The sequence below is a fragment of the Molossus molossus genome, unplaced genomic scaffold (genome assembly GCF_014108415.1).
Source record: "Molossus molossus isolate mMolMol1 unplaced genomic scaffold, mMolMol1.p scaffold_m16_p_13, whole genome shotgun sequence".
Taxonomy (NCBI): domain Eukaryota; kingdom Metazoa; phylum Chordata; class Mammalia; order Chiroptera; family Molossidae; genus Molossus; species Molossus molossus.
The window spans coordinates 86,578,818-86,639,765 of record NW_023425348.1 but is presented as its reverse complement, the minus strand read 5'-3'; the positions used below and the strand labels follow the sequence as shown (position 1 = coordinate 86,639,765).

The 60,948-nt window shown below is 48.8% G+C and overlaps 4 protein-coding genes across 4 annotated transcripts; 3 read left to right on the top strand and 1 right to left on the bottom strand.

The window, feature by feature from the left end:
- Window positions 1-958: 958 nt before the first annotated feature.
- On the top strand, window positions 959-2,002 carry LOC118628894 (olfactory receptor 5A1-like). Its single transcript, XM_036259889.1, has one exon. The coding sequence runs from the start codon at window positions 1,040-1,042 to the stop codon at window positions 2,000-2,002; it is 963 nt and encodes a 320-aa protein (XP_036115782.1). The 5' UTR covers window positions 959-1,039.
- A 19,583-nt stretch (window positions 2,003-21,585) lies between these two features.
- On the top strand, window positions 21,586-24,317 carry LOC118628850 (macrophage-expressed gene 1 protein-like). The gene has a single exon (XM_036259832.1). The coding sequence runs from the start codon at window positions 21,748-21,750 to the stop codon at window positions 23,902-23,904; it is 2,157 nt and encodes a 718-aa protein (XP_036115725.1). The 5' UTR covers window positions 21,586-21,747; the 3' UTR covers window positions 23,905-24,317.
- A 2,846-nt stretch (window positions 24,318-27,163) lies between these two features.
- DTX4 (deltex E3 ubiquitin ligase 4) lies at window positions 27,164-57,471 on the bottom strand. Its single transcript, XM_036260087.1, has 9 exons — window positions 57,261-57,471; window positions 48,657-49,362; window positions 41,580-41,641; window positions 41,076-41,237; window positions 39,096-39,157; window positions 37,801-37,953; window positions 35,499-35,660; window positions 30,952-31,041; window positions 27,164-29,523 (listed from the first exon to the last, which is right to left on the bottom strand). Exons 1-9 carry the CDS (start codon window positions 57,469-57,471, stop codon window positions 29,290-29,292), a joined length of 1,842 nt encoding a protein of 613 aa, XP_036115980.1. The 3' UTR covers window positions 27,164-29,289.
- LOC118628716 (predicted GPI-anchored protein 58) lies at window positions 57,470-58,090 on the top strand. The gene has a single exon (XM_036259649.1). It carries the CDS (start codon window positions 57,470-57,472, stop codon window positions 58,088-58,090), a length of 621 nt encoding a protein of 206 aa, XP_036115542.1.
- Window positions 58,091-60,948: the final 2,858 nt, after the last annotated feature.

The following is a 60,948-nucleotide window of genomic DNA, read 5'->3' as shown; positions in this document are numbered from 1 at the left end:
TGTCTCTCAAAACTAGACTTCTGTTATCTGCTCTGAGCACTATTTACCCTGTGCTCTCGCCTTGCTGACGAGTTTCAGGAAAGCTCCTCAGACACTATGCTCTCCTGAGATGTTTACATCTTTGATTCTAAGCTCTGTGACCCAACCACCTCCCAAACTCTCCACACACCAAATTTTCATCCTGGTAACCTCTTACCAGTCTTTAGAATCCCCCTCCAAAACGTCTCCTCTCCACCTGCTGTGTCCAGGACCCAGGGTGTCCCACCCCACTGTGCTGTGATTTATCTCTTTCCTGGTTGTCCCATGCATTATGAGGACTGTCTTGAACTTATGAGTAATGCTTTATTACTTTCTACATCATATGCATTTAGCTCTATAAACACATGGTGCAAAGTGTTTCATCAGTTGACCATATTTGTGCAAAATGAGCATTAGCGTGTCACAGTGTTGAGCTTTTTTTCTTTTACCCCTTTCTTTAATCTTTAAAGGGGATGCAGCTTTTCACCCCTCTAAGTGCTTGACTCTACTGCTTTAAAAAGAAAACACCTTGACCCATACAGAAGAAACACACTATGATGATAAGAAACACAAAACTTCCTCTCTGGGCATTTAAATTCTTGACATATTTATATTCTGTAGAAGAAAGGATACCTAGAATAAATTCAAGTGGCTCAATAAGTGAATTGCAATGCTTGGAGCAACTGACAAAAAGGGGGTATTTAGTCTCAGTACTTTTAATCACTTCCTTTGGTATCATGGCAACACTGACAGTGAAGGTGATTACATAGATCATGCAAAAAATGCCAGTCTCTTCTGGAACACGTCAGTTTTCCATAAAGAAATGCATCAGTAAGGGTGATCGTGAACTCCATGGAAGACCCAATAAGTGTTGTAGTGGGGAATTCTGCATCAGTCTCTTCTTCCTCTGGGACTTTGTGATTCCATGAATGACATAATTTCTTCACCTGGATTTTCATTGCTGCAGGAAAACCCATCCCCCCACCACCTTGGGGCTCTGAAGGCAGCAGAAAGAAGATATATGGTCATGGGAAAGAATATCAGCATGATGAGCAACTTCCTCCTCTTGGGATTTTCAGAGCATCCAGAGCTGCAAGTTGTCCTCTTTGTGTTGTTCCTGGGGATCTATTTCATGACTCTGGCTTGGAATCTGGGTCTCATTGTCCTGATCAGGATGGAGTCACACCTCCACTCGCCCATGTATTTCTTCCTTAGTAACTTGTCCTTTGTTGATATCTCATACACCTCCTCTGTAGCCCCTAAGATGCTCTGTGATTTCTTCAAGAAGCAGAAGACCATCTCCTTTGTGGGTTGTGCTGCTCAATTTTTCTTCTTTGTTGGGATGGGAGGCACCGAGTGCTGTCTCCTGGCAGCCATGGCATATGACCGGTATGCTGCTATCTCCAACCCTCTGCTCTACACAGTCCTCATGTCTCCCACCATCTGTGTGGGAATGGCCACTGCAGCCTATGCTGGAGGATTCCTCACTGGATTGGTCCAAACCAGTTCCATATTCCAGCTTCATTTCTGTGTGCCGCGAGTCATTAACCACTTCTTCTGTGACCTGCCACCCCTGTTGGTCCTGTCTTGTTCTAGTACCTTCCTCAGCCAGGTAGTGAACTTTCTTGTTGTGTGTGCAGTTGGTGGGACATCAGCTCTTGTTGTCTTGGTTTCCTATGGCTACATCATTACTGCTGTTATGAAGATCCAGTCAACCCAAGGGCGAACAAAGGCTTTCAACACCTGTGCCTCTCATCTGACCACAGTGATTCTCTTCTATGGCTCCGGTCTCTTCTCATATCTCCATTCTAGTGCTGGATACTCACGGGACCAAGATAAGGTGGTGTCCGTGTTCTATGGAGCTGTGATTCCCATGCTGAACCCTATCATATATAGTTTGCGAAACAAGGAGATCAAAGATGCATTGAAAAAACTCAAGGGGAGGAAAAAGCAAATGTCTTTTATGTGTCTTATAATTCCTTGAGTTAAAAAATTCTAAGTTTTGCTATATGTAAATAGGTATAATAATAAGTGAATCATAGAAACTGAATAATAAGTTAAAGAAGCTATTTCAAATAAGACCCCTACCTACATCTACTGGATAATTAGGCTCAACAAGTTTGTTTTCTTCCCTTTACTTTTCTTGTCATGGACCAATAGGGTTTTACTCTTGGTCATCTGCAACAGAAATGAAATATGCTTTTCCATGATATTCTTTAGCTTTATGACATCAGGTGGTGGGTCCAGAATGCCATGTCTTAAAAAAATTTTTTTTCTTTATTAATTTTAGAGAAAGAGGACAGGACAGGGAGTGAGAGATAGAAACATCAATGAGAGAGAACATTGATTGGCCACTTCCTGCATGCCCCCCACTGGGGATTTGACCCACAACCTGGGCATGTGCCCTGACTGGGAATCGAACTGGTGACTTCTTGGTGCATGGGTCGATGCTCAACCACTGAGCAACATGAGCCAGGCCAGAATGCCATGTTTTAGAGCTGTTCAGGGCATGGCCCCAGGACCACAAGCATTCAATAGAGACCTCTTTACAATATAACACTGCTCATATCAATCCATTCACCACTTGGAACAAATTTTATGTTTCCCTTGCCATGGATTTTTACTTATTCAAAGGTTGATGCTGACCAGGAAGGGTGACTCTGGATTAAAAGCCTGAGAACTCTAATTGGGCTGGGTTCAGTCATGGTTACTCAGAGCCAGGAGAGCAATAGCGTACCTGTAAGCATGTCCAAGAAGAACCCAGGACCACACCTCTAGAATCATGAAGTCCCCTGGGGCCAGAATTAGGAGCCAAACCCAGCAGAACCAAAGTGGTAAAGTCACAGTGAGCAAAGAGCAGAGATAAGAGCAAGTGAGTAGAAGGTCAAATAAAGAGCTTCCCAGACAAAAAAAGGCTAAGGGAATACATTAGCACTAAACCAGTACTGCAAGAAATGTTAAAAGGACTGCTGTAATTAGCAAGAGAAATTGGAAGAAAAATAGAACCACACTAAACAAAAATGGCAATAAATAAGTACATATCAATAACCACCTTAAATGTAAATGGATTGAATGCTCCCATAAAAAGACACAGAGTAGCTGATTGGATAAGAAAGCATGACTTATCTATATGTTGTTTACAAGAGACCCACCTCAAAACAAAAGACTCACATAGGTTGAAAGTGAAGGGATGGAAAAAATTTTCCAAGCAAATGGAAAGCAAAAAAAAAGCTGGTGTAGCAATACTCATATCTGATAAAATCGATTTCAAAATGAAGGCCATAACTAGAGACAAAGAAGGCCACTACATAATATTGAAAGGATCTATCCAACAGGAAGATATAACCTTGATAAACATATATGCACCCAATATAGGAGCACCAAAATATATTAAAAATCTTCTGGAGGACTTCCAAGGAGAAATAGACAGCAATACAATCATAGCAGGGGACTTCAACACCCCATTGACACCACTAGATAGATCCTCTAGACAAAAAATTAGCAAGGAAACACAGACTCTAAATGAAGCACTAGACCAAATGGATTTAATAGATATCTATAGAGAATTACACCCCAAAACTACAGAATACACATTCTTTTCAAGTGCACATAGGACCTTCTTAAAGATAGACCACATGATAGGACACAAACTAACTCTTTACAATTTCAAGAAGATTGAAATCATATCAAGCATCTTCTCAGATCACAATGGCATGAAACTAGAAATCAATTGCAACAGGAACATGCAAAGACATTTCAACACATGGAGGCTAAATAGCATGTTATTAAACAATGAATGGGTTACCTAGGAGATCAAGGAAGAAATTAAAAACTTCCTGGAAACCAATGAAAATGAACACACAACAACACAAAATCTATGGGATGCAGCAAAAACAGTTCTGAGAGGGAAGTTCATAGTACTACAGGCCTACCTCAAGAAACAAGAAAATTCTCTAATTGACTGTCTAACCGCACACAACTTAAAGAATTAGAAAGCAAACAAAAAGAAAACCCCAGAGCAAGTAGAAAAAAGGAAATAGTAAAGATCAGAGCAGAAATAAATGACATAGAGACCAAAAAAAAACAATTCAAAGGATCAATGAAACAAAGAGCTGGTTTTTCGAAAAGATAAACAAGATTGATGGACCTTTAGCTAGACTCACCAAAAAACAAAGAGAGAGAGAACCCAAATACACAAAATCAGAAATGAAAGAGGAGAAGTAACAACCAACACCACAGAGCAAATGAGAAGACCTAGAGGATAGAGTGCCATGAGGTTAATTTCAGGTCTGGGCCTCCTAGTGACTGGGTGGGACCATCTGGTTTAAGACACAGGGCCAAGGATGAAATACTTCCCCTAGAAGCTTTGGTTCCATATCTGCTGTCTAGACCATTTCTCACTCTTGGCCTTGTATGGATATTTGACTCACTTACTGTCCTCACCCCATCCCCAATTTACTTCCACTTCATATGCTAGAGTTGGATTCTGTCTCCTGTATCCCTGGAATCTGAGCTCAGCCTGTCCCATGATTCTGACATCCTTGCTCTCATCTCCATGCATTACCTCAGAAAGGCCCATGACCTGAGAAAGGGTATGATCTGAGACAGGATACCAAGTCATGGCCTCAGGACAACCAAATTGCAAGAGTTTGCAGCAGAATTGAACGTGAATTTTAAATAGTCTTATTCTATTTTATAAGGTGGTCCTTGAGTCCAGGACACACATTTCTGAATGTGTATACAAATCCTGGTGAGTCATGATGACAGCCAGCCCTAAGTCACACCGCCTTTGGCTATAACTACTCTGCCTCGATCTTTTTTGCAGTTCATGCTGTCACTTGATCTGTGCCCTGACAGCTTGGATAAGAGTCACTGCAATGTGTTCCAATGCCATCCTCTATTTCCTCTATCGGCACTTTTGAAACTTGATTTTGTGTGTGCGTGTGTGTGTGTGTGTGTGTGTGTGTGTGTGTGTGTAGTTATCTGTCTTCTCCCTAAGTTGTTAACATCCTTGTCTAAACTGCTCTCTATTGCTTCTCCAAGACACAGAACAGGAGTGGGGCAAACTATGTGCTTAATAAATACTTGTTTAATCAATGAATACAAAAAATCCCAATTCACTCAACAGATAATTTAGAGATTTTTTTTATGCCAAGGAAGGGAATAAATACTTCCTGAATGCTTATTATATGTTAGGCATTGTGCCCAGTGATTTGAAAAAGTTATATTTAATTCTGTATCATATGCACAAATTCCTTGTTAAAAAATTAAAACATAGATAAGATAATTTTCCTTTTGACCCTAACCCTCAATTTCAATTTCATCCTGGACTCTCCAAGAGGAAAACTATTTATATTGGTGTATAAATTGACATCTCTTTGCATATAAATATTTACATATGTACCAACTGAAAACATCCAATACTGCTTTATGTGGCTCTGTGTGTATTTACATAAGTGGCATTGCACAGAATGTTCATTTTATACCTTGCTTTTGAAAAAAATACAAACATCATTTCTTGAAGCTCTTTTTATGCTGTACATATAAATATACCTCAGTCTTTTTTTTTTTTTTTTATCCTCACTGGAGGACATTTTTCCATTTTTTGTTCAGGTAGAGTGGGAGGGAGAGAGAGGAACAGAGAGAGAGAGAAACATTGATGTGAAAGGAACACATGGAGTGGCTGCCACCCACACAACCGACCAGGGCTGGGGACAAACTGCAACCGAGGTACGTGCCCTTAGCGGGAACCGAACCCGGGTCTCTCAGGACCGCAGGCCGACGCTCTAACCGCTGAGCCAAACCGGCCAGGGCTACCTCAGTCTTTTTTATTGCTTCATAGGATAGACATACCAAAACGTATGCACTGCTTTACTGATGGACATTTAGGTAGTTTCAAGTTTTTCCCAGTTTACTACAAAGAGCTTTGCAATGTGCATGTTTGTACATTCCTCTTCATGCTAATATTCAGTATTTATGGTAAAAACTGAGAAGTTGAATTGCTGCTTATAGGATATGGATATTTTTAAATTTTAATAGACATTGGTAATTTCTCTAAAGTGCCTATCAGTGGATATTCCTGCCAGCCATGTGCCAGGGCACCTACCTCCTCATACCCTTGATGAAAGACAATTCATCAAAACTTTTTTTTTTTCTCCCTACCTGATTGGCTCTTATACAGGGAGGGGTAAAAGGAGGTTTACAACAGTTGTGAGTACATCAAACAGAGTTTATTCATGTTTATTAATTATCGTATTACTTTTCATACAAACAACTATAAACCTACTTTTGTCCCACCCTGTGTGTATTTTTAAAAAATTCTTGAAATGCCCCTGCTGGATAGGGTTGTTTATTGTTCTTATTTACACACAGTGTCCTACATAAAGACTCTTTATACATTTTTTTTTCAGTTCTTACAACCACACAATGAGATAGGGGTTTTACCCATTTTGTCTAAGAGGTGAATCTCAGGAAGGAGGTTAAGTAACATACACAAGGCACACACTAAGTCAGGGAGATCCTGAGTGCATCCACATGACACCAAGACCATTCATTGAAAATACACATTGCACCACCGTTGTGGCTCAGTGAATTGAGCATCGTCCCCTGCACCAGGGGGTCACCAGTTTGATTCTTGGTCAGGGTACATGCCTGGGATTTGGGCACAAGGGGGTGTGCAGGAGAGGCAGCCGATTGATGGTTCTCTCTCATTTCTTTCTCCCTCTCTCTCTCTCTAAAAAAAAAAATCAATAAAAATATATTAAAAAGAAAATACATATTTTAACACAAATCTTGGCATCATCCAGAGACAAAGAAAAATTTATTAAAAATGATGTATGGTGTCAGGTGTGTATTTAAATATCAGGGGGACCACTTTGTAAAGTATGTGATTGCCTAACCACTATGCTGTACAGCTGAAACTAAAACAAAAATGATATTGAAAGTCAACTGTAAGTAAAAGATAAAATTAAAAAAGAAAAAATATATTAAAGCAAAGTCTATCAAAACGATTATCTCAAGTCAAGCATGTTTTAAGTGTATTAAGAAAAAGGAGAACAGAGTACTCTTACACGGTTAGGGTTAGTTTCAATAAGATCATCATGCAAGTTACATACCAGAAGTAAAGAGCTGCAAACCTGAGAGATAAAAAAGACCCACTAAGAAGGGCTCCTAGTTGCTAACTGGGTTCAAATTCAAACAGAAAACAAAACAAAACAAAAAAACAGAGTCTAACTGCCATTTCTTGCACATGGGCCTCTTAACAAACTGCATTTCAGGGAGAAGCCTGCACTGAACTGCCTGCCTGCACTGTGTTTCTGCCATCCGAGCGGGCCCTTAACAAGGTTTCCTGGAATCCTATTTAAACCAGGAGGATTGAGGCTTTGCCCAACCATTCGCAGCTGTGCAGCTCTGACCAATCAGAGAGGGTCTATTCTGATCAATCAGGGCAGTGTCTTTGGGCCAAACTGTGAGGATTCAGAGTCCTCATTTGCATGAGGACGGACCAATCAGGGACCAAGGGCAGGGACTTCTGCCCTTATAAGCCAGTCCCTGTCTGGCTTGGGGAGGATGTTTCCACCAAGGGCAAAAGACTGTGTTTCCCTGGCTAGAGCTGCAACACCGAAGAGGTTTTACTGGAGTAGGGCAGACCTGCATGGAGCAGAGTGGACCATGGCAGAGTGGAGCAGATTGGAGCAGAACAGAGCTGCCTAGTCTGAGACAGTTCTGGTCCCAGGACTGCCTGGCCCCAGAGCTGTTCAACAGCCATGCTGTATCACTGTTGAGTTGTTGGCACCAAATAAAGTTTACTTCTTCACTGCACCCCAAATTGAGGATTCCTGTTGGTGTTGAATTGGCACAGTGACCACTGGTTGATGGAGCTTTATTTAAAACACATTATTCAGCCATGGCCAGTTTGGCTCAGCGATTAGAACATCAGCCTGTGGTTCAGAGAGACCCGGGTTCGGTTCCCGCTAAGGGCACGTACCTCAGTTGCAGTTTGTTCCTGGCCCTGGCTGGGTTGTGTAGGTGGCGGCCACTCGATGTGTCCCTTTCATGTGCTGTTTCTCTCTCTCTCTTCCTCCTACTCTATCTGAACAAAAAATGAAAAAATGTCCTCGGGTGAGGATAAAAAGAACAAAAACAACAACCAACCCCCCCCCCCCCATTATTCAAAAAGTGATTTCTCAGTGAAACAATTTTATAAATGGTTTTATTCCCGAATGACTGTAAAAGAAGGAAGAAACCAAAATGTTAAAACAAAAACAGAACTGAATGAATACCTTTCAAAGGTAACAAAAGGAGGCTCCATCTCAGCTTGCAGCACATGCATCTGTACTCAGATGAAAGAGACCATCAGGTGTGCTGTAGGCTGTGGTGAAGGAAGGCGGTCATGAGTGCAGTGTATCAAGATATTGGTACATATATGTAAATGGTGTTGGGAAAATTGAACAGCTACATGCAAAAAAATGAAACTAGACTGCCAACTTACACCATACACAAGAATAAACTCAAAATGGATAAAAGACTTAAATGTGACTTGTGAATCCATAAAAATCCTAGAAGAAAATGTATGCAACAAAATTGCAGACATTATGTGCAGCAGAATTTTCACCAATACAATTCCTAAGACAAGAGAAACAAAGGAAAAAATTAATACATGGGACTACATCAAACTAAAAAGCTTCTGCACAGCAAAAGAAACAACCATCAAAATGGAAAGGGAACCCACTATGTGGGAGAGCATAATTGCCAATGATACATCAGATAAGGGGTTAATTTCCAAAAGATAAAGAGTACTCATACAACTCACCAAAAGGAAGAAAAAAAAACCCAATTAAAAAGTGGGCAGAGGACCTAAATAGACACCTCTCCAAACAGGACATACAAATGGCCAAGAGACATATGAAAAAATGCTCAATGTCACTAATTATCAGAAAGATGCAAATTAAAACAACTCTGAGGTATCACCTCACACCTGTCAGAATGGCCGCCATCAACAAATCATCAAACAACAAGTGCTGGCAGAGAAAAGGTGTGGAGAAAAGGGGACTCTAGTACACTGCTGATGGGAATGCAGACTGGTGCAGCCACTATGGAAAACACTATGGTGTTTCCTCAAAAAATTAAAAATTGATCTGCCATTTTACCCAGTGATCCCACTTCTAGGAATATACCCCAAGAAGCCTGAGACACCAATCAGAAAGAATATATGTACCCCTATGTTCATAGCAGCACTACTTACAATCACTAAGATCTAGAAACAGCCCAAGTGTCCATCAATAGATGAGTGGATAAAAAAGCTGTGGTACATATACACAATGGAATACTATGCAGCTGTAAGAAAGAGAGATCTCTTATCCTTTGAGATGACATGGAGTATCATCCTAAGCGAAATAAGTCAATCAGAAAAAGACAAATACCACATGATCTCACTTATTTGTGGAATATAATGACCAAGGTGGGCTATGAACGAAATAGACCCAGAGACATAAAAAGGAGTATGGTTCAGACTGACAAACCTCGGAGGAGAAGGGCGGGAGTGGGGAGAAGGGGGGAGGAATGAGATAAACCAAAGAACTTATATGCATGTATGCGTAACCAATGGACATAGACACCAGTCCTTGGGGAGGGCGGGATAGGGAGGAGGGTGTCTGCGGGAAAGAGGAGAAACATCTGTAACAAAAATAAATTAATTTAAAAAAAAGATATTGGGGTCTGGGGGACAGACAATAAGGGAGCCAGATTAGAAGACAGTTTAGCACACAACACTGCATCAGCTTTCACAACGAGTTGTTTGTGCTGGAGGATTCTGCTCTCAAGCGACTGCCTTCTTATCAGCAATTACTTTGTATTTGTTCCATCGACCTTGCGACTGTATCTCCAAGCGTGGAAACATGAAATCTTTCTACATGGGCTGCTGAGAACTTTGAGTAAAATGTGTGCCCCATCTGTAGCAAGAATTTAGGTCATCCCGCATGTGCTTTCATTCTCATTTCTGGCTCTGGTCTGCATCCCTAGTTTTCCCTTTTCACCATTCTTTGAATCTGTTACTTTATTTCTTTATTTTAATGTATCTTTGCAAGCTGCTCGCTCCACCATTTTGGAGCAAAGTAGAATATACAAATGACCCAGAGTTAGCTTTACCCACCGGGCTGCTGCCTTAGAAAGGGAATTTGTCATGGTTTTTCAGTCACCAATGTCTCTAACCTCTGCTTGGATCACACCTGTCTCCCGACCCTGGGGTCGTCCTAGACTTCTTTCCCATGGTTCTCCCAGTTCCCCCTCAACGTCTCTCCCTCCACCACCGTGATCCAACCAAGTGGTGCCTGCTGCAGTATTTGCACAGTAAATTTATGTGAGAACATTAGCCCTTTGATTATACCTCAGAAAGGTTTTAGAGCTTCAGTGACCTAGTGACTAGTCTGTTCCACTCTCCCCTTTTCATGAAGAACAGAAGCTCTGAGTGGTGAAATAACTTGCTAACGACCCACAGCTGGCTAACGAAGGCACCCCTTTCCAGCCCAGCAGTCTAGCCACAGACTACACCACAGCTGGCCGGTGCCTGTCAGCAAAGTATCCAAAAGGAGGTGACCTCCCTGGGGCAGAGGGTCTCGTGGTCTGAAAACCCTTGCTTCACAGTCTGGCAACTCTGACTTCCTGTTTTCAGGGCAATTGTTCTGCTTTAGCGCCGTCTCATAAATTCAATGTCTGGGAGAGTTTTCTCCTTCCCATCATGATTACAAGGCCTCAGCTGGAAGAAACGAGAAAACACACGTGGACGGCGGTTTTCGAGCTGTGTTCCCGGGGACCGGGGACCTGCACAGGCCTCCTCAGGGAGGTGAGCTGAGGCAGTTCCTTCGCTATGTATTTTATCTTAGTTTCCGGTGCAAGCTTGCATTTGATGATAACATTTCCACTGCTAAAATTAGGTTTGCGATCTATAAATTTAATAAAATCCTCTAATGTTGTGAATGAGGCAATGAAAATCCAGAGAAAAGATGCAATTTGAGAGAAAGTGACGAGGCCAGGACTCAAACCCAGGGCTCCTGATTCCTAGTGTGTTCACTGTGCACTTTTCTCTACACACACTGACACACATGCAATCACACACACACACTCTCACACGCACACACACCATAGAAGCAAGGTGGGAGGGGCACTGGTTCTCGTGAACGTTCTGCAGCTAGTACGGTCAGGCTCAGACCTTTCTCTACCGAGGACCAGGCTTTCTTCAGCTTTTCCTCTCTCCACCTCCGCAGTGACCAGCTGCTCTCGTCCCTCTCCCTGCTCTTGTTAGCTCATGAGAACTGCAGTTCTCCGTCTTTTTCTGGGGTGCAGGGAGAGAGAAAGGCAGGTCACATCGAAGCCCGAGCATCCCCTGTGGGGAGAACGTTGTTGCTTCTGGAAGGTTTCAGACTTCAGTGAAGATGTTCTTTTATTGGGAGGAGAGGTGTGATGGGAGGAAAGTTTGTTTCCCCCAATCCTAACACCACAGTGCGTGTGTGGATACTCATTATAATATCTATGAAAAAGTTAGCTGTACAAAATAACCATAACAAGAGAGAATTTGGCTGGCTGAGCTGTCGCATGGAGATGCTCCTCTCCCTTAGACACCAGCCCAAACACATTTCTGAACACAAAGACAAAGGTGCCAAACAAAAAAGGGGCATCTTTCACAGCCAGAAAGACAGAACTCAGGACAGAGCAGTGAGTGGGCGCTGAAGCCCTGGCTGAGGGCTCTCTGAGCCAGAGGTAGACCTCATCCAGTGTCCCCGGTCTTCAAGGGCTGTGGCAGGTGACCCCAGACCACTGGTCCTTTGAATGGCGCTCAAGGGGGACTGGCAGCTGTCCTGGGAATCGAGAGGGGCTGTGTCAGCCACCACAGGCACATGAAAAGAACTCCACCCGCTCACCTGTGGAAAGTGGGTGGGAGGCTTACCCTCCTCCAGGAAGTATCAGAACCCCAGTCTTGTGATCACACAGATGTGAGGTTTTCATTCACATGGACACTGAACCAAGAAATGACCATAACCACTGGTCCAGTAGGAGCATGAGGCCTCCGTAGAGACCAAGTTTAAATTATTTTGGAGGAATAACTGCACAAACCAGAGCAAAAGGCTTGCCAGAGCAAACCACAGTGGCCAAGGAGCTCAAGAGTCATAAATTACAAACCAAACAAGGAAACAAGTTGCCAAGAGGAAGCAGCAGCAGCAGCCACACTGAAAACACGCATGCCTCGACCTGTACGGAATAGAACACTCTTAATATTTTTAGTAAAAGATTCCAGGCATAGCTTTCCAGGTTGCAGTTGGACTGGGGATGCACAGATCATGCCTTGTGCAGATGCCGGATAGGATCCCAATGAACCTTCTTATCTTACGAATGGGGAAACAGAGACCAGAGAGCGAAGTGATTTGTCTAAGGTTAGTGACAGAATGAGGAATAGAATCCAAGTTCCCAGAATCCTAGCCCTGGGCTACTTTTAGTGCCCTGTGCTTCCCTCATTTCTCAAGGTAGAAATGAAAACCAGCTTTAAGAGAGGAACCAGGAGGAGAGGGACCGTAAGGCCTACTCAGGACCTGGGAAACCCCAGACCCAAGGCCCTCGTTCTTATTCGTGAAGCTCAGATTGAGCTCTCTGATAACTAGAATTTTTAGATAAACCCCTCCTATCTTCTTTTTGGATTATGCTGACATGTTTGTCTTTCCTCTTCTCTGCCTGCTTTCCTTAGTCCTTCTCCTGACTGTCAGCATGATGGAAATACCATCAGGATCCAATTCTGATTGGATCGAGGAGCAGTTTGCCAGTGACAAGCAGTTCAGTTCGGTGGTGGTTCCTCCTTCCTCCCGACCTCTGCCTCACCCTGCCTGCAGGCTGCGTAGGAGGATTAGCTGAACATACTTGGCAGAGAGGGGGACCAAGGTGGGTCTGGAATGCATTTGGGTTTGGTCCCGCAGGGCCAGAGTCTTAAATACCAGATCAAAAATAAATAAGGCAAAAGCTCCTGGCACATAGACGCTCTCCCTCTGGGCTCTTATAAGTAAGTCATCTATTATGTAAGATATTCACCCAGAATACAAATATAGACCAGAAAACCAAATTTTTTAATAATACAAAGTACGAAAAACACAAGCTAGACCCAGAGTATGTGCTCAAAAATACTGAAGTCAACGGAAACAAGATTCCTATAATATTGTTGTCTCAGCTTGACTATTCATTCCCAAGCAGTCATGGCCTGCTTTTCCAGGGACATGTTTGAGAAATATTGCCAACTTGGTCTGCTTTATCCAGTAGTAACACGTATCGACTGGGCATCTGCTGTGTACCAGATACTGCGCTAGATTAGCAATACAATGATGAATCAAAAGGCACACTCCCTTCCCATAAGGAGCTTACAGTTTACTAGAGAAGAGAATGAAGAGAAAAAAAATCCATCAAATATACAGTTAAAAATGCAAGGGATGCTATGGAGCACACAGAGGGGACATTAATATTAATTACTGCTCTCCATCAATTCATGTTTTATTGGGAGGTACATTCCCAGGACAAGAAATGTAAGGGTTAAAGAGAGATAAGGTGGGGAAGGAGACCAAACACGGCTGCGGGGACGTATTACTGAACCGACGGCAGCTTAAAGAAATACACAGACAATTGCCTAGGCACGTAAACGTCGTCAGATGGACGACAGGAAAGCTCTGGTCCGCAAAGCAGTCCACTGTAGGGAGAAAGGAAGAGCAGATACTTGCCAGATCCCTCATACCTTTCATCTTAACACATCGAGCCTCCCTGGCATGTGGCATCAATCCTCTGTGCTTCTGGGTTAAACGATCCAACTCCTCTGACCAACTTCTGGAGAAGCCGTATCTTATCTCCATGGCCCGGTGCTTCATCTGAGCTCAGAAGTGAAGAAGGGGCCAGAGTCTCCCTGCGTTCAGTACTATGTAGGGTCTCCAGATACAATATAGGATGCTCAGCTAAATTTGAATTTTTTATAACCAATGACTATTTTTCTTAGCATAAGTATGCCCCAAATACTGCATGGGACATACATATACTAAATATGATTTCTGTAACAGACACAGACAACAGTCTGGTGGTCACCAGAGGGAATGGGGGTGGGGGTAGAAAAAGGATAAAGGGTGTCAAATATATGGTGACCGAAGATGGTTTGACTTTGGGTGGTGGGTGGGCACAAAATGTAATGTACAGATGATGTATCATTACAATGTACACTTGAAACCTATATAATTTTATTGACCAATGTCACCCCAATTAATTTAATTAAAAGTACTTAAAAAAACTGGAAAAAATTATGTTTTTAATCTAAAATTTAAATAGAATTGGGCATCCTGTATTTGTATTTGCTAAATCTAGCAGCCTCCTCTTACTGAGCCTGGGTATTGGGGGAGACTACACCAAAAACTGGATTCTTCTCGGGGAGGGGCCAGGTGCTCTGAGAGGTGAGGGGTGGGGATGACCGATATTACTTCTCTCTCTGCCAATCCCTGGTAAATGCTATTTTGCGATTCCTCTTTCTATCTCTGTGAATTTGCTTATTCTAGGTCTTACTCATAAGTGGAAGCATACAATATTCGTCCTTTAGTGTTTGTCTAGCCCCAATCTGACAGGCCTCAGAATGCTGGCATAAAATGGTTTCTGGGATGCGGGTTCTTGTCGGTTTCAAACGTAGACTGGATGCCCCTCCTAAGTGGAATGTCTTTTTCCCATCACCCTCCCAGGCCTCTGCCATCAACTCTTCTGGAATCTCAGGAAAAGAGTCCTAAGATGGCAAGTGTCTTACATTTATTTGTTTGTTTGTTTGTTTAATCTTTCCAACAAATATTTATTGACCACCCAAGTTTTCTAAGAATCAGGACGGATCACAGAGAGGAGGCAGGGAACCACCCTGCCCTGGACACATCCAAGCAGAGGTTGGCTGAGGGATTTGTGAGACTCTTGGAGGAAGCTCCAGTGTTGGCTGAGAAGGGTGGGTCGTTTCCGTCGTGGGATTCTATAATTCTGTGAATCTAAGTCGGGGATCAGTGAACCACAGATCCCAGACAGAATCCAGCCCTGGTCTGTGTTTGTAAATAAAGATGTACTGGGACACAGCCATGCCCACGCATTTACATAGCATCGACTTTTGCACTACAGTGGCAGAACTGAACAGTTACCATAGATATACCATTGGGTTTCAAAGCCTAAAACATTGATTAGCTGGGTATTTACAGGGAAAGTTTTCAACCTCATTGTAAAAGACTCCTAGGACACATTCTTTGATAGAACAACCAATCCCTTCTAATTTACCTGTGTCATTAATCCAAATGGCATTATTATCAGATTCTTTTCTTTGGAGAGATGCACATCTTTGTCTAGGACATTTACATAAGATGCCCAGGTGGTCCCTCTGAGTCAGCATGGCTTCCCGTGCTGTCAAATGGGTGACCGGAGGAAAGCCAACCTCCTGAGATGCTCCTCGATGCTTTGCTCGCATTCCCTTCCTGTAAGGGTTGAACCGCAGAATCAATCTGAAGGTTGCAGCAATGAGTTCGGCAAAGCTGAAAGCTGATGTACAATCATCTCCTACCTGAGTCAAACGGAGCTTTACTCAGATGATTTCAGTCAATCCTCTTAATAATTTTATAACGCAGAGGTAGATCCTGTTTCTGTTTCACAATTGAGTACACGGAGGCTTACACAGACCCCAGAACTCGCCCAGAGTCCTATAGGGAGCCAGGATGCTGCCTATATTTCAATTCTGAAAACTCATTTCACACCCATGTCTATCAGTCTTATAGTTGAGATATTCTGAGTGACTATACAAAGCAGAACAAACTCTAGAACCCAAATAGACCCATAACCCAGCTCATGCTCCTAATTTCATATTTAGATCACACACACAAGGAAGTAGAGACAATAGGAATATTTCAGTGGAGGACCCAAAGCTCCCAAGTACACACAATTCTGGAAATCACCTCACCTAACTCACTTGTTTTTTACTTTAACCAAACTTATGGTTATTTTAGGTCAAAAGAAAAATGGTAGTTCAAAGTGCATCTGAAGATTCTGTAACGAGAGGGAAAAAAATGAATGTTAGATTGGTTTTGTGTTACCCAATAATGAAACAAATATAGAAATATGACATCTGTCAGCAGTTAGCCCAGAGAGGTCACATGTTCAAATCATCCTCAAAGAGGAAGTTTCATAACAGGAAAGATACCAGGACGGAGCAGGGAGGATGTCAGGGAAATCCCACCGAGTTTACAGTCCGCTGTGTGCGAAGCTCTCCCTGTCAAGCTCTTACAGCTGAAGGAGAATACAAGAGGCACCCTTCTTGCTAGGCTGACATCATCAGGACACCTGAAGACAGATGGGGACGAGATTGGTCCGAACTACTCAGTCTCTAAGGGGCTCCGCTTGGGGCATAGAGGGGTAGCTCTGAGGGCTTCCTCAGTCAACCAGACCCTTGAAATAGCATTAAATCGGACGCTGGCTACTCCAAAACCAGAACTAACTAGGCATGCCTGAAAAAAATGACAGGTGTTCAATCAGTGTTTAGTTAATGGGTGGATGAAATAGGCTTCTGCTAGAATGTCCTGGAGAACTGTGCTGAGAATACTGAGGCAGCCTCAGAGCTCAGCGGACGTGAAAGTTGTGGCTGATCAGTGATGTCTGCCTAAAGGAAGCAGGTTTGACTCTGGGTGGTGGGCAGGCAACGCCATGTATAGATGATACATCACAGACTTGTATCTTCAAAAAACTATATAATCTTATAAACAATGTCACCCCCAAGAAATTTAACTTAAAAGAGAGAAAATAAATAAAATTTGAACCTGGGGAAGAAAGAAAAGACAGTCTTGGCCAAATCAAAATTTTCTTCTTTAGTGTAGTGGAAGTACCACCTCAAGTCACAGACTCGTATCCTCCAAACCCAAACATGGAAATGGCAAAGAGAAAAGAGAGCAGAACGGGAAGAGCTGGTGAAGAGAATTAGAAAAGTTAGAAGGAAAAAGTGTGAGTAGAGAAACAAAATCAAATGGCTGCTGAATGTTGGCCTCGCTTTCAATGGGGATACGCAGAATTTCACGTGGGTCCTCTTTTACCCACAAAATTAATTGAAGTCAAGAACCCACTCTGTTCTTATTTGTGGGGTCAGGACACAAACAATCCGGATGGGAAGAGCAGTCTTTGAAGGGAAGAAGCTGACAAAGCAACTCTATAGGGTTAGGAATCAACAGTTCAGAAAAGAAATGATTATCGCTTTGTTGACTGATATCTCCTAGATTTTTTTTAGATCCAAGTTTATTCCACAGTCTGTAAACATCATTGTTCTGCAATCCACTTAGCAATTATTTGACTGTCAGTTTTCAGACTGCTTTCCTAGGTTCCTGCTAAAAATAAGAAAGGAAAACGGTCCCTACAAACACAGCCAGACCCCCCCCCAAACCCCCGCCTTCATTTCAGAGCGTGGTAAAACCCGAAAGTCGGAAACACCTGGACCAGCTCCAAGCCCACACAGAACTGAACCTCAGGCCGGAATCACAGCTTGGCTCTGCCCGAGACGATGGCAGAAGTTTTCACGCGCTCAAACTGAGAAAGAAAGCAGACGGGGGCTTCCCTCTTGCCTCTCTTTGGAGGAAGTGAAATCATGCTTCTGTAACACAGATGGATACCGTTTGCAGAAAAGTCAGCTGTTTCTTTTAGAGACCAAAGTTCAGTTTTTAGACCGGGGCCCTTGCGGGTGGCCATCTGGAGAGTTTCTGCGATGGCGTCTGTACTTCAGCACAAGAAAGAAGTAGAGGAAATTGCTGGTGAGCGGGGTGAAGCAAGGAAGAAGTGGGTGTAACTCTCAGATCTAACTGTGCGGGCTGCTTCTTCACCTTTGACCATTATGAGCAGCGGTGCGTGCGGCTGGCATGCAAATTTAAGTTGAATTGAAATTGCCTTCATCTGCACTTCTCTTTTCGCCGTTTCCCTGGGACACGAAGAGAGAACTTGCTTGAGCACAGCAAACACAGAGTCGTAGGCTTCGGATCATTTCAGGTATATGGAAATTCCAGAAATAATTCTTCTTTTTTAAAAAGAAGTATATTTGTCTGTTATTTTCCTGAGTCCAAAGTAGTGGTTACTCAGTACTCATCCCTGTGTTGGGTACTTAACTAGAGTCTCAATAAAAATGTGTCAAGTGATTAAAGACATGCTCATTGTTGAGAGCTCAAAAACACAGAAACGTAAGAGGAAAAAAATTTAAATAATTCATCCAACTATAAACCCAAATTAATTTTGGACTGTAGTAAAGAATAAAAAGTATTTATTTGAGACAAAAGGAGCTGCGGCCAGGGAGACGCAGCTTCAGGTAGCAATCTAAATTGTGTTCCGCTGAGACAAAGGGGAGGCCACTTTTTATTTATTTTTTTATTCTCATTCGAGGACATTTTTTTTTTTTTTTTTTGCATTTATCTTGAGATTGAGTGGGAGGGAGAGAGAGAAAAACATCGATGTGAGAGAAACGCATCGAGTGGTTGCCAGCTATATGACCCCAACCGGGGCTGGGGACAAACTGCAACCAAGGTACGTACCCTTAGCGAGAACTGAAAACTGGCCTTGCTGGTCTGCAGGCGGACACTTCAACTGCTGAGCCAAACCACCCAGGGCGGAGGCCACTTTTTTTTTTTTTTTTAAATTTGTTTTTGTTACAGATGTTTCTCATTTTTCTCCCATTGGCACCCTCCTCCCTTCCCCCATGCCCCATCCCCAGCTTTGTTGTCTATGTTCTTTGGTCATCCATACATGCATGTAAGTTCTATGGTTTACCTCTTCCCCCCAGCCCCTCCTCCTCTGAGGCTTGTCAGTCTGTACCCCACCTCTATGTCCTCTGGGTTAATTTTGTTCATCAGTTTGTTTAGTTCACTATATTCCACAAATAAGTGAGATCACGTGATATTTGTCTTTCTCTGCTTGGCTTGTTTAACTTAGCATAATACTCTCCAGGTCCTTCCATGCCATCTCAAAGGATAAAAGATCTTTCTTCCTTACAGCTGCATAGTACTCCATTGTGTACATGTACCACAGCTTTTTTTATAGCCAAAGTTTCTGCCCCAGTTGTCAACTAGGCTGTCTTATGTAAATGAGGTATCTAATCATACAGTTCTGAATGGTCTAAACCATGCAGTTTTGATTAGTTGGCAGAGATGCAAATGACTTGTATAGTTCTGATTGGACTGGGCATGTCTTAGTCCATTGGTAGGAAGAAAAACCAGGGCTTGCCTTCAGTGGTTGACTCAGATGGCGTAAACAATCAGGGCATAGTGTGGGAAGCCAAAAGTCCAGTCTGAGGTTCTTCCTGGCATACAGAGCACATGAGGAACCCCTGTCAGTGAGTGGCCATTAGACTCTATTATTCATAAAATTGGTGGACCATGGAGAGTCCACCTCAGCAGATAAACTCTTTCGTGGGTCATGTCAAGTGATTCTTTCATCTCAGGGTTCACAAAAACCTACCAACCAGATGTAATTACTGTCAATGAGTTTTTGTATATCTGTCTTTTTATATATATTTATGCATAGTTGAGGTCATGTTGAATGTATATCATGCTTTTTTCACTTAACATTATGGCCTAAGAATTTCTCATGTCATTGAAATTGTTTGAATATTTAACTATGATGGCAATAAAATGTTTTGTCACATGGATGCAATGTAATTTCACTCTTATTGGCTCTTTCAGCTATTTTCAATTTTTGCTGTGATAAAAATGAAGAGGAAGGCTCTCCAAAAAAAATGACAATGACTGGTTGTTTCAGAATGTAGGAACACCTGAACGTAGCATCATCGACGTTCACCTTGCTAATGCTCTCATTGCAGAAGATTTATTAACAGGATTTATTAAAGGGATAAGAAAGAGTAGAAAATTACTAGCATGTCTTCAAAACTGTGTGAGAGAGTTTTCTGATTCTGATGAGTTAACTCTGAAACAGTATGAAGAAAAATGTGTAGATATTTTAACATATTTTTTGGAAGTACTAAAAGACACAGAACTCCACTTCTTCAAGTTCTTGGATTATTCTACTGAGCTGTACATTTACAACTGATTTGAAAGTTAACCAGGGCATCCTATGTAGAGGCTTGCTTCCCTACCCAAGTATCTACTGGAAACTGGTCCATAAATTAATCCTTCTTGGGTATAAGTGAATTCCCTGAAGCTTGATAACTAAGGCATGAATACACCCAAAATGTCTGTTTCTGGATTTTAAGAACACAATACAATTGTTATTTTAATAATAACTAGTGAAGCTCACCCTGTGAGACAAGACCACTGGCCTCATGATTTCTGAGAACACTGTCAGTTGCATCCATGGCAATTTGAGGTCATTCAATTCCTTGAAACTGGCTTTCCAGGATGTATTCAGGTGATAGTGTAGTGATACTTATATCCCAGAGCATAACTTTTTCAACCTCAGCGCTGCATCTGGTTCATGGTCTGGTCTGGGGAGCCATGAGAGTACACTGGGGAGTCTATCCACTCCCCTGGATTCCCTGGCTACCACTAAATGTACTAAGACGCATACTAGTTGTCCCAAAGAATTGACAGAGCTGAGCCTTAGTTAATCCTGGCACTGGATCAATGAGTCTGGAAACACTATTCTGAATTATGGGCTCTCATGCCCTAGCGTTAGTACACTAAAGAAATTTTGTGAAATTATGTTCAAATGATATAATAAATGAATTGTTGCTTTAAAAAACATTGAGTAATGAAGACTCATGCTTCTTTTTAGGCACCTGTACCGATTATATGCACTTAGCAATGGAATGGCAGGTATCAAATAGTTGCCAGCTACACCCCCACACACGGTGTATAAATGTGTATACAAATATATTCTTTGGCTACAGTCTGCTTTTGCTAAATCAAAACCTAGATATTAGTGTGGATTATCTCTTTGTTTAAACATTTTTATCCGGAAAAAAACAACAGTACCTTGTGGGGACCCCTCACCTTCACTCTGAACGCTGGGGACAATGAAAGCTGAGATTCCCAGCGTGTAGCAAGTGAAATCCTCTTCAGATGCCTTCAGCTCCGCCCCAGATAACGCCATCTCCAAAGCGGGGACTGTTAGGGCTTATGAAACCCCACAGGAGCCAAGTCCATGAGTTTCACTCCTTTCTTCTGTGGGAACAGCTTTCATCCTCAGGTGAATGGGAAACCGGGGCCATACCCAGCCTGGGTGTGGGGGAGGCAGGATGTTTCAGTAAGAGTGATGCTGCTGTTTACCTCTGCACTCACAGCATCGTGAGACCAGTACTGGAGTTCCAGGAAAGAGCAGTCAGAGAAAAAGCTCGAAACATCAAAAGAGTGAATAGAAAGCAAAACCAGAGCTTTTCCTTGTCAGCCTGAAAGCTCGTTGGAGGAAACAGTAAGGGCTGTGGTTGCAGTTCTCCTGAGTACCCTCTGCTGCTGCAGCGTGGGAGCTGTGGGGAACAGTTAGGGCAGTTAACTGTGAGGGAGATCTAGTACACCATCATGTTTTCAAAGTCCTGATGGACCACAGTGTTCCAGTTGACTCATTTCTTCATTTTGCAACCAGAACAGCCTAAAGAGGAACTGGTGGCTTTAGGAGAACTGTTGAGTTTTTTTGTTGTTTCAGCAACTGCTGTCTGTCCCACCAGTTCAATTTGCGCCAAGCTCGCCGGGCATTGCTTGAGGCTGGCTTGGGGCAGAGGCTGTCTGAACCATGAACAGCTTCAGGGGTGCCATCCTCTTCTGGGTCGTGGCAGCATGGGCTGACATGGACAAGCCTCCAGGAGAGACGGACGAGACTGGATTTCAAAAATGCAAGAATGCCTTGAAACTACCTGTTTTGGAAGTCTTACCTGGAGGGGGCTGGGATAATCTGCGGAATGTGGACATGGGACGAGTAATGGACTTGACTTACACCAAATGCAGGACCACAGAGGATGGACAGTACATCATCCCCGATGAAATCTTCACCATTCCCCAGAAACAGAGCAACTTGGAGATGAACTCAGAAATCCTGGAGTCCTGGGTGAATTACCAGAGCAGCACCTCCTTCTCCATCAACACAGAACTCTCCCTTTTTTCCAAAGTCAACGGCAAATTCTCTGCGGAGTTCCAGAGGATGAAGACCCTTCAAGTGAAGGACCAAGCTGTAACCACTCAGGTTCAGGTAAGAAACCTGATCTACACAGTCAAAATCAACCCAATTTCAGAACTAAACTCAGAGTTTAAGAGTTTGCTCATGGACATCTCTGACCGTCTGGAGAACAACCAGACACGGATGGCCACCTACTTGGCAGAGCTCTTGGTCCTCAACTATGGCACCCATGTCATCACCAGTGTGGATGCGGGGGCTGTCCTCCTTCAGGAGGACCACATCCGATCCTCCTTCCTCCAGGACAGCCAGAGCAGCCGTAGTGTTGTGACAGCCTCTGCTGGTGCTGTTTTCCTCAACATCGTGAACTTCAAGTTAGAGGAGAACTACACCTCACAGAATGCCTTCACCAAGAGCTACCTCTCAAACCGAACCCACTCCAGGGTGCAAAGCATTGGAGGGGTTCCTTTTTACCCAGGCATCACCCTCCAGACCTGGCAGCAGGGCATCACCAACCACCTGGTGGCCATAGACCGTGTTGGCCTGCCTCTGAATTTCTTCATCAACCCCGACATGCTGCCTGACTTGCCAGGGCCCTTGGTGAAGAAGTTGTCTAAGACGGTGGACACCGCTGTGAGGCGCTACTACACGTTCAACACCTACCCTGGATGCACAGATCTCAACTCGCCCAACTTTAACTTTCAGGCCAACACCAATGATGGGTCTTGCGAGGGGAAAATGACCAACTTCTCCTTTGGTGGGGTTTATCAGGAATGCACCCAGCTGTCAGGGAAGGAGGCTGTCCAGGTCTGCCAACACTTGGTGCAGAAGAATCCACTCACTGGTGATTTCTCCTGTCCCTCCGGCTACTCCCCCATCCACCTCCTAACCCAGGGCCACGAGGAGGGTTACAATGGCCTGGAGTGTGTCCGGAAGTGCACCCTCTTTGTCTTCTGCAAGACGGTGTGTGAAGATGTGTTCCGAGTGGCAAAGGCAGAATTTAGGGCATTTTGGTGCGTGGCCAGTGGTCAAGTACCGGAAGACTCAGGACTGCTCTTTGGGGGCCTCTTCGGCAGTAAGAGCATCAACCCTTTGACAAACGCCCAGTCATGCCCCGCTGGCTATTTTCCACTGAGACTCTTTGAAAGCCTCAAGGTATGTGCCTCTCAGGACTATGAGCTGGGATATAGGTTTTCGGTCCCCTTTGGTGGGTTCTTTAGCTGTGCAGTTGGGAATCCCTTGGTGGATTCTGCCATATCCAAAGACTTAGAGGCACCTGCTCTGAAAAAGTGTCCTGGGGGCTTCAGCCAACACCTCGCCCTCATCAGTGATGGGTGCCAAGTGTCCTACTGTGTCAAGTCTGGGCTCTTTACAGGTGGGTCTCTGCCCCCTGCCAGGCTCCCACCTTACACCCGGCCACCCCTCATGAGTCAGGCTGCCACCAACACTGTCGTAGTGACGAACATGGAGACTTCCAGCTCCTGGATTAAAAACTCCCAGACCAACCGGTGGAGGTTGGGGGAGCCGTTGGAGCTGCGCAGGGCCATGAAGGTCATCCACGGGGACAGCAGCGGTCTGTCGGGAGGAGCTGCTGCTGGGGTTACCTTGGGGGTCACCACCGCCCTGGCAGTTGTCATCGCCCTAGTGATCTATGGCGCCCGGAAGTACAAGAAGAGGGGATACCGGGCCATAGAAGAAGAGAGGCAGAGTTTGGCTCCTGGCACTGCAGAGGCAGGGGATGTCACCCCTGACCAAGAGCAGGAGCCGTGTCTAGCCTAAATCTCTCCCGGGAAACTGTTTCATCTCCAGACAGAGCTCCAGGTACCTCTCTCCTTCCTTCTCTCTCCACTCTGCCTTCCTAACTACTAAAGTGGCAGGTGCAATCCAAAGCAGGTATAACTTCGTGACTTCTCTAGGTCTCTGGGCCGGGAAATTAACAGAGCTACATGGACGAGTTTGGGGTGGGGAGTTGGAGAGAAGCTGTGATGTTCTAAGCAGAAGTCATCCTGGGGCCTAAAACATGAAACAGGTATCTTTTCTCTATGTGCACCATTAATATTTCCACCGGAATGCATGTGTGTAAACAGAGAGGAGGGGGACTGTTGACATCTGGATTTGGAGATGATGCAGTTAGTCTGAGGTTGGCTGTGGTTCCAATTCACAAGCTGTAAGAATATTTGCTTTGAAAAAAATAATTAAAAAACAATTCTGCCTTTAAGGGTTACCCTCCAACTAGTTTGTTTTTCTTAAAGTTCTCTGAATCTCATGTTCCCAGAGGCTGACAGAGCCCCACAGAAGACACAGGAGGCTTTTCAGCTTCGGGGGCTCTGTGTCATCTCCCCTGGGTCACCTCAACATTATCTGACACGAAATATGTTGCTTGTGCCAAACCCGATGTTTTCTAACTTCCCCACAATTTAAGACTCACTTGGACCAGACCACAACTTTGGACTGTAAAGTCCTCAGAAAAAACTTTAACTTGTAAACTTCTATTAGTATGTCAAGGGAGAAGGGAAACCTTGTAGAAAAGGGGCGAAGAAAAGATAAAAACTGGAGAAGGGTCTGGTGCTCAGGGGAATTTGGAATTCTTACCTGCAACCACCTACCTGGCTTTTCTCTTAGCTTGTCATTAAATGTTGCAGTTTCCTGGTCTGTGTAACCAAAATACAACCCCCTCCTCTTCCAGGAGTGGCCCTTATCCTTCCTGACCCCCCAACTCCTCCCACCACATTCCAACAGGAAGTCTGCATTTTTCTGGGGGTGGGAGATAAAGAATAAAACAAGAAGTCAAAGTAAGCCCACAGCTAAGTTTTACAACCCTCCTGAACACCCAAACAGGACAGAACCCCTTGCCTCGATCTTTGCACAGAAAGGGGCCAGCATGACCCAATCCACGCTTTTGAATGAAACAGAACAGGCACCCAACACCATGTGTGACATTCTTTCAGGCTGAGCTCCTGGGAGCACCGGACAGGATGCACGGCTGTCACCTCGCACACGGGCCTTCGCCCAGTGTTAGTACCAATCTCACCCAACTGTGATTACCAGGGTGCCTCCATGCTCCTCCGCAACTTTTAAAAAAGTTATCTATTTCTCATTGAATCTAATGTCATTAGTGAGTGATCTTCTGTGAGGGATAACGTGTCCTCTCCTGATTCACATTCACCGTCAGTAGCTTAGGCTGGCACAGGTCCTTTTCTGAGGAGCTTGGAGCGTCCCAGCCCGTGGGACACGGGGAAGGAGGATGCTCCCGAAACTCCCGCTGGGATGAGAGACGTGAGCCCTGCTCTTTCCACAGCCCAGCCAGGGACACTGATTTCTCCAGCCCCTTCACTTCACCCCGCCTCTTAAGCATGAAAACGGTCCTCTGCACCGCTGGGTGTTTGTGGGTTAAGTGTCAGCCAAGCTAACCACTTTTTTGCAAAGAATGGCTTTCCCAGGAATTCTTTGAAGATGACTGAGTCAGAGAGACGAAGGACAGCTGTGGGCTTCCAGACCTCTGATGCACTGACCGCCCGTTCAAATGCAAAGCGTTGCACACTTATATTTTGACTAGCAAAATTGCACATAAGTATGCATTAAAATAGGTACTTCATAAACCCTCTGCCCGACCGCTCCCCCCAAGGACATCGGAGTGTGGGAGTTCACAGTATACCTGATCAAGTCCTTTTACCAAGTCAGAACCCAGAAGGGAGGGTTCCTGAGCCCCGCTTTCCTGGCTGGTGAGCCCAGGCTGGTCTGGGGAAGGCCAGCTGGCTTTCAGAAACCACACTCTGGAGACACGTTTGGGGAACAAAGGCGGCTTTGCTGTCTCATTTTATTGTGTTCTTGTTGATATCGGGATGATTCGTGCTAAACACGTATTTGAAAAACAGCAGCTTGTGAACTATTGGAACATACGCTCTAGTGTGCTCAGGTGAGGGGAACTTTAAGAAGTGGACATTCACCGTTTTTAAAGTCTTTCCCCCGCAGGGTCATTGACTTACTTCGTCTGTCATATGGTCTGTTTTCTTTAGAGGAACAAGAGGTCAAGCCAGGTCCCTCGGTCAAATGTGTGGAAGGGTTTGTGGTTGCTTACAGGCTCGGGGAGATGCCCCAAATGCCTCCCGGCTAGGTGCCCTGACCCATAGAAAGGAGGCTGACAACGATCTGTGGTTGTGCATTTGCCGTTTATTGTTCTGCATGTACACCTCATGAGCACCAGGTGGCGATGTCCTCTCACAGAGCAACACCAAGGACTTCAAAACACACCAGTTACAAAGAACTACATGGGACATTCACCTGCCCTCTCCCAGAACCCCACCCCCACTCAAATGCCAGCGACCACAAAGGAAAGTGACAGGGCCCTGTCTTGTACCACATGGGGCCTCCCCCACCCGGTCCTCGTGCACACGGCAGTGCAATTCCAGGACGAGTACTTCTGAGCAAGTCTAAAACCACAGAGGCACACACATAAAGGCACACACAACCACATACACACAATTCATCTTTAGGGATGAGCATTGGACAGGGTGTGTCATCCCCGGAGACTCAGGGAGGGAGGAACGGGGCTGCTGGTGCTGATGATGAATGGAAAGGCATGAAGTCCCTGCGTGGGCCAGGGGGCTCGGCAGGCCTTCCCGCGGGGACACTCCTGTGTCAAAGCAGTGGGTGTGCCCGGCCTCTGCTGGCAGAGTTCTCACCGAACCCCAGATGCTACCTTTCGAAGTCGGCTCAAGAGAAAGCGCAAACGAAGGCCTCCCGCCTTGCCTGGCACAGTGTTAGAAAGGGAATTCAAGATCCCTCTGCCCGGAATGTCCCACAAGTAGATGAGGATGAGGTTGTCCCTAGTAAGTATCCTCAAGAGGAAGAGACATGGGACACAGACAATCAACATCCCGGGAAAAGGCTTGAAGGTATAAAGACTTATTCTGAAAGTGGTGTTGCCCCTGGCGCACAGCCTGCCTTGGACGCTCTCTGGGTCCCCTTCCCTCCCCACACTTTCTCTGCCTGATGCACAAAATTGGTTTCTCCCCACTGCCCATTGTCAAAGCACGTCTTCTTCCTCCCCCACCTCCTACGGCACAGCCCTGCCCCTGCCCACCACCCCGTCGCATTCCTCATCGCTGTGGGTGGCCCGCTCAGCAGACACCTGACAAGGGTAGCCTGGCAAGGGCATGGGTGTGACGCTCCACACTGCAGGGACGTCTCTTCCATGGAGCTCATGTTTCCTTCCCAGCTGTGGCAGGAAACGACTCCGTGGTGCAGCGAACTCGGGACCGACCTCCCAGTTTGCTGTGAGATACACGGCTGTGGACCGATGGGCGAGGCTGGAACCAAGAGGGCAGACACACTTCTTCCCACCAGAGCTCCCTCTGCTGGAGCCGGTGCCAGGCCCGAGAGCCGCGTGGACATGAGGAAAGGCAGCACCAGCGTGTCCGGGGAACTGGGTGAGACTCCGGTAAACGCGCTGGTCACACGGACAAAACGGCTGCGACCTCACAGCGAGCAGCTCTCAGGAAAGCTTCGTTTCCGGTTCTCATTTAAGTACCATTTTTGAAGGTTCTTTAGTTTCCATTTTCCCAGCATCAAAAACCTTCCAAATATTATGAAATATATATGCATATATATACGTCAAACCCCCAAAACATGAGGTATATAAATTCAAATTAGTATCCAGAGGAACTTCCCCCAAACATATAGTTCAAAGAACCCACTTTCAAAGGGGGCGTAGGGTTTCCCTTCTTGACCCCCTTCTCTCTTCCCCGACACCCAATTCACCCCTTAACGGGAGCCGTAGGCAAGAGGAATAAGGGAGGAGACAGGGTCTTGGGACACAGCCCAGGTGCAGGTTGGACTAGACCACAAGGCAATGCTAATCTTGTTACGAATGAGGCTCCCTCGTGCTCTAGGTCGATCTGTGACAGACGAGGGAGATGAGGGGCCCAGCACTGCCCCTGGGCACTAACTAACCAATTTGCATGGACACAGAATGCAGCCTTCAGAGAAACAAGGCTGGATGGAGACTGGCTCAGGTCCAATCTTGAAAGAGATAGAAAAAGGGAGTCAGTCCAGCCCTCATCTCCCCACACACAGCTCTGCCTCCATCAGGGTCCAGGTTCACCACGGGATGGGTTGGCAAAGAGTGAGGGGAGTCAAGGGGCCACAGCCTGGCTGTCCGATCCCCATCAGAACTGGGTTTGACATATTGCAAAAGAGACCAAGAGAACATGAGGGGCGCCTCCACCAACCTGGCGCAGGGGTGCGCACGGGCACACACGCACACACACACGTGCACACGCACACATATGCACATACACTGATGGCACAGCGCCCGGCACAGGCTCTACTCACAGTGACCTGATGAAACATGGAACCTTTGAGCTGGTCTGGGATGGATGGGGAAGAAGGCTATGGGCTCCTCTCCCTGAGGACAGTTCGGATGCTAAGTGGGATGCAGGCTCTGGTTTCATCAGCGAGTGGCTGGAAACATCTTGGGAAGCCACCCAGAGAGGAATCCGGAGCCCATCCATCCGCATGAGAGAAGCAGATGCCTCTTTGGACAGGTCCGTGGTGTGAGGAGGAAGGAGGGCCCGGGAAGCCGAGGACGCTGAGAGCTGAGCCTGCTCCCAGAGGCCTTTGCCTCCCTGACCCTCTTGGCAAGAAGCACTTCCTCGCTCGACACCGAGGCGTTGATTCCTGGTGTCACAGCAGTTTAGCGGTTCACCCCTTTGCCCCCCAACCTTGCACAGTGAGAGCTCCTCGCCTCCCGAGGAGGAGAGAAGAGCAGAAACTCCACTTTTGGAAGCGGAAGCAGCAAGAAGCCAGCTGAGGTGGTGGACCTCAGGCTTCACCAGGTCAGGGTACGGAGAGCCCATGTGCTGTCCACACCCTGGGTGTGCTGACATGCCCCCACGGGCGGGGGAGGGGCGGTGTTCTTGCCTACCCAGCACCGAAAACTCCATGGCCCTCATCCCATGTCCCTTTTATAATGGATGAGGTTTATGAATGATGTCCCCTTGTTCAATATGGCTCCCCCACTGTGGCTGGGAGGGCTGGGGGGTGGAGCCAGGACAGGAGGGGAGATGAGGGAGTCAGGAGGGCACAGCACCGACTTCTACCTTGACTCTCCCCACTTCCTGCCCTGTGGTCCCCACACCCCCTGACTCCCAAAGCCTTTCCAGCTCAGTCCTTCTCCTGGGCACTGCTGTCCTCAGAAATGCCCTGGGCAGCCAGTTCAGCCAGCACGTTATCCAGGTAGTTGGCATCTGGGTAGCCATGGCCAGTGAGGTTCGAGCCAAACTCTGTCTTATGGTGGACCTCGTTCCAGATGACAGTGTCTGACTCGCCCGTCGTGCTGGAGGTACCGATGGCAAAGATGAGGCGGCGGTCCCAGGCCACCAGCAGCAGCTTCAGAACCTAGCAGAGGAAAGGCAGGCGACCAAAGTCAGGCCTTCGGGGTTGGCCTTTGGGGTGGAGCCCTGCGAAGGCCCCGCCCCTTCCTGCGTCCTGCCGCCTAAGTGAAGGGAAAATTTGGATGTGAGGTTGGGGACCTGCAGATAGGTTTTGGCTCTGTCAGTGCCTAACTGGGTGACCTTGGACAAGATATATCATCTCTCTGAGATTTCATTTCCTCATTTATAAAACGGCAATGGTATGATCTGCCTCTAAAGGCTGTGAGTCATTTAGCAGGTGCTACATGAAAAGTACTCTAATAGTAGCGTCTGGAACACACTGTTCAACCAATGTTAGGTACCAAAACCATAGCTGCATTTTAAAAGATAGGACCTAGGAGTTCAAGGCACTTCTGATCTGAGATATTCTGAAGCTGTGCCTGCCACCCCACCGCCACCCGACCGGGGTGTTAATTTACCCACAGCGAACGTTGTGAAATATTACTGCAATGACATGGTTGACCTCTAAGGCCATTTCATCTCTCTTTGCTCATCTGGTCCTCACAACCACACTTCGAGTGAGGTCTGGCAGGAGCTACTATTGAGTGAGGCCCGGAGAGGTGTTAGGGCTTGCAGAAGTGTTCTAATTCAGCTACAACTTAAAAACATTTATCTTTGTTGAGCAAGACACACACCTAACACCCTGTCCAGCAGGAAGAAGAAACCTGGTAAAAATGTACTGGGTTCAAAATTGCGTGACTGTAAACATGGTGTGGGCTTGGGCTGGGAACTCGTAATAGTCGTAGTCATAGTAATAGTAGATATTAACACTAAGAGCTACCATTCCTGGCCCCAGAGCAGGGCTTCTCAAGCCTCAGTGTGCTCTCAGACCACCTGGGATCTTATTAAAATGAAGGAGAGCCCTGGCCGGTTTGGCTCAGCGGTTGGAGTGTTGGCCCACGAGCCAGAGAGACCCGGGTTCGGTTCCCGCTAAGGGCAGGCACCTCGGTTGCAGTTTGTCCCTGGCCCTGGTTGGGATTGCGTGGGTGGCAGCCAGTTGGTATGTCTCTCTCATATCCATGTTTCTCTTTCTCTCTCTTCCTCCTCCCCCCCATCTGAAGATAGATGCAAAACTGTCCTCGGGTGAGGATTAAAAAAAAAAAGAAAATGAAACAGGTTCCAAGGTGTTGGTCCAAGGACTAGCTGTTAAGCAGCAAAGTCCTAAGAAGCATCCTAAACTAGATGAATTATTGCCAGGAATATCCCCACCCCCACCATCCTACAGAAATAATTCTAGTCACATTCACCCTTACCTATGGTTGACTCAGTAGGACCTTGTTACCATGTGCGTTTAGAGCGGAGAGACACCCAGTTCTCTGTGCCCTGTGCATTGCAGGAAGCAAAACTTGGGTCCCTAATACAGAAGAAAATAACCGGACACCCCGGCTCTTACTTTTCTCCCTTTCTCGCTGTCTGGAAGGTAACAGTGTCGCGGGAAGCCACGGGCGCTGAAACTCTTCCCAGGATTCGGGTGTTCTGGCCCCTGAAAGCCAAGAGAGAAAACAAAGGGCATGTCAACATATTTCAGATGCAGGGGATGCAGGCTGGGACTGGTGCAAACAATGAAGGCGACGACAATGGCGTAGGGGCTGGGCAGAGAACAGACCCCAGACGCAGCGGGAGTGGGGCCCTCAGACCTGGGCTCGCACCCGAGCTGCAGCCTCCCAGCTGTGTGAGCTGCAGCCTCTGGGGCCATTGGGTTCCCACCCACCAAACAGGACGGATGTGGCATCTCCTCCTCCGCGTGTCGTGAATGCTCAGGGACGTGGCGCCCGCTTGCGTGCTAAGAGTTCAGTACCTGTTTAGCATCACCATCGCCATCTATTCCGACTGTTCAGCTTCACAAAAGAGGAATACACAGCCCTCACCGGTGAAACGACCCCTGTAAGGTGGACGGCTTTGCCCAAACTGAAGCCCAGGGTCTCTGAGGCACACTCTGGGCTTTGAACCTCCAGAATAATCCAAGTACCTCTAAGCTCTGAGCTGCGCAGTCAGAACACTCTGAACGATTCTTGTGCATTTTCTCCTTTGTCCTCGTGGGGTTTTTGTTTGTTTAATGATCTGGATTGGGAAATTCATGACTAAAAATCTAACAACATTTCAACCACCGTCACCCAGTCCTACTGAGCTGTCTCAGGTCACTGGGTAGAAAAGAAGCAGAAGCGGAATTCAGCCAGGAAGCAGCTTCCCCGTCAGGGTCCAGAATGGCTCCACGCCCCTCTTTGAGAAATTCATGAAAAGCGAGGGATGTTTGCCCAGTGACATATTTTTTTCCCTGCACACAGATATTTGTCTATCGTTTCTGAGTATCCTGACCCCCTCGGAGTCTGTGAAACCCATGTTAAAACCCTTTCTAGATAAAACAAGTAAAATCTTGGCAATTCCATACCTGCCCTGACGCCAGCTGCCCACAGTTGAGATGGGCGAGTGAACGGACGAATGAATGATCAAACTGCAAGAAATCATGGGTTTTTCCTTTTCTTTTATGGAGAGTGATTCCAAAAATGACTTGAAAATTCTGGGATTTAAAGCCAATGTTTTAATGGTATGGTTGAAGACCACCATGGCTTTGCAAACTGAACGGCATTGTAAGTGCCGGGGAGGGGGTCTCAGAGAAGGGAAGGATCGCTCCCGGCTGAAAGACAATGTCTTCTTGGAGCTGCACGGTCCTGCATTTCATGCTCATAGCAAATCACCACATTTGCCACGTCCCATGGCCACGGCTGTTTCTCAGCCAGGTTGCCTCACTGAAGGGCCGGTTCGCACCACGGCGCTGGCTGCCTCTCCTGCCTGGGCCATGCCCGCGGTGTGCAGCACAGACGTCTGCCTGGCACGGACCCAGCAGCGCTGCGTGCTCCTGGTGCATTGCTAAGCGGAGCAGTCACGACTGGGCTGTGTTTCTCCCCCAGGGAACTGTTCTCTGCAGTGAAGGCCGAGCGTGAAGGTCCCGACTCCTCACGAAAGCCCAAGCCTCCATGGGCTGAGAAAGGGCAAGGAAGGCATGACCTTCACGGGGAGGCCCCAAATTGAACTCTTCCTTCTGGCCCTTCAACACACCCCCTCCTTCTCTCCTCTGTGACTCTGCAGCCTCCTCCTACTAGAATCTCTCTTCTATGTTTCTTTTTATTTATTTTTTAAATATTTGTCTTTATTGATTTTTTTAGAGAGAGAGGAAGGGAGAAGAAGAGAGAGAGAGAAACATCTATGTGAGAGAGATACATCGATCAGCTGCCTCCTGCACGCCCCCCACTGGGTGGATCAAGCCACAACCTGGGCATGTGCCCTGACCAGGAATCGAACCAGCGACCTCTTGGTGCATAGGTCGATGCTCAACCACTGAGTCACATTGGCCAGGCTGTGTTTCTTTTTATTTTATTTTATTTTTTTTATCCTCACCCGAGGACATTTTTCCATTTTTTTGTACAGATAGAGTGGGAGGGAGAGAGAGGAAGAGAGAGAGGGGGAAACTTCAATGTGAAAGGGACACATCGAGTGGCTGCCACCTGCACGACCAACCAGGGCCGGGGACAAACTGCAACCGAGGTACATGCCCTTAGCGGGAACCGAACCCGGGTCTCTCCGGACCACAGGCGGACGCTCCAACCGCTGAGCCAAACCGGCCAGGGCTGTGTTTCTTTTTAAATACGTCTTTATTGACTTTTAGAGAGAGAGGAAGGGAGAGGGAGAGATAGAAACATCAGTGAGAGAGACACATGGATGGCTGCCTCCTGCATACCCCCTACTGAGCCTGCAACCCAGGCATGGTCCCTGACCAGGAATGGAACCATTGACCTCTGGGTGTACGGGACGACGCTCAACCACTGAGCCACACCAGCCGGGCTGTCTTCTCCATTTCTTCATGTCTTTCAAGGCTCTACCAGCAACTGCCCTGCACAGGAAAGTCTCCTTTGACCCGCCTGGGGAGAGAGACACAGGCCCTCCTCCTTACCCTGGCCAGTCGGACACTCAGTAGTGATGGGATCAGGGGCTGAGCACCACAGTGCTGTGCCCAGCACCAAAATATGCACACACAAACCTTAGCTGCCATCCTCCCCAAACCCCTGCCTCAGGTTCCAGGTGCACAGATAAGGAAACCGAGTCAGGAAGGTCACGTGGCTGTGCAAAGTCCCCAGCTCGTGAGGCTCAGCCAGGAATCGAAAGCCTCCCACAGCTTTTAGGGAGGTGCCCGCCCTCTTTTGCTCCGTCGTTTAGTGACGTACAGTTATATTTTCCCCCTGACTGGTTGTAAGTCCCTTGAAGAAGTACCATGTTCTTCACTCAATTATTTTATAGGCGATCCCATCTCCCTGTTTTGTTTCTATTTGGAAGAACCTTGTTTATGTATGTTTGTTGTCTTCCTCCTCCCACCAGAATGGGGGCGTCAGGGAAGCCAGGACTGGGCCCTTTGGCTCACCATGGTTTCTCTGGCATCCAGAGTGAACCTGGCCCATAATCCACGCTCACACGTTTGTTCAAGGAAAGAGAAAACGGAAAAAGACAAGGAGACGAGGGAAAGAAAGGGTGAACTGATACGTATTTACTGAAGAACGGACTCCGGGAAGCACCCGAGAGCATTTAGAAAAAGCTTCCATGTGTGACGGAGGAACATGTCTGTATTTACTGCCAGGAAAATCCTCCCATTTGTCTTTCAAAGAATCAAAAGAGGAAAGAAATGCCCACAAAAACCAGCGCCAAGGAAGAGCTATCAAATTACAAATGCTAATACCATCTGACAAAGAAATCCCACTTCTAGAAAATTATTCTACAGACATCCTCGCATGCGTACAAGGTTATTCATTATAGTGTTATTTCCTGTAGCCGAAGACTGGACACAATCCATATGCCCATCAAACGGAGACTGTTGAATATGAATTACGGTAGCTTTATACAATGGATTACCACGCAGAGCCAAGAAAGAAGGAGGAAGCTCTCGCTATGCGGGCGAGGAAAGATATACAGACTAGTCTGTCCATTGAAAAATGCAGGGTGCAGAACAATATGTCCCACTTTGTACGAAAGTGGGAGGAGTTGATGCGGTCTTTGTTGTGGGGGCACAAAGCATCGGGCAAAGAAACAAAAGAAAGTGAGAACAATGGGGGCCGTGGGGGAGGGGAGACCCCGTAGATGGGGGGCGAGGGTGGGAAGAAGACTTTTCAGGGTGTAACATTGTCTAGGCAGCCTGGGCTGCTGTAACAGAATCCCACAGACTGGGTGGCTTTGAAACCACAGAAATTCGTTTCTCACAGCCCCGGAGGCTGAGCAGTCCGAGATCAAGGTGCTGGCAGATGCCGCGTCTGGAGAGGTTCCACAGCGTGTGACTTGTGTGGTTTCTCGGGTTCACAGCTGGAGAAGAATGAGCTTCAGGATGAATCGTACCTTGAGTCTCACCCATATCTGATTTAAGTGCCATTTAGACGAGACTTTGAACTTAGACTTTAGAGGTGATGCTGGAATAAGTTAACACCTTCGGGTTTCTTTGGGATGGGATACATGTATTCCAGAAGGACATGCATTTGGGGAGGGCAGGGGTAGAATGCTAGAGATGGAAAGCGTGTGTCCCCCCAAACCTGATACGTTGAAACCTAATCCCCAACATAATGGTGTTAGGAGGTGGGGTCTTTGGTAGGTGATCGAGTTAAGAGGGTGGAGCCCTCATCCATGGGATCAGTGCTGTTATAGGAGAGGCCCCAGAGAGCTCCCGCCCCTTTCCACCTGCGCGGACTGAGAGAAGACAGCTGTCCACCAAGCAGGAGAAGGGCCCTCCCCAGACACCGGAAGTGCCGGCGCCTTGATCTTGGACTTCCAGCTTCCAGGAATAAGTATAGGTTGTTTAGAAGCCACCCAGTCTGGGGATTTTGTTACTGCCGCCTGGATGGACTGAGAAAAACATTCACTTATGAACATTTAGGCGATCACAGTCGCAGGCTGGGGTGGGCTCACCTGAATGCCCGGGGGCACGCTGTAGATGATCCGGATGGTTTTGCAGTCTGGGTGGCCAGGCAACGAGTGGGGGATGAGGTGGTACTCCATCTTCCCCGGAGGCTGGGTCCCTGTTTTCACCCCGTAAATGGTCTTGCAGGTTGGACACTGCAAACTGCCGTCCTGAGGAGACAAGGCCAGGACAACCAGGTTGGGAAAAACGGTTTCAGCAACGACCTCCCCACCCAACCCCAAGAGGTACTGGGGACAAAGGGCCTGGGGGACAGAATGCACCCAAATGAATAACAGACCTTAACTGCCTGCCCCCTTTGGCTACTGAGGCCATTTCTCCAAAGTAACAGTAGGTGAATTCCACGAACAGCCCCAGGCCCCATACTAAGGGACAGGTAAGAGAGACCCTGTACTTGGGAAGAAGACCAGGCTGTGCATGCACCTCGGGGCTCTGCTGGGGGCACGGTGTGGGGGACTCTGGCTGCAGTAATGTAAGGGGTCACTGTTTCACAGCAGGGCCCGGTGAGGTGTCGCCTGGAGGAGAGGGGGAAGAGCCTGGCTTGTAAGAAGAAAGGGAGTGGGAAGGAAGGCTGAGCATGTAGGTAGCTGTGGGTCGCAAATGCACAGCTGGGACCAAGCCTCCCGGGACACCCCCTCTCCTTGGCGGGCAGGGGTCCTCTGCCGAGCTCTGCAGGGGCATTCATTCAAGCTCTACTCATTTAAAGGCAGAGCTTGTATTCAGGGCAATTACTTCATGTGATCAAGGGGCAGGAAGCCAGGGGGCCACTCTCTGCTCGGGCCTTAACCTGCTTCATGACCTTGGGTGAGTCACTCCATTTCTCTCTGGGCCCTTTTCTCTCCTCTTTTGTGTAAAGAAAAAAACAAACCAAAAAACCCCCACATGCTTCAAAGTATTAGCACCAAAGAGAATGAGGGATAGTGTCTAAAGAAACATGTTTAAAGCACCCTGGAAGTAAATGCAAGGAGGTACTAGATTATTCTTGAATAGTCTTCACAAAAGGAATATGCTCAGAAACCCCTTTCAACCCCCCAAACCTCTAAAAATGCAAAGTTCCAACGGAAACTTTTATTGGAGGATCAGGAAAGTGAGCACAGGATCTAGATTTGCGTCACCCCTGAGTGACTGAGCATGCATTTCATGAGACACGGAGCAAGATCCCCAGCACTTTGGGAAATTCAATCATAGGGTTACATAAAGATGAAGGAAACAAATTATAGCCATAAGGAGCACAAAGGAGGTATCAATTTGAGTCATGATAGTAATAACACTCTATAAAGTAGGCATTGTTTTCTCTCCATCTTCCAGATGGCCAGTGAACTCTCAAGAGTTGAAAATCTTGCCCAAGGTCATTCAGCAACTAAGCCAGGGTTCGATCTTGGGTCAGCCGCCTCTCTGGCCTCTAGTCTTTCCCACAGCTAGAGAAGCACACAGCAGCCCCCTGAAACCCTGACATTTCTTTTGGATGAGTAAGAGGTTGGAGGAGATGAGAGGAATCTCAGACGCTGATGAAATCCAAGCTGGGCCCGGAGGGTTTAACTTCATGGACATGGGGGATAAAGTCTATTTCAGGTACAAGAAAGAACATTAGAAAAGTCAAGGACTTAGAAAAAGTTGTGACATGTAAGGAGGGACTTACCATCTAAGGTCATGCCCAGATCCTTGGAAACCAGCCCTGACGGGGGAATACCGCCGTACTACCGTCAGCACTGACGGGACAGGCATCTCACCCCCTCCTCTAGCAGGGGATCTTAAGGGATTACCAGGTAGACGTTGGCAATAGTCCCAAATGCCTGGGAAGGGGCAATCAGGGTGTTTTGAAAATGTCCAAAGAAAGTGAATTCTAACTGAAAATCCCTAGTCTTAGGAAGGAAGGATGATTGGGAAACCCATCTACGTCAGTATGAATGAACGCTCACCATGGGCCCAGTGCTGTGAAGACAACTTCCTTCTCTCTCGTTGAGGGGGGCCCACTGCACCCAGCAACAGGCATGACAATGGACCACTCCCCTCAAAAACCTCAGGGACAGAAGTCTATACCTCTCAGAACCTCATATAGAGATTGGAGGGTTGGGTAGCATAACCCAAAGGGAAGATAAAGATAGGTTTTGCCTCATTATAATTTTGTGGGAGACAGATCCTGCTGAGAGCAGCCGAGATGACCACTCCGGATACTTTGGGATGCCTTTAAGACTCCCCACAACCCCCCGCACAACTCCAGTAGGGTCCTAAGGCTCCGGCTCCTCCAGGGCTGGTGAGGGGAGTGGCAGCCGCCCCCGTTCTGGCACTCACCTTGTTGCCGTTGTTGTACATGGCAACCAGGCAGTAGGTGTGGTAGATGTGGCCGCATCTGGACAGCTTTCCCACCAGGTCAGGCTTGACCGTGGGCTGCGGGCCCTTGTAGCCAGAGGGGGCCGTGAGGCGCTCCATGCAGATGGTGCAGTCCTGGGGGTGGTGGGGCAGAGCAGACAAGCCATCAAGTCTCACCCAGCCTGGGAGGTTGGAGCATCCCCACGTTGGTTCCCAAATCATCGGAGGCCAGGCGAACTGTTACTGCTCCTCTTTAGGAAGCCCACTAACTAGGGTATATGTGTTTTGGGGAATCTAAACATAGTTTTGTCTTGCTTTACACCACAGAAAAATTCCTGAAATAATTCCTGGTGTCAGTACACGTGAACTTGGGCTGGCCAACAAAATTACAATCCTGCGGGCTGTGACGATGCACCATCCTTCCTTGGTGTCCTCCAGTGGCTTGTGAGGGAAACAAATGTCTGCCCACAGAACCATGGGTATGCTTTCTTTAAGCTGAACTTTCCTGTGGGAATTATAACTCTGGTATAGGAGAGGGACTGCTATTTAAATAAATCTGCAATAAATCAACCTCGGCACTATCGACCTTAGGGGCTGGACAATTCTTTCCTGCGGGGTCTGTCCTGGGCATTGGACGGAGCTTAGCAGCATCCCTGGCCTCCACCCACTAGGTACCAGTAGCATCCCCTCTCCCCCAAAGTTGTATAAGACCACCTCTGGTTGAGAACCACTGATCTTCATCCAGCCCATTTTAAAGTCAGTTTCCACGGCTATTCATTCTGTTTTTCTTACATTCAGACTGTCATATTAAGGTAGTTTAGAATCAATCAGCTCTTCGCTGGATGGGGCTGGGAGAGAATTTAAGCTGCAGCTCGGGACCACCAACCTTGGAGCCCAAGCGGGAGTCCATTCTGACCAGCTCGGACCTGTCAGGACTTAGAAAGCAGCTCTTGCCTCAAAACTCAGGCAGAGGGCCCTGGCCGGTTTGGCTCAGCGGTTAGAGCATCAGCCTGCGGTCCGGAGAGACCCGGGTTCGGTTCCCGCTAAGGGCATGTACCTCGGTTGCAGTTTGTCCCCGGCCCTGGTTGGGTCGTGTGGGTGGCAGCCACTCGATGTGTCGCTTTCACGTCGATGTTTCTCTCTCTCTCTCTCTCTTCCTCCCACTCTATCTGAACAAAATATGAAAAAAAAAAAAAAAAAAAAACTCAGGCAGAGGAGATGCAGGGGGTGTGTGGGGGGCGGAAAAGGGGAGCCCAGCCCTGTGGTCCCTGACTCACCTCCTCTGGTGGATGCCGGACTTTCTGCAGATACTTCTTCAGCACTTCTTCTGGGGTTTTACCTGTGGGGACAGGCCACTAAGACTGAGACAAGCCATCAAACAGCTTCGCCAAGCTGAGCATACCAGAGGAGAGCGTTATTAGCCTGACTTAAAGCAGGACTTAAAGGCAGCCACTCGATGTGTCCCTTTCACGTCGATGTTTCTCTCTCTCTCTCTTCTGCTCTCTCCCTCCCACTCTATCTGAACAAAAAAATGGAAAAATGTCCTCGGGTGAGGATTACAAAAAAAAAAGCAGGAAAGGGAAGACATTCATTCTGCAACGGGATTTACAAGTGTGAAAGGGAAACGCGGCAGAGGTGGTCTGAGGAGGTGGGAAGTGGTCCCAGCTGGGGAGGCAAATGTCCCCGCCTTTCCCCCCTGTATTGCTTCCTGACCCCTCCTCCCCCGTCTTTCACAACAGACCCACTTTTTAGTAAGAAAGACTGAGTGGGTTTCTATTTCATATAATCCAAGAGCCTGGACCTGCCCAAGCAATGCGATAAGATAGAAGAAATAAAAGCACTCTGTACACTGTTACAGGTTTTTTTAAAAAAACAAACATTAGGGACGCTTATCACATTTATTTTACAACGTGCCAAGTCCTGTCTCGATCTATAACGTGGCGTCAGAGCGATATTATTTTCCTGGGAAGCCGGGAAGTTATGACCACCGCTTAGAAAAGTCTTCCCTGGCTGCTGCCGGTGCGGGTACTTCCAGCAGATGTAGCCCTGAAGCAGGGAAAGGCTGATGCTCTGGGAAGCATCCTGCAGGTGCCGTGATTCTGGAATTTCTTTGGGGACTGGACCCCTTGAAGGCAGCCCAGCCTGGAGGCAGGGAATGAGATGATTCGGCCTTAGCGCCTCCGGGCGACTCGCTTAATTTCTCCAAGCCTCCGTTTCTCACTTATAAAATGGACAAGAGCAGTAGCACCTGCTCCAAGAGTAGTTTTGACAATTCAATGAGCTAATGGACGGGCAGCCCTTTTAGCACGTTGCCAGTTAAGGATCCGATACGTGCTATTAATAATAACAGGAAGAGTGGGAAAGTGCAAATTCCTGTCATTTCCTATCGGATTATGAGCAGGGCGACCGAGTTCATTTAAGCAGAGAAAGTCTGAGAGGCTGGAAAAGTAGGACAAGGGTTGGAGGAAGTGGATCAGGCAACAGCCCAAAGCTGGATGCCGGCCCTTCCTTCCCACCTTCCGGCCTCTCTTGCCAGGCCCTGGGCTAAGTGCAGTGTCCACTCGATCCAACTGAACCTTCATCACGTTTGCGAGGTGGGGGCTGAAGGGTGATAGTCAGCTCATTTAGCCCCAATACCAGCTACCAGAAGGACCATCCACAGGGCGGAGGCAGCGTCCTTCAGTACCTGGGCAGGCATAGGTATGCACCCCTCAGTTGCGGGATTGTGGGCAGGTAGAAAGGAGTTTCTAAAGAGCGTTCAAATGGACAGAGTGTCTGGAGGCTTGAGAGGGACACAAGACACTGGCCACTCCCTACTGTCATGGATGCACCCAGGGCATACCTGCTGGATACTGAGTGTGACTGTTTACACCCCAGGGTAAGGGTAAGAAAACAGAGGTTCTCTGAGGTCATGACTTGCAAGTGACAAAGTTGGGATTTGAATCTAGTCTGTTTCGGGTTCCCATGCCAAGGTGATCTTTCTCTCTAACACATTTTATGTGTGTCACACTTCATATTTTCATATGTTTCTATAGTCTTGCACTGCATTGTTATATTTCTTAAGGAGTCTCCATCTGATCCATACAGAGTCCACAGTGGTATAATCACCAGAACAGGTATGAGTGAGGCCTGCTTAGCCAATGCAGAAATTCAGGCACAGAGCGGGTAAGTCCTGGGGCTGACCCTCAGTGGTGGAGGCGGAGCCAGGGCCAGGAGCCAGGTCTTTGAATCCCCGTCCCCCATAAGGAGGCTCATACCTTTCTTGGCTTGCTTTTTGGTGGTCTTGCGGCTTGTATTGGAAACCCCCGGGATGGATTTTATTTCGCTCTTGCTGACGGGGGGTGGGTGGAGGACCAGCTTTGGTGGCCTGGTGAGGCACACGGGCAGCCCCGCTGCGCTCATGAGGATCCCAGTGATGCCTGGAAGGGCAGAGCCTGAGTCAGGAAGGACTGGAGAGTTAGCTCCCAACACCCCCCAACTCCTTCCTTCCCCTGAACCTCCTCTCCGCTTCCCCACAGGGTTCTCATCACTCACCGACTCCACTCACCCTCTGCTTTTCCCAGAAACCAATCCATTTGCTCATCTTCAACAGCTTTTAGCCATCCGTTCTCCCCACGCTCTTCCTGCTCATCCAACCCAACTCCTAAAATCCCTCTTTGTCTTCATCAACATCGGAATTCCCTCTTTTGCAAATGCGTACTGCCTATTTTGCCGTTTTCATGGCTCTACTTTCATCAAGACCAGCCCAGGGTTTCTCTTACCGGCCAAGGCAGGATTGACAGGACTGGACCCATTTAGGTTTTTCACCGGGACGGTGGGGACCCTGTGGAGGGAAAGAGCCGGTGCATTATGGTTATGAAAAGTGGGCCAAAATGAGCCAGTGTTGGGACCTCAAATTTTCACCCAGTGAAGTGTTCCCTTTTTTTTTTTCTTACAGAAACTAATCATCTCTACTAAAGACACAGCAAGTTCTTTCTTTTTTTTTTTTAATCCTCACCTGAGGACATTTTTTCACTTATCTTCAGATAGAGCAGGAGGGAGAGAGGGAGGAAGAGAGAAAGAGAAACATCGACGTGAGAGAGACACATCGAGTGGTTGCCACCCACACAACCCCAATCAGGGCCGGGGACAAACTGTAACCGAGGTACGTGCCCTTAGCGGACACCGAACCCAGGACCCTCCGGTCCGCAGGCCGACGCTCCAACCGCTGAGCCAAACCGGCCAGGGCAAGACGCAGCAAGTTCTTAGTGTTACCAGTGGGGAGAGGTCCTTGTCCTGACTTCTTGTTAGTGGGGGTGGATTTCTTGTGATACCCTGAGAAAAATAATTTCTGAGACTTGCATGGGAGGATGAGATGTTGTAGAAAGTGTTATTTCCATGGAATTACACCCTGAGCTTACAAGATTTCATTTCCTTCTGTCCAGTCACAGAAGAAGTGTAGCTGGGGCTTCAGTAGAGCTAAAACCAGAGCCAGTGTCCAGAGCTTCCTTTCCATGTTGGAGCCGAGTCCAGTCCAGCACCAGGCTAGCTTAGCTTGGGTTTCCCGCTGCAGTCCATTAGGCCATTGCATGTGGGGTCTGCATGGCCAAGGGCCACGTAGGCGAATGCAGGGAAGCCAAGAGCCATGAGTCAAGGGCAACATGAGAAAGAACTCCTTTGTTCAGGGGATTGTGTATTCCCAAATTTTCAGTCTTGCAATGGTTCCACCCATTCTGGCCAATCCATGGTTCCCCAAGCTTGACTGACAGGCAAGTAACTTCCCTAGTCACCCCAACTTCACTGTACAAATGTCCATCTCCCCTTTGTTGGACCCCTTCCCCCAGTGATCTGCAGGGAATGGGCCAGTGGTTCCCTGGGGAGTGCAAAGTTGCAGCTTCCTAGTGAAGCTGCCCAAAGGACACGCCTACAATGTCTGGTCTTCCCTTTGCTCCTTTTCCATTATTAATAACACGAATTACAACAGTATCATTGGCACTGTAGCCTGAGATGGTACCTTCAACACTAAGTCAGACCTTGTCACTCCTCCACCCAGACCACAAAACTCAGACTGTCTCCTCAGTTCACTCAAAGTCCCAGCAAGGCCTACACAGCCCTGCACGTTCTGCCCATGCTCCCCACCCCAGTCCTCCTCTCTCTCTGTTCTCCCTCATATCACTTGCCTCTTTGCTCTAGCTGTTCCTCCTACATAGCTGGCAAGTCCTGCCTCCGGGCCTTTGTGTATGCTGTTCCTTCTGCCTAAATGCTCTTCCACCAGGTACATCCCTGGCTCCTTCTTACACCTCCTTCCCTCTTGGCTCATATCTTGCCTTCTCAGTGAGGTTCCTGAGATCATTCTCTTTAATACTGCTACCCACTCAACCATCCCACTCTGGGATCCCTAAACCCTCTTACACGGTTGTATTTTTCCCCCCTCAGAACTCACGATCTTTTAAAGTAAGCTGTTGTTTATGATATCCCCTTCTAGAACCTAAACTCTGCAAGGTCAAATTTCTTGGTCTGTTGTGTCCAGAAGCCTGACACCAGTAGGCATTCAGTGAACATTTGCTGAAGGAATGGAAGGATAATGAAACAGATTCACACCTGGGTGGACATCAGTCACCTGAGATGCTCTGAAAGAGCCAGCACCCCAGGCCCGCCTGGGGGCACAAAAACCCACATTTTCACTCTGTGGAGAGGACACAGATGCCGCCAGTCCCCAGTCCACCGTTTGGGAACCATTGCTCTAACAGCTGTTACTTCTCTTTTTCCCTGAGAAATATAAATATCAGGCAAAACCTCCTCCTCTCTCTGTTCCTCTCCCAGCAACTCAAGCCAAGCTGGAGAGGAGATGGTGCAGCTGCCTGGGAAAGGCGAGGCCTCCCACGGCGCCAACTCGGGAAATAGGGCACATGTGGGGCTGGGTCTTGCGCCATCCCTGCCCCCTCTTCGCCACCCAGGCTTCCACAGCTGGGCTGGAAGGGAGACATGGGCTTGGAGAGGCCAATGCCCTGGGTCACAGATGACTCCAGGAGCCCGGCAGCCTCAGGAGCCGGCGATTCTCCTGTGGGGTAGGGTGGTGCTGGGAAAATAGGAGAAGGGAGAGAGAGCATGTTGGCTTGTTTACTTATTTTGTTTATTATTTGTCCATTCGACCTGAGCCAGGAGCACAGCAGTGAACAAGACAGCCCCTGAGCCTTCATTCATGTGTCAGCATCACTAACGTGCGTGCCCCCCACACGTTCTCACTGCTGACTATATGGAAGCCACCCAATCCTTCCAGCAGCCTACGCAAGAAGTGTTATTATTATCAACCCTATTGTCACTGGCAGGGAAGATGAGGCACGGAGAGGTTAAGTGAATGTGAACAATCACACAGCCAAGGATTTGAACTCAGGAAATCTGGCCTGAGAGTCCAGAGTTTTAGCCACTCACGACGCTGCGCTCACATGTCTAAGTCATCCTGTCATTTACGCTGCAGACAGAACACGAAGCTCAGGGCGGGAAGGGATAAACCCACGTCTAAGAGGTAGCACAGTTGGAATGGACCTTAGGGCTGAGCCGTGAGTCTGCCTGTCCCCCGCCTGCCCAGGGGTGCTTCCCCGGCTATGCTGAGTCTTCTAGGGCCTCTTGTCCCTTCCCAGGGACCACAACATGTGCACCAGGGTTGTGAGAAGGATGTGGAAATAACAGATGTGGGAGTGTTTGTGTCTCAGCAGGCCACCGAAGGGTACTCTCCCCTCCACAAACTGTCCCCGGGATAAATCAAACCCAGATGGCCGGAGTGGAATTCTAAACAAGGGAGCGTAGGCCAGAAAAAGAGCACAGACTAGATTCTGAACCCTGTGACTTGCCCCACGGGGCCAGGCATAGTATGGTGGACCGGGAGTCAGGAAGACCGGGTTCGAATCCCAATCCTGCCAGGAACACTTCACAAAATCCGTTAACTTCTCTGGGCTTCAATTTTCTTATCCGTACACCTGTGAGGCTCTGGGGTTAGAAGATGCCAGGGAGCTTTCCTGACAGTTTCCCATCCCAGTACCTAAGAACCAGATGGCAGCTGAAGCCCAGGGTTCCCCAACCACCGCTGAGTCTCCATCTTACCAGGCTCCCTCTGGAGAGGCTGGGAGTAAGGGTCTGGCCTCTTGTGCCTGTCCCCTTGCTCCCCACCAGGGGGCAGCGTGTCACCCAGCCCCACACCTGCCTGACCCCTCACCACTCCAAGGCCCCCACTGCTGCTGATAAGTCGCTGTGATCTGGGTGACAAAAGCTACCTTTGTTCCCACAAACTGGACTGGCAGGTTTCCACACCCAATCTGCTTAACCAGGAAATATTCCAACTCGAACAGCAACCCCCCCCCCCCCCAAGGCAGCCTAAGAACTCTGGGGTGGGGGCAAGGTCTGAAGAGAGGGAGGGTCTGATGTGGGGCCTGGGACTCCTGTGGTCACTGTGGGAGAGGTGGGTGTCCCTGCTATGCCAGGAAAGGGACAGAATGGCAGAAGGGCTTGTCACTAGATTCTGGGTGGCACCAGAGTTTGGGGAGGAGGGGATACTTGTTTATGAAATACAGAAGGGTGTAGAGAAAGGTGCCCTTCCCCCACCAAGGGGCCAAGAAGTCCACCTTCCAGTCCAGCTGTGCAGTGACATGTGCCTTTGGTGGGCCACCTGGCCTCTCTGCTCTTGTTGACCACATCTGGGTAAACAGGGCACTCCACATCTCTGTCCAGTGGGCCCCTGTGAGGATGGAGGATCTAGAGCAGACACTTTGTAAATAGCCAAGCCCTATGCAAATGTAGCTGATTATTTACATTTTTGTTTCCCAACTGTAAGAGGAAGCTGGGCTGGATACAGTCTCCAGCTGTAATATTCCAATTTTCTCAGATTCCTGAGGCCATCAAGTGTCAAGTTGAATCCTGGGCGGTAGTTAGGATTGTCGAGTTAGTGGCAACAGGTCACCCCTCCCCCACTGGTACTGGTTAAAATGAGAACCACGGAGACTGGCCCATGCAGTCCGCACGGGTCACACCCGCCTCCTGGAAATGAGCAGCCCATGGGCACTTCCACTTCCTCCAGGCAACTCAGCTAAATCTGTCTTCCTGGCGGCTCGTTGGCCAATCAGAAGACACCTCCTCTGCCCTCATTCTGTTGGGCGGATCCCAGGTGTGGAGGGTGCAAGTTTTCACTTCTGTCCCTCACATATAAAACTAAGACAAGAGAAGAGCTGGCACGGGGCAGGGGAAGGGAGTCGAAGGCGGGAGGGTGGTCCTGCAGACACCATGGTGAGAAGCAGTGTTTTTCTGGGAGTCATGAGCCAACCCAGGAATCCTCAGGCAGAACAATGCTCTGGTCTCTCCAGCAACCGTGGCCTCACTGGAGATAGAGAAGCCTCAATTCTGGAGGAGAGGGCCACAGGGGCGACGCGCCCCCCCTGTACAGCCCCCCTCTCTCTTCTCTTTAGAAGCCCCCTGCTTGTGTCCCTGAATAATTCACAGGGCCTTTTGTTCCCCCCAAACCCTTCTCTCCATCCCACCCTCCCTGGTCTTCCTTTTTTCCGTGGGAAAGTTGCTTGAAGAGGTCATGGGCAGCGAGAGGTGGGGGGAGGGGCCACTGGACGACAGAAGGTCGATGGCAGTGCCAGACAAAGGGAATAAACACGCTAATTAAATGGCCAAGAAAGACTGGAGCAGAAGATGGTAGTGGGGGTGAGGGAGGTGGTAAGAGGTGAAAAGAAAAGGGCTGGAAGCTAGGGAGGGGCCTCCCTTGTCAGGAAAACAGAGCAGAGAAAAAAATAACTCGTTTCTATAGCTCCTTTGAAACCGCACTGGCCGGCCCTCCAGCCTGTCCCTCACTCCAATTCTACGGCTGGCAGAGGGAGTGAAGCAGACAGATAAAGAGCCGCCGACTCCCTCACTGGGATTTAAAGCGATCTGGGGTTCCTTTCCCTCAAATATGGCATGGGGTCGCTTGGCACTCGTCAAGGGCACCAGAAATGAGGTGAGGCTGCTCGGCTTTGACTTCGACAACTACATAGTGCATATTCAATAGATACCCAAGAATAATTGTAATAGCAACCATAGCAGCTAATTCTGACCAAACTCTTACGATGTATCAAGCATTGTGCTCCATCTATACACCAAATATTTCATTGGATCCTCAGGACAACCTTATAAGGAAGGTGCTATTATTACCCCCAATTCACAGATGAGCACATTGAAGACAGAGGATGCAAAACTTGTCCCAAGTTACACAGCAAGGGACTTGGGTTCAAGTCTAGGCAGTCAGGTTCTGGAGGCTGGGTTCTTATACACCCCAGGAATCACCCTGAACTCTGTTAGAGGCCCCCAGGTGCTACTATGTGACAGTGTAGAGATATTGAGAACGGCACTGTTTAGGTACCTAGTCCCCTCTCCCAAATACTCCTTCTGCCTACTCAGAGGGAGGCACGTGAAAATCCCATGCATCTGACCAGCACTTGACTGTTTGCTAATTGCTTTCACATAAATGAGAAGCTGGGCATAAGCAAAAAAAAAAAAAGCAGTGGACTAGAAGACTAAAACCTGGGTTCCAACCCCGACTCTGTAACACGTTGTTACACGCTGTGTGGCTGTCCTTGGGGAGTTAATTCTGAGCTACATGCCGTGCCTGATGCCTGCATCACAGGGCAAGGGAACGGGACAATGCTGGGGAGTGCACCTGGTACAGGTTTGTATGATGACTCACAGGGCAGGCAGGGTGAGCATGATGATCCCCATGACACACAGGAGGAAACTGGACCTTGCAAAGATTCTGTGGCTTACTCGACTGGCAGAGGCAGGTATACCCTCAGCCTATGGTATACCCGTCTTCTCTCCTCCCAGGGCTGAAGCTGTATGTGCAGAGATCACCCTCTAGGCAGCCTGAATTTCACACTCAGGCATCCAGCCTAACTCTGAACCATCCCTACTGCCCCGGGCTCCTGGGCTGCAGGCCAGGCGCCTCTGGAGAAAGGGAAGATTGGGCGGCTATGAGAGCCCAATCTCATAAGACACTAGGGCCTGGCAGGCAGAGGTGGCAGGCACCACATGACCCTGGGTCTCTCCCATTTTATGGTCGAGCAGACCATGAAGATCGTAAAAAGCAATCATCACAGAATCATCATACAACATCACCGGGTTGTCAAAGGAGTAACAGAGACAATGCAGGGAATGTGTTTGGCACGCGGTAAGGACACTGATATGGGCTGTTACTTACATCCAAAGGTGCCCCTCCAGCTGCCAGAGAGGCCAGAGGAAAGGATCAAACCCTTATTTGGCACCTACTGTATGCCAGGCCCCATGGTGCATGCTGGACAGGGAAGGGGCTCCGCAGAGTCATGAGTCTGGCTCTGAGGTCAGACTCCCTGTAGTGTGAAAACTGGTCTCTGCTGAGGATTAGCTATGTGCCCTTGAGCAAGTGAACTTGCAGTCTCTTCATGTGTAAAATGGGATCGAGATGCCCACTTCAGCGTTGCTGAGAAGGATTAACTGAGGTGATGAAATCCCCCAAACTGGGAGCACAGTTAGTGCTGCCTGCTATTACTGGGTACCCGTGACCTCTTTATCCTCAGGGCAACTCTGACTCCAGTATGACTGTCAGCATCACAGAGGAGGAAGCACAAGCTGCCCCATCAGGGGGCCAGGAAGAATTAGAATCCGGAGCTCTGCCCCCGAAGGCCAAAGGCCCCTCATCCACCGTACCAGGCTGCCTTCCACCGGCCGCCAGGGGTAGGACAAGATGACAGGGAGCTTAAGCCCTGGCGGCCCTTCCTGCATCTCTGACCCCCGGGTCGACCCTTTGCCTGCCTGAGGGTTAGAGGCTCCCAGCAAGCCTCGCAAGCACCTACCCAGAGGCGATCAGCACCCGGGACTGCGCCATGGCCAGCCGCTGCAGGTTGGTCCGATTCAAGGTCGCCAGGGCCACCCTCCCCGTCTTGCCGTTGGCTCCTGGGGGGCTGGCAGGAGAGCCCGCAGTCGCCCCTGCCGGCGTGCTGGGGGCCTGTCGCTGGATGGGCTGCGCTGGGGCGGTCTTCACCGGGCCGCGAATGGTGCCGGTGCTGTCCAGTGGCTTGGCCCCAGGTCCTGGTGGCGGGGGCAGCTTGACCGCTCCGGATGGGGGCACGTTCCTGCGGGCCGCTGGGGGCTGCAGGGGCCCGGCCGCCTTGACGCTCATCACCAGGACGCACTGCGGGCAGGAGCAGGGCGGGCCAGGGGGCGAGGCGGCCGATCCGGGGCTGGCCGGCCAGGACTGGGCTTTAGGCAACGTGCCGGTGACCATGGGGTAGATGAGGTCCAGACGCCGGCGGACGCGGCGCTGGCGCTGGGTTTGCCGGTTGATCTGGCCCATGGTGCTGAAATCAATGACGTAGCTAAAGCCGATGGAAGTGAGGTCGATCCAGGGGTGCTGCTTCTCATAGGCGTGCTGGATGGTGATGCCCACGTCCATGTCGTAGGGCGTCCAGGATCCATTGTCGTTCTCCCATTCCCACACCACGCCCTTCCCGGGGGCCGAGGACGGGTCGTAGTAGTTGCGGCGAACTGGGCGGAGGGTCCCTGCCAGAGGGGGACAGAGCAGAGGGTCGGGGTCAGCAAGGAGTGACACGGAATTGTGTTTCATTCATAGGCAAACATGAAACGCGTCCTACTGTGTGCCAGGCACGGGCCTGCCTGCTGAGGTATCAGCTTTGAAGGAGACTCATTCCTGCCTTTTAGGCCTCCGCAGCCACACCAGGGTGGAAACCGACGAGTTACAAGGAGAAGGACGTGGGAGGACGTGCGCCACCAGAAGGAGCACCCCCTGGCCCGAAATGGGGACACCTTGGTCTGCAGCCAAATTTGCTTACTTACTAGCGAATATAGACACCCCCAGCCTCCTTTCTCCCCCCAGATACAGAATGATAACTCCTTTGCTGAGGTTTTGTGAAAATTAATGGTTTTTGTGATTAACCCAACAAATATGCATCTCTACATGCCAAGTTTTGCATTTCCCTTGGCCCCAAGGCACACAGGCTCTTGACACACAATAGGTTCTCTTATATATCATATCCCTTCTGCCCTAGCCTTCTCAATGTCACTTGCTCTAGGGTTATGGAAGAAAAGAGTACAGGGCCGTGAACACCTAGAAGGCAGAGGGGGACCTTGCCTCCATCCAGGAAGGCTGCCCAGAGACAGTGGCCAACGGGCTGGCCTGTTACCCTGAGAAGAGAAAGGAAAATCAGGGTGAGAACACTCTCAAGCTTCCCAGCGTTAAGTCTCATATCATCAACAATGGTAATGGCCATAAGAGTAAGTTTCTGTCTTGAATGTCTTTCTTTCAAGAAGCCCAACCCTGCTAAAGAGAAGATCATCTTCCCTGTTACAGTCTTGCTGGGTTAGGGAGTAGGGACGAAGCCAAGGTCACAGCAGGGGAATAGTACAGCAGAAACGAGCCTGCAGGACAAGAAGGGAACACTAGCCTGTAGCTGTTGCCTCTTTCTCCCCTCCCCACCCAAACCTGAATTCAGACCCAACGAGGGCTCATTTCATGGGCATCGCCATCAAGGCTGAAGATGCCCAGCTCCAGGCCGGGCAAGAGCTCCGGTGGCTGGGATCACCAGACCTATCATCTTGAGCACTATCCCTCAAAGTGCTGGGAAAAGGCTCCCCTTCTCCGGCCTCTGACCCACCCCTCCTCCAACCCAGAGGAAGATACCAGGATGGGGACAGAATCCCATTCAAGGGGGGAAGAAAAGGAACAATGGCTATTCAGGCCTTTGCCAGGGTCATAACCCACCCCCTACCCCATCTCCGAGCCCCTTAATGACCCAAAACATCAACATTCAGAGTCAGGAGGGAGAGGCAGAACAATCCCCTATTCAGCAGCAGGACCTCTGCTGGGGGACATGGGGGCAGCCAGCAGGACAGGAGGAAGGGGGACAGCAGTAGTCCCCTGGTTCGCCTCCATTTCCTTCCTAAGTAGCCCTCTCGCTGGGGAACAGAGTGCAGGCTTTGTGTCCAACAGCAGAGGTCCTGTGCCCTCCAGCCATGCGATTAAGCCTCAGTTTCCTCATCTGTTTGGGACCCAGGAAAGGTACTTCACAGGGTAAATTTGAGGATGAAATGAAGGAATAAATATGACGCTCTGCCATAGCACCTGTCACATGGCAAGAACTCAAGAAAAGTTGGTGATGATTATTGTAATTTATTTTCTATTATACGTCTAAGCAGGATGGAGGAGTCATGGGGCAAGTTTAATTCAGGGGATGCTGTGCGTGTGTGTGTGTATGTGTGTGTGTGTGTGACTGAGAGAGAGACAGACAGAGACAGAGAGAGAAAGGGGAGAAGAGCAGGAGGAGAAATAGAGAGTTTGTATGTAACTCATACTCGTACCTTCTTTGTTATTTAGAGAGGGCCTTCACCTGTCCCAGACATATGCTCTGGGATAGGATGTATGGCAATCCTATAAAACACCTTTTAGAGATGAGGAAATTAAGTTTGGAGAGCCTAAAGGTCACTATTTTCTATTCCTTCCAGGGTAGGGACAATGTACTTGACCGATTTCCACAAATGTGCTTAAAAGGCACTTTGACACCAGTGTTACGAGTCCCAGAGCTGCCTGGAAATTGCCCCAGAACTCTGGAGACCCTGCCCGGCTGTCCCACACCTCAGGGGCACCTTCCTCTGTGCTAGCATGGCCTCCATTCCTGAGAAGCCCACCCCTGAGATCCCCATGGGTTCCTCAGAGTTCCCGGGCCTCCCCCCACTATTCATCGAGTCCCTTCTACTGAAATCCCTTCTTTGCCTCTTTTACCTACTGACATTCTCCTGGTCATTCAGGTCCTACGCCATTTGCCATCCATTTCTGGAAAGGTTCTCCCAGTCCAGGCCCCACCTTCAGAAGTCTGGGATGCACCAGGGTCTCGGCACTTGTTTTTTAAGTGCGGACACAGACACCACAGTGTAGGTGTTTGCTTTCTAGGGCTTCCTGCAGTACCTGGCAGGGATGAGGGCTCCGCTACGGGCCGTGATTGATTGACGACTTCCGGCTACTTGGCCATCTCGTCATTTATCTCGTATGCTGAGCACCCACTAGCTGCTGTAAGGCACGCCAGGACCTAGGCACTCCTCAAATAGCTTACAGTCCAAGGAGACAGGTGTGTGAATGACCATTTATGAGGCGGAATAGCCACAGGAGGGATGCCAACAAAATGTATGTCAGCAGAACATCTGACCACACCCCCACCATGCTTAAATCCTTTCCATGACTTCCCCCGAGTTCAGGACTGAGATGCCCCTCCACCCACCAGACTCATACCTAAGACACTCTGCCCACATTGCTGCTGCCCAGCCTCCTTCAGTCCACTGCCATGCTTCTCCGGGCTTCTTCCCAAAGCTGGTCCCTCCCCTCATCCCCCGAGCAATCCTCTTCCCTGCTCGTCCTTCAGATCTCTGTGCCGCCCCGACTAGGTCAAATTCCTGTTCCTATTTTTCTTTTTAATTTTATAAAATTGATTTTAGAGAGAGAGAAAGGGAGAGGGAGAGAGATAGAAATATTGATGAGAGAGAACATCGATTGGCTGCCTCCTGCATACCCCTCAGTGGGGATCGGACCTACAACCTGGGCATGTGCCCTGAATGGGAATCGAACCAGAGACCTTTTGGTGCATGGGTCGATGCTCAACCACAGCCACAGTGGCCAGGCCCATTCCTATTTTTCTGATAGCATTGATCTTGATGTGCAATCACACCTTCATTTGTGAGATTACTTTGATGAAAGTCTGTCTCCCTCCACTGGACTCCCAACCCCACAAGAACGGGCATCCAGATGTGTGCTCAGGGCCATACCTCCCTTTTCTACAATGTCCTAGGCCTGGGGGCTCAATAAATATAATTAAATATTAAATAAAATAACGATGGTTTGGAGAACATTGCAAGAAAGGGATGACAAATAGCCGAAGACCTGTATGATAAGGAGAATTTCAATAAGCAGAAATGGCCAAGGCCCGCCAGGCTGTGATGGGTTTTATTTGTAGGCAGTGAGGAGCCAGTGACATTTGTGACGCAGAGAAGTGACAAGACCAGAGCTGCTCTGTTAATTAGTTCTAAGTGAAAAGTAACAAGGGTGCTAGCAGTGAAAATGAAAGGGGGTGACAGGCTGGAGGGACCCTACAGAGAGGAAACCGGTAGGACTTGACCTTGAGGGACTGAATGCTTTCTAAGAGAGGTTCCAGGATCACCTGTTTCAGAATCTCCCAGTGTGCAATGCCCTCCAGCCCTGGGGGTCAGCATCTCCAGGGCCCGGGCCTGGGAATCAGCATGTGGACAACCACTGTGAGTTCTCATCATGCACACTAACGTTTCAACCACTGGGCCATATGGTCTCCACATATGCCTGTACCTGCCAGGCACCTGAATAAGACTGAACGACAGAATGAGTCACACAGTCCTGAGACTTTGACCATGGGCAGGTTAATTACGGACAGAAGGCAGACCTCAGAACCAATGTTGTGGGACAAGAGAGATGGTGGGATTTCATTCGTGGATTGTTTTCATTCTGGACCTTCTATAACCAGGACCGTGAACTAGATGATCTGAGGAAATCCACTTGGTCCTAAGGTGCAGTGACCCAAGGGAATGGCCTCTGATGGGTTAACGATAAAGGATGCTCCCAGACTAAGGGGGGAGAATGAGAAAGAAAATCCATTTTTCTTGGCAACTCAGGCACCTGTACCTCAAAGCACCCAAGATATTTCAGCTTCTGGAAAGTGAGAGACAACACTTTCTGAGAATGACCTGAGGTCCCCAGGGCATTTCACCCACATCTGTGCAACACTGTGTTAGAGATCGACTGTGCCCAGCACCCCTCACCCTTACTAGAATGTTCCATGAGGGCAAAACCTTAGGTGTTTGTTATCGCCTCACCCCACGTCCCTGGGACGGTGTCTGCGCGAAGTAGGTGCCCCATACGGGTTGGCCACATGAAGGAGGAGAGCACAGGGCACTTGATTTTGGAACCTTCGCTCCGCCACTGGCGGGCTGTAAACCTCTGAATAACTTAATCTTTTTTCAACTTGCTTCCTTTCCTATAAAATGGTAACAAAAGATCGTTCATAAGGTCGCTGGGGGCATTCAACAAGATCATGTGTGCAGTGTGGTTGGAACATCCCCTAAAGTGTAGCTGTCATGTGGTCATCACGCCCTTTGCTTCCTCCATTCCTGTGCCCACAGAGGGTGGAGGGCATTGTGGGGGCCTCAACATCAGCTCTGTCACACCCTTTCATCTCTCTCCATCTGGCCCTATCACCACATGAAAGACATTAAAGAGGTCCCAGCTGCACAGAAAACTGAGCTAGAAAGATCCCTCCCTCACACCACGCCACTTCTAAGCAGCAACCTCACTGGTGGAGGGGCCACACCCATTCACATGCCGATCTGCATGATGGGGAGAAAGGAGCCAGAAGGAATCTTAAGCCTGTTCTTCTTTCTGCAGAGGAAAATGAGGCCTGAGTGGTTAAGGGACTTGCTAAAGGTCACATTGTAAGCCAGTGAGTCTAGGATGAGAGCGAGTCATGTCTCCCCCTCAGTCAAGGTCTTCCCCCATCTTGCTGCCTGGGCCTTGGAGAGGGCAGCCAGCAGGTGCACTGGAAGGCGCAGAGGGAAGTAGTGCTGAGGTACAGAGCTCCAGCCACTGTCCTACAACATAAGGTCACCCCAGGCGAGGTACCTGACCGTAGGCAGAGAGGACCCCACCGAGGCTTTTAGAAGCAGCCAAGATCCAGCCGCCTCTATCTCACCCCATCGCTTCCCTTCTTCCAGATTCTCCCAGATGCTTAGAGGAGACCAGCACAGAATGCAGATGAGCTCAGACTGAGAGGCTGTCTGGGGAAGAAGGGTCCAGGGCAAACAGGCGGCAGAGGGTGTCTGCACCCTCCTGGGCATCTCCCTGGAGACAGCAGGACGAGGTTGGAGCCCAGGAGAGCTGGGAATCTGAGGACGCCCTTGGCAGCAGGGCAGGCTACTTCTGAAAAAACAAAGCTCTCATGTCAGGAAATGTCCCCACATAGAGGGGCCACGGGAAAGAGAGAGGAATCGCCTCTTCACAGGGGATTTCCAGCTCTCCTTTGTTTATGGGGATGTTTCTGGTTTCCAGCTCCAAACTATGGCTTAGGGGACTGTAGGTAACTTAATTAAACATTGCCAGGGCCTGGCCGAGGTTGCCTGGGAGCCTGTGGTTTAAAGTTCCTACCCTGTCACAGCCTCATCAATGAGCTATATTGAGAGGAACTGTGTGTCTGTTGGTGGAGAATGGAGAGGAGGGGGCTCCAACTCCAGAAACCCTGAGACCCTATTCTACTTTGACAAGCTCCCTGACAGACCCAGCATTCCTGGGAAGTCAGCCCAGTGCCTCCAGCACCCAGTGCAGGGCCTGGCACTGAGAAGGCAGACAGGAATGGGAAAGGCACCCCGAGGCAGTCTTTAGAATGATCCAGGGCCAGCTCTCTGTCTCCGCTGTCAAGTCTGCTGAGCCCTGGCCACTCCTCCCCAAGGACAGGCGGATCACCGCCTGGTGCCCAGCCTTGGACTAAACTGACCACCAGGTAGAGCGATCAGACCTGGGGGAGGTAGCTTCTGTCCTTCAACCCAGTTTTCTCCAGAACTTTCTGTAGTAAGGACCCTTCAGGCTGTGATCCTTCCTAGGTACCATGCCCCTAAACACTGATTAAACTTTCTCCCTTCCCACCCAAATGCGGGACAAGGTCTGGGACCTTTATGTCACCAGGATGGCTCTCCATGTGCTGCAAAGATTTCGTTTGAAATAGAAAAGCTCACACCTGCCTGTTTATTTTGAGCAGGACTGAAATTCCCTGTCAGGTGTCTCAACTGCTGGTATTCCCGGTCTCATCTCCATGGCTCAGCTGTTCCCCTCTCCAGACACATACCTGCCCCCCAATCTGAGGCCTCTGACCTTCACTCCACAACTTCTATCCAAATTGCACAATTACATTCTCTCCCTCCTCCTCAGCCACACTTAATCCTCTTTCTCAATCTCCCATATTCTCCTTATTCCCTCTTCCTCTCAATCATCTGAGCTCCACCTCCCTCTCTTTCCCACCAGGGTTTAAACCCCTTCCCCCCAACCCCCTGGTCCCAAAACTTTACTCACTGGGCCAATGTCTGCAAACTCGTTGGCAGAGTGGTTGTTGAGAGTCATGACTAATGATGGGGACACGAGAGTGGAAAGCTACCCCTTTCCCATGACAATCCTAATTAGTGCACAGGATGTGGGGGCTTTCCAAGGGGGCCGCGATGCCCAGCTCCAACAGCTGTTCTCTGGCCTGCTGGGACTCTCCCAGTCCTCCTCTCTTGTCCCTCCTCCCCACACCTGCCTCTCCAGACTCCTCACACTCTCAGGAAAGCCCAGCCAGAATTCCAGAAGCAACCTCCCACCCTCATGAGGACAGATCTGTCCCAAGTCATCTACTACGCCTGGACGTGCTGGGCCAAGCAGAGATGCAGCTCTGCCCTGCCCCTCCCGCCAGTGACCCCCGCCCGACCTCCCCCCTGCCACCTCTCTTCCTTGTGATGGGAAGGCTTGTCAGCTGGGAAGTGAGATTGTTTGTGATGGTCGCTGTGGCCACTTGCTTCTCACGAAAAGAGTTTAGTGATCTGGGAGGCCAGAGTGTCCCTCATAGGCGACGGTTTTAGGAGGAAGCTTGGGGACAGTTTCTCCTTAGGAATCTGCCTCCTCCTCCTCCGCGGACAAAGGGAGCGGAGCGGCCTCCCTGCCAGGCATTCCGGAGCCCGGTTCCTCCCCCTCCTCTCTCCATCTGCTCTGGCCTGTTGCTTCAGCACTCGGAGTGCACGAGCAGCCGCCCTCGCCAATGCCACAGCATCCAGGGCGCTCAAGCCCTGGAACCCCCCAACTCCAGGCTGAGCCCAGCCCTTCCCATGGGAGACTACCGTTAGAGCCTGCAGGGAATCTCCGCTTCCTTCCCCCAGTTCGCACACCCAGCACCACGCTGTGGGAAGGCACCCCACACAGGGGCAGAGCAGTGTGTGTGTGGGGGTGACAGGAGGGTACGTGGCAGGCCCGGTGCCTGGGACAAAGCAGGGTCAGCCTGTGAGTGAGCGACAGGAGCAGGAAACATTTACTAGGGGCTGGGGCTGCTTGTGGGCGGTGTGGCCCCACAGGTTTTCACAGGGGAGGACCTGGGCCCACCAAACGCTTAAAGGGGTGCAAAAGAGGAGTTGTTAGGGCTAGGGTGCAGCTGGGTTTGCATAACCTGAGCACTGACACTAATTGCTTGGGCGTTTATTGCAGGGGGGATCGGGATCACGGGACGAAACGCCCCCTCCACGACCACCTCTAGGGGACACCACAGCACGGAGGTGCGGACCGGGTGGGCCGGGGTGGGGGATCTCAGGGTAGGGAGGGGAGGTGCGCGAGGGCGGGGCAGGGGCGGCCGGCTCACCCGTGTCCTGGCGGAACTGGTTCATGGACTGCAGGTCGATGATGTAGGGCGCGAGCCGGCTGTCCACCTGGCCCAGCACCACGCTGCCCCCGGCGCGGGGCCCGGCGCGGACCACCGCTTCGATGTGGTGGCTCACGGCCGGGCTGTAGGGACGCCAGCGGCCGTGCTCATTCAGCCATTCCCAGACCACCACCGCCGAGGCCAGGAGCATGGCGAGCCCGGGGCTGCGGCGGCGGCGCTGCGCTGTCCCTCTCCCGGGCTCGGCGCGCCCGCCCTCCTCCGCTTCCTCCTGCGCCGCCTTCTCCGGGCCTCGACCGCGCACCCCGCCCCGCGCCCCGACGCCCCGGGCAGCCTCAGCTCCGGCCCATGGGCCGCTCCCCAGCCGCGCATCCACCGGGGCCCGGAGACCGGGGCCGCCTGGCTGCGACCGCGCGCTGCCGCCGCCGCCGGGGTCCGCCGCTGCCGCCGCTGCTGCCACTGCTCCGTGGGGTCGGGTGGCTTCATGCAAATGTCCGGCTTTCTGCAAACAGGCCCCCGCCTTGCAAAGCCACCCGGCGGACACGCGCCGGAGCTCCGGCGGGCGCGAGCGGGCACTGACGGCGAGGCCAGCACCGGCCCTCGCACCAGTTGCGCCTCGGGCTCTGCAGTCGCCCGGATGGGAGCTCGCCCTGCGCTCGCGCTCGGAACGGCCCCGTGTTCCCTCCCCTCTCCCCTCCCTCCCCGCTGCTCCGCCGCACGAAACGCAGTCGCCGCTCGGCGAGAGCTCCCCCTCCCTGTGGCTCCGCTCAGTTGCTTCTAGAATGAATCGCTCCTCCCAGGCGGGACGCTAAGGCGAATCCGCGCCTGCGGGGGTTACCCCAGTCCCTAGACGCCGAAAGGCGACCCGCCATGACACGGCCCTGGGACCACGGCTGTCGCCAGGTCTCAACTTTGCCGTCTCGCTCTCGGGAATGGAATTTTTTTCTTCTTTTTTTTTTTAATGCAGCGTGATAGGTGTGCGCAATGAGAGCTCCGAGACACCAAGTGTCTCCGATTCACGCGCGCACCCGCACACTCACATACACACACACGCCCACACCCCCACGCTGTTCTTCTTCAGGGTGGTATTACCTCATCTTCGTCCGCATCCTTAGCTGTCCGTCAAGGATGCAGAGCCACGCCCTCTGACTACTCAGGCCAGTGTCTTGGAGCTCACACGCCCCCTACTGGCCCAAAGCGACGCATGCCGGCCAATGGCCACACACTAGTTGCTGCTCAGCTCCAGCCTCTGTTAAGGAGTCCGAGTCCAAAGGGATGCAGCAATTTGGTGAATGGTGAATATATCTAGTCTGTGTCCAGAGCATATGCGGTTTTTCTGATCTGCTTCGACGTTACTTGAGTCAGGGACACACATGCTAAATTGATTTATTCTGCAGGGTTTCTGTGACCCAAATAATGAGACACTGGGAAAGACACAAAAGCTAGACTTGGTTATTTTGGTCTTAAATAATTAATGTGGAATATAACCTAGCTACTTTTTTTCCTTTATTGATTTTAGAGAGAGAGGAAGGAGAAGGAGAGAGAGATAGAAACATTGATGAGAGAGAACATCGATTGGCCGCCTCCTGCATGCCCCTCACTGGGGATTGGGCCCAGAACTTGGGTATGTGCCCTGACCGGGAATCAAACTGGTGACCTCTTGGTGCTTGGGTCCACACTCAACCACTGAGCCACACCAGCTAGGCAATGTGGAAAATAATCTAAAAGAGCATGTTGACATCAGGATTAGATGTTAATACAAACTTTGTTTTGCTGAGCTTGCAACCACATGAAGCAATACTTTTATAAGATCAAAATCCAGAATAAGATATGGGAAAGTAAAAATTGATTCTGTGTTAGGGACTGGATTATGATTTTTTTTGCAATTTTTATTAATTTATTTTTGTTATAGATGTTTCTCCTTTTGGGATTATGAATTTCTTAAAGTAATCATTTTTTCATAATATCTTACAATCTTTTTGTTAGTTTCTTTCAGAAGATTTGTTTTCCCTTCTCTTTCTTGTGTTCTCTTGAATTACAGCCATTCTTAATATCATTATTTGTATTCTCCATGTCTTTTTCATCCTTTACCTTGCTCCTCACAGAGTTCCAAATACAAGGCAAAAGAAAAAAAATATACATGCTCCTCAGTGAGTGTCCAAAAGCATCAGGCTTGAGGCTACTTCAGAGCTTTGTTCCTGCTGGTGGTGCCCTTGCCCAGAAATCTCCCCACGATCACCTCCAGAAATCCCATTCTCCCTTAAGGCCAGCCTCCCAGTCCAACTCAATCAACACCATTCATCAGAACACCAAATTATAGGGTCTGAAAGACAAAAGGGAGAGGAGTAAAGGATACCTCAATTAATCTTACCAAGAGGCATTATTATTCCCATTTCACGAATGACAATGCTTAGGGAACTTATACAATTTGCCCCAGGATATATATTTAACCAGAGGGGAAATTGGTATTCAAACCTGAGTTGTGATCCCCTCCCCATCCTCTGCCACTCCCTCCCCCCCCCCGCCCCCGCAAAAAACAAGAAAAAACCCACACATGTTGTATGGCTAGGTATGTGGCAATGTAGAAGTGTCTCAACGTAAAAGAGGGTAAAGAGAAATGAGGTTAGAGTGTTCTGGAAGAACAAGAGTAGACTTGAAGAAAAAGTAATCTCAATTATGTTGAGCTGTTACTTTCAATCATGAGCCCAAGAGTATGAAGAAATTCTGGAAAACTTCTTGTGGTCTGCTTAGGTATAAATCCAGAAACTACCAGTAATGATGTAAGGGAATGCTAGGAGGACCAGGGAGAAAACAGCACCTGACTGGATAAACCACAAATCCCCAGCTGGAAAAAGATAAGGGGCTATAAACCAGTGTTAGACAGGCTGATTGGGAGATGAATGGAAGAAACAATGTTTGGAAGAAAGTGGCTCTTAACTATGTCCAGTCTGATTTTTTACCTGGCCTTCGTGTGTCTGTCATGCTAAACGTGGCAGAGTATTACCACTGAACAAATATAAATGCCTAATCATACATGAGAGGGTTTATAGATAACCTGATTCATTTGCAAGCAGAACTGAATATTTAGATGTTTGACATTAAAAGTCAATTAGAGTTGTAAGATATTTGGATTTTTTATATGCTAAGATAATTTATAATTCATAATAATTCACTTGGCAATAATAATAACTTATTATTATATGTCAATAATAATCTTAAATATTTCTATTTAGGCATCTCAGATCTTCTAATTCAACAGTCCTAATTTCAAATAATCTATACCATACCTGAAAAACTCAGATATTTCATTTTGGTATCCAAACTATATCTCTCAAAGTGCCTCCTGTTGCCGCCCATAAATGGCATAATAATCTTTAACCAAATTTCAAATGTGCCCAATTTGTAATTTGGGATATGGCAGCTATAATAACACCTCTCTAATTAAGACTGATTGGAATGAAGCCGGTATGTATTATTCAAACCTATAATTTGATGATACTTCAAAAATTGCCATCATTGCTTTACATCAAGTTTCAATGAAAAAGCCATTGTCTTCTTTTTCTGTGGAACATTCATGGACAAAAGTGATCTCTTTTATCCAGTTACTTATTGCTCTATAACAAACTGCTCTAAAATTAGTTGCTGAAAACAACAACAAATATTTATTTTG

Coding starts and splice junctions, on each gene's coding strand:
- LOC118628894 (XM_036259889.1), top strand. CDS start 1,040: ATGGTCATGGGAAAGAATATCAGCATGATGAGCAACTTCCTCCTCTTG.
- LOC118628850 (XM_036259832.1), top strand. CDS start 21,748: ATGAACAGCTTCAGGGGTGCCATCCTCTTCTGGGTCGTGGCAGCATGG.
- LOC118628716 (XM_036259649.1), top strand. CDS start 57,470: ATGGCGAGCCCGGGGCTGCGGCGGCGGCGCTGCGCTGTCCCTCTCCCG.
- DTX4 (XM_036260087.1), bottom strand. CDS start 57,471: ATGCTCCTGGCCTCGGCGGTGGTGGTCTGGGAATGGCTGAATGAGCAC. Junction 49,363..57,260: donor CCAGTTCCGCCAGGACACGG/GTGAGCCGGCCG, acceptor CCCCTCTGGCAG/GGACCCTCCGCCCAGTTCGC. Junction 31,042..35,498: donor GCGTGCCCCCGGGCATTCAG/GTGAGCCCACCC, acceptor CTTGGCTTTCAG/GGGCCAGAACACCCGAATCC.